The sequence below is a fragment of the Callospermophilus lateralis genome, chromosome 13 (genome assembly GCF_048772815.1).
Source record: "Callospermophilus lateralis isolate mCalLat2 chromosome 13, mCalLat2.hap1, whole genome shotgun sequence".
In the NCBI taxonomy this organism is placed as follows: domain Eukaryota; kingdom Metazoa; phylum Chordata; class Mammalia; order Rodentia; family Sciuridae; genus Callospermophilus; species Callospermophilus lateralis.
This window is the reverse complement of record NC_135317.1, coordinates 108436489-108506437: the sequence shown is the minus strand read 5'-3', so window position 1 is coordinate 108506437 and position 69949 is coordinate 108436489. Positions and strand designations below refer to the sequence as shown.

Below are 69949 nucleotides of genomic sequence, written 5' to 3'. Positions count from 1 at the left end.
TATTTTTTTTTTTAAAGGCAGAGAGATGAGAGAGAGAGAGAGAGAGAATTTTTTAATATTTATTTATTTTAGTTCTCGGCAGACACAACATCTTTGTTTGTATGTGGTGCTGAGGATCGAACCCGGGCCGCACGCATGCCAGGCAAGCGCGCTACTGCTTGAGCCACACCCCCAGCCCCATTATTTAATTATTTTTTAATTAGGGACAGGGCCTCACTAAGGTGCCCAGGCTGACCTGGACCTTGCTATGTTCCTCCCTCAGCCTCCCCGTCTCTGGGATTACAGTGTGTGCCATTGGCACAGCATGGTGGCCAACGCTTTGACTTGTTCAGACCTTCTCAGTCTGCACAGTCATCTAGGGTGCAAGTACCCCACCTGTTTTTCTCTGACCCTCCCTCAGGTCAGGCTTGTGCTGCAGTCTGCTGGCTTCCCTAGCTCCCTTACTGTTTCCTCTTGCAGATTTTTCCCCTAATAAAATCGTGTGTGTTTAAATCCATCTTGGCATCAGCTTCTTAGAGGACCCAGACTAATACAGGGCAGCAGGAATGTCCACCACAATAGTTGGCAAGGTGGAGCTGTGCTGCCTTGCCTCTTGCCTGGCAGATGAAGGGGATGCTGTCTCGGGTTGGAAGTGGGACATGGCACAGGATGGTAGGCTAATTGCTAAAGATTCCATTAATGCTGACCTGTGGAAAGGTCACCGCTGGAGGAGATGCTGAGGAAGAGGCAGGTGTGAAATTTCAAGCCTTTCAGGAATATGGAGGAGAAATGTTTATAGAGAGTGAAGTTGGCTGGTTGCAGCTGAGCTGTAGTGATACTTTACAGAAGGTTACTGCAAGACTGAGGGCTGTTAACAATTGATTAGTGAGTGGCCAAGTGTGAGATTTGGGGAATCTCAATGGGAGCTACAAAAAGTGTTTTTGAACAGTAGGCTGAAGACCTGGTTGCTGGTCTAGATCCACAGTCCACTTGTCCACAGTTGTCTGCATTGTCCAACCACAGGGACTTCGGTGAACAAGGGTGTGTTGGTGATGGAAACCTGGAGTCCTGAAATATGGTGGGGTGTCAGGATGGATGCCTTTGGCAACACTGTCCCTGGCTCTCCCTGGGGTTGCAGAGGTGGCCCATCTCTCCTAATAAGGGCTATAACTTCTGCTGTGCTGGCAGAGGTGCCCTTCTCCAAACTTGCCATCTGTCCCACCTCCTCTCCTGGCTACCAGCCTGATAAGACAGAAATAAATACTGAATACTTTGAGTTGCAAGATAGACTTAGCAAGAGTCAGAGAAGTGTGCTTGGGATTAGCATCTAAGGGTACTCAATAAAGTTGCCAGATTGGAAGACTGGCTAAGGAAGAAGTCACCAATCGAGAGCATCTTCTCAGGACAAAAGCTTTAATACCCTACCCAAAACTCCAGAGAATGGGGACAACTTGCTGCCAGGCTTTTGGAAGTCTGAAAAAAATAATGGCTAAGCAGGGCTTGGATACACATGCCAGCAATGCCCAGCCTGAGGCAGGAGGGTCCCAAGGTCAAGGCCAGCCTTGACATCTTAATGAGGCTGTCTCAAAATAAAAAGTAAAACAGACTGGGGATGTAGCTTAGTGGTCGAGCACCCCTGGGTTTTTGTCCCTGTACCAATAGAAGAAGGAGGACAAGGAGGAAAGAGTATGGCTAGCTCTTGGAGGGGGTAACACCAACTTGCCCCTGATAAATGTCCCAAGAAGATGTCTAATGTAAGGTCAGAAGGAGACACTCTGGAGAACCTTGTTCCTCCCAAAGCCTCCAGGAGGCAGCTTGCCAAGGCCACTGTGAATGAGTAGGTGACAGAGGTATCAGCAACCCTAAGAAATCTGGTGGGGATTCTGTTCCCCCAAAGCCAAGGGCAGGGAAGGAAGGGTGCGGGGTCGTTGAAGTCTCTGGGAAGGTGGGGCCCCCAATAGCAGAGCAAAAGATTGGAAGGATCAGGGTGTGGCTGCACACACCTTAATCCCAGCAATTTGGGAGGCTGAGGCAGAAGGATCCTAAATTCAAGGCCAGCCTCAGCAACTTAGTGAGGTCCTAAGCAACTTACTGAAATCTTGTGTTAAACTAAAAAATAAAAGCCAGGTGCAGTGGAGCATACCTGTAATCCCAGCGGCTCAGGAGGCTGAAGCAGGAGGATTGCAAGTTCAAAGCCAGCCTCAGCAGCTTAGCAAGGCCCTAAGGAACTTAATGAGACCTTGTCTTGAAATGAAAAAAAGGGCTGGGATGTGGCTCAATGGTTGAGTGACCCTGGGTTCAATCTCAGTACCAAAGGGAAAAAAAAGAAAGACAAAGATATAAATATTTCTCTAGACATGGATATATACACACACTTAATTTTTTCCTGGTATCTTCTCATTTCTCCAGCTCTGAAGACTTGACCAATTGAAGATCCTACAACCTGCCTAGGGCGAGGCCTCCAGAGGCCTTTTCCTCCTGCAAGGACAGCTGCTGCGCCAGCCCCCGTGCCTGCAGTCCTAGGTCTCCAGTCCCATCTGTTAGGTGTGCAGCTCACAAACTTTCCTGGAGGCCTGTTGCTCTTGCTAGTTTCTCAAAGTGTGTCCTACTGAAAATATTTCCAAAATGTGAATTTCTACACTAGAAAACCCAGCCCTCCTTGTCACAAGAACAGCTGAGATTTCATTACAGAGCAGAGCTAACTGGGGAGACCTGGCTGTTAAGGAGTGGTGGTGCTTCTCTGTGGTCCCAACTACTTGGAGGCTGAAGTGAGAAGACTGCTAGAGTCCAGGAGTTCAAGAGCAGCCTGGGCAACTAATAAGATGCCTGTCTCAAGAAAGGAAAGAGGCAAGCGAGGAAGGAGGGAACTGCAGCCTCCCAATGACTTCAGCAGAGCACCATAAATGTGAGCAAAAGCCAGTCTCCTGATTCTGCTAGCCTCATTTGGCCTCCAACACCTGCAGTCACCTCAACCCATCATCCCAGTCTAACCTGCCACGCTTGGCCACTGGTCTCTGGACAAACCATGGACTAAAGGTAAACACACCCTGAGGGGGCGGGGTAACTTCAGCTGTGCCATCTCGCTTTCCTGTGTTGGCAGCCACCAGGCCGGGTCCAGGGCAAGGTGGAGGTGCCCAGGGCAGGCATTGGAAGAGGCGCTCCTTTGCTAGGGTTGCTCTCACTCACACTCCTCCGTCTGAGAGCCGCCGCCCCGCTGCTCTTTGCATCTGAGGCATCTATCTCCCTTGTCTCATGCCAGTCCCAGGCTCGGGTCCCAGCTAGCATGCGTTCTTACGGTGTGATAGAAAGAACACCAGCCCCAGGGAGGGAGGAAGCAAAAGTAGATAATTTGTAGGGTGACCCCGGACTACTTGGGGAAGGGAAAGAAGTCATACAGAAAAGTGAGACAGCAGTGATTTGGTCTGTGGACAGGAGAAGAGCCAAGGCCTGCAGGGGTCTGGGATAGGACCCACTAACAGGATGATGCCAGGGTATGGTGAGCTGGCCAGGGCACTGGCAGCTGGCAAGGCAACTAACTCTTGACTTTATCTCAGCCTGTTTTCATAGAGTCACATTAGAAAGCGCATCCTGGTTTGAGAAGGAGAAAGAAAAATCAGAAAATCTTTAAATTAAACTACAAATTCTGGGATTGGGGATGTAGCTCAGTGGTAGGGCACTTGCCTAACATAAGCGAACAAACCAAACCCATCCTCCCACACCTGTACTCCCAGCAGGAGAATCATAAGGTCAAGGTGACCCTGTCTCAAAATAAAAAAGGACTGGGAGGCATAGCTCAGTGGTGGAACACCCCTAGGTTCATCTCCAGTACACATCTCCAAACCCAAAGTCACCTCTAAATCCTCTGTACTAAGTTTTGCTTGTTGCTTTTTTGTTTTTCAGTGCTGGGATCAAACCCAGGGCCTCACCCGTGCTGGGTGGGGTAGGTATCTCTACCTCTGAGCTATCTCCCAGCCCTTGTATGTTTATTTGGTACTGGGGATTGAACCCAGGGGCATTCTACCACTAAGCTGCAATTCTGTCCTTTGTTATTTTTTGAGACAGGATTTTGCTTAGTTGCTGAGGCTAGCTTCAAATTTGTGATCCTTCTGCCTCAATCTCTCAAGTCATTGGAATTATAGGTAACTTAGGGCTCTTGATGTCTACCATCTTTTTTGAGGGAGAATGTGTATTGAATTTAGTAACTTGACTTGCATAATGTTTTTTAGGTTACAAAGTTCTCTGATATTGCTTTTTCTTTTTATTTATTTACTTTATTTTTAAAAAATATTTTTTAATATTTATTTTTCAGTTTTCGGTGGATACAACATCTTTATTTTATTTTATGTGGTGCTGAGGATCAAACCCACTGCCTCACACATGCTAGGTGAGAGCGCTACCCCTGAGCTACAACCCAGCCCCATCTGATATTGCTTTTTTAAGGCTCAAAAATTTCTTTGTGCTTTTGCCCATTTCTCTTCCCAATTCATCTCTTTCCCTTCCTAGTCTGCTGGTTGACAACCATTTTAAAAGCAGTTTTATCAAGATATAAATGATAGGCCATACAATTCATGAATTTAAGTTGTGCAATTCAGTGGTTTTTACTATATTCAAAGTTGCATGACCTTCGCAATAATCACTTTTTGAATATTTCCTTCACCCCTAAAAGAAATTCTGAGCTGGTGTGGTGGCATATTCCTGTAATCCCAGTCACTTAGGAGGCTGAGGCAGGAGGATTGCAGGTTTGAAGCCAGCCTTAGCAATTTAGCAAGGCTGTAAGTGACCTAGTGAGACCCTTTCTCAAAATAAAAAATCAGAAAGGTCTTGGGATGTGACTCAGAGTGGTACTAAAAAATAAAATACAAAAATTCTGGATCCATTAATAGTCACTTCCTGTCTGCCCCTAGCCTCCACCCCTGACTGTGGGCAGCCACTGATGGCTTCTGATTCTGTAGATCTGCCTGTTCTGGGCTTTCTGGTTTTTTGTCCTGGCTGGAACCTGGTACATCCTAGCCAAAGGCTCCACAGCATAGCTATATCCCTAGCCTTTTTATTGACTTTTTGGTGGTGCTGAGGATTGAACCCAGGGCCTTGTGCATGAAAGGCAAGCGCTCTATCAATTGAGCTATATCCCCAGCCCCTTTATTAACGGTTTTGAGACAGATTCTTGCTAATAAGTTGAACTTGGATCCTCCTGCTGAGACGGACTGAATCTGCCCCTCCTCCCCACTTGGAACAGACTCCCGCGGCTGAGAAACACTGAAGGGCTAAGGCCCCATGGCCAGGTGCCCAGGAAGTGAGCAGAGATAGCCCCTGCCTTGTCCTAACAGGACAACTGAATCTACCTATGTGTGCCACTTGCTTCTCTGGGGCCAGTGGGGAGAAGCAAACTGAATTCTCCCAGTTTGGTCAAACTGCATAAAGTTCATTTTTCCTTTTTCCAACTTTTTCTTATTTCTGACACAGGCAAGCAATCCAGGATCCAGGCAGGACCCCTGGGCCAGACTGCAGGTGACACTGCCTCAGCCTCTTGGGTGGCTGGGATTACAGGCATGTACCATCATGCCCAGTTTCTGTTTTTTGTTTTTTTCAGCACTGGGGACTGAATCCAGGGGTGCTTCACCACTGAACTACATCCCCACCCCACCCCTTTGTAAAATTTTATTATTTTTTTAGTTGGAGTTGGACACAATACTTTCGTTTATTTATTTATTTATTTTTATGTGGTGCTGAGGATTGAACTCAGTCTTTCCCAGGTGCCAGGTAAGTGCTTCACCACTGCTTTTCATTAACAAGCACTTCATTTCCAAGAGCTTTTCGTTTTTTAATTTTGAGACACTGTCTAAATTGCCAGAGGCTGGCTCTGAATTTGCGATCCTTCCTCAGTCTCCCTAGTTGTTGGGATTATAGGTGAGTGCCACTGTGACCTGCTCTTTTTTTTTTTTTTTTTTTTTTTTTTTTTTGCTTTTTAAGCTGATACATCAAATCTTTGAAGTTGTATACTAGTGAGGTTTGTGTGATGTTCCATGCATGTATGTATTGCCTAATATTTAAATCAGGTGGGGCAGGGGCTGGGGCTAGCCTAGCATGTGCGAGGCCCTGGGTTCGATCCTCAACACCACATAAAAATAAACAAAATAAAGGTATTGTGTCCAACTACAACCAAAAAATAAATATTTAAAAAAATATTTAAGTCAGGTTAAACATTCTCTCAAACATTTATTGTGGTTGAGCATTATCTTTTTAAAAATATGCAGATGTGGGGTGTGTGTGTATGTGTGTGACAGGAGATGGGGCAGGGTCTCCCGGCTGGTCTTTACCTCATGGACTAAAGAAATCCTCATGTTAGTACCTGGGACTACAGCAAGCACTACCTTGCCCTACAGGACATTTCCTTTCAATTTTTATTAGAAAATGCCTTTTAGGTCGTCTTACTCTGATCCCTCAGTGGGACTTGTGTGATAATGGAGAGGCACCTGCTGCTGACAGGCTGCATGGAGGGACAGCCACATTTCCCCAAACTTCCTACTGGCCAGGTATCATTTAACAGTTGAAGAGAAGCTTTATGGAAATTAACTTATCAAGGGCTACAAAGTAGTAACAAAACAAGGATCTGAATCTTGGTATTGCGATTGCAGCTGTCCTTTTTTGCACCCCTTCAATGGTTCTCAAACTTCGATGGGCCGACTGGAACGCTCTGCCCCACCCACTGGTGTCCTGACTCACCACTTCCGGGGTGGAGCCCAAGCATGTGCGTTTCCAGCGCAGCCGCGGTTTCTGCCTTTCTGACCCTGCGCTACAATTGTGCTGCCTAACAGCATCTGAGAACCTGATTGATGTAGGTCGCAGAGCTGGGTGTTCAAGTAGCTCCGGTATCATATGGTCATCTTTTTAAGGAGAGTACTGATGGCCTGTCAAAGCAACTGCTGATTGATGGAAGGCAGAAAGAAGCTAGAGGGGCAGTACAGGGAAATGAGCGATGAAGTCTGGGAAGAGAAGCCAATAGAGAACTGGTCAGCTCGCTGGAGCCAGGGCTATGAGGGAGGAGGATGCACCGAGTCAGCCGCAGTGCCTGGCTTACTGTCCTTGGCTGCAGCTGAGTTGCACTCTCATGCCGACTCAGCTCCGGTGTTACTAGGCCTGACTGGATCAGGACAAAATCAGCATATAAAGAAAAGTCACAGGTACCAAAAGGATGTAGTTCTCTGAATGTGTTGCAGCTCTGGATTTTATTAAAACTATCCTTTTCTTGGTGGGAGGGGAAGGAGCATAGCATGAAGCCACTTCAGAACCTGCAGTGTGATTGCTACAGAAGGCTCCATGTGACTGGACCATCTCCAGCAATAGGGTTTGGTGACCAGGCTCCCGAGAGAAGATGACACAGCACGGGAATAGCGTGGGCAGCTTGCCTTGCTTTGTAGAGAGCAGAGATGCAGAAGTCCTTGTTGAGGTCACTGTGATGAGAGTGCTCTTAACAATTTAAACTGACAGTAAGTTCTCTATATGTGGGCAAACCACCCTAGGGATGGGGCAGAGAAGGGAAAGAAGGGAAAGGGAGCATACTGCACTGACTGTCCTCTGCTGAGTAGATCTTACCTTCATGTAGAAAGCTTCTGATTGTTTTTAGATCACTTTTGTAGTATTAACTCATGTTATCATAGGTTCGGAGAAGCACAGTGAGTTAGCTCAGTTACCAGTAAGCTCCACTAGGTAAGAGGCACACTAGAACTGGTTGTAGACAGTTACTGTGGAATGCCAAAGAAAGCACTGAAGTCAGAGCGACCCAGAGCATGCCCTTGCACCTGCTGGGCTTCTGGCAGGGCTTCACCCCAGGCTGCCACAGATGTGGTGGATGCATGGCACCACATGGTGGGAGTGTGCTGAGACTGAGAGCAGGTGTAGGTGGAAGAGCAACACCTGTGTGAGAGAGCATAGGAAGACTGAATCCTCTCCCCACAGCCCCATAACTGGCCCACCCTGTAGGAGCTGTGCCTATCCCTTTTGAAGGTAGAGCCCCATGACCTCAGCACTTCCCTCCTGAGATCCCAAGATCTTGGAACACTTACACTGGTAATTAAATTTCAAGATGAGCTTTGGTGGGGATGAACCACATCCAAACCTTAGCAGCAGAAAACCAAAATATTCAGAAATGAGAGTTTGTAACCACATGATTGCAGTCAAGGGACCGCCACCTTTGCTTTCAAAATGATGGGAGGATGTTTGCTTCTTGGTGCATTCTTCCCTCCTATGTATATGTTGATTCATTCATTCATTCACCAGTCTCACCCTGACTGCTTCTCACTTGCCTGTCCTTCTGCTCACCTGGCCCTAGCATGTGGAAATGAGATATGGTGTCTCTTCACTCATTCAGCAAATATTTACTGAGACCCTATTAGATGGCAGAAACTATTCTAGGTATTGGGGACATGATGGCAACAACAAAAGACAGGGAATGTTTAAGCCAGTTGGAGTAAGCCAAACGAAACAAAGAGAAGGAAATACTATAGTACCATCTCAATGCATGGAAGGTGGGCAGATCAGCAGTTACATGACACAGCAGGTCTAGTACCATGCTATTTAGATACTCCGTGGCAGGGAATTTCAGTGTTTATGACAAAATCTCTCAAGTATGTTTGAAATTTGTATGATGAAATATTATGGGAAAAAAGCTACAGAAATGACAGGGAAGGCAGTTCATGGAGGACATGGCACCCTCCTATCCTCTTCTTCCTCCACTCTGCATCCCAGTGTCCCCATGCTAACCTTTAGCCCTGAGTTCTAAAATTCAAAATTCTAATGGCCTCATGTTTGGTTATAAAGTGTTCTGCAAAAGTCCTTGAAGACTGTTAAGTCTCTTTTCTGCAGAAGACTTTTGGGAGAAGAGGCAGACTTCATGGCCAGTCAGATCTAATCCACTCCATAGCTATTTGGTAAGATGACCTCCAGTAAATCTCTCTCAAGTGTATGTCTCTGGGTACCCAGCAGCCGATCTCCCCATCCTGTCTGAACTGCTTCTGTGTTTGGTACTGATGGTTACATAAAGTATCTCAAAAGTGAAAAGAATTCCATGTTCTTGGCTACTATTAATCTTGTTTAATAATTATTTTTCAAAATAATTTTCAATTTAAGCCTATTTACTATATTTTGAAAAAGAACAAATTGCCAGGCATCAAGAACAAATTGCCAGGCATGGTGATGCACACCTGTAATCCCAAAGACTCTTAAGGCTGAGGTGGGAGGATTACAAGTTTGAGGCCAGCCTGAGCAATTTAGCAAGCGCTTGTCTCAAAATTAAAAATAAAAAGGACTGGGGAGGTAGCACAGTTGTAAAGCCCTGGGTTCAATATCCAGTACCAAAACAAAACAAAACACCCACTAGTGACTTAGTCCTACATTCAGAGAGGCAGAGACTGGAGGTTCCTCATGAAGCCCTATGATTCCCAGGTGTGCCCAGCAAAACTTCCCTCCCCAGACCCCCTCAGGAGCCTTTTTTCTTCAAGCATAGTATAGGGCCTGGACTGTGCCAGGCCCACTTTCTAAGAACTTCACATGTGATTATTCATTTAAAACCTCACAAACATCCCAGAATGGGATCCACATTATGTCCACTGAACGCATGAGAACGCTGAGGCACAGCAGGAGAATGACTGGCCCTGGACCTGGGTGTGAACCCGGAAAGCTGGTTCCTGAGGCTGGGTCTGCTCTTAGTCACTGGCTGGGACGGCCGTCATCTTCAAGTTCAGTGGGTTTAAGTACCCAAGGCGGCACTGCCCTTTTAGTGTCCTCACGAACCTAACTAAGGAACCTCAGTATTGGGGGCTGGGTACTCCCCAGACAAGCCTCTCAAATCAGGCCGCCCGGGAGTGCGGGATGACAGGCCTGCCCGCGAGAACGGCGCGCCGGGTCTCCAGGACAGGAGATGTCTAGAGCTGCGGCTGGCACACTATTTCGGGCAAATGGGAGAGGGGAATCCAGTTTTCTTTAAACAAAATATCTTAGCGGATGATGGGCAAATGGCATTAACTGTTTCCACGTCATCTTCCCGACTGGTTCTGATGTTGCTTCTCAGTCCCGGGCATTCCCTCCCTTACTTGATCTGCCTTTAGGTCCCTCCTCGCTTTTTATCCCTTTGAAAGAGGTGGCCGGCACCTTCACGGCACCGGGCACAGCCCTCCTTTCCCGCGGGTCCACGGGAGGGCGCCGGGGACCCGGCTCGGTGCCCCAGAGCGCCGGGCTCACACCTCGGCCTCGGGCGGCGGGCGGGGCGCGCGCTGGGCCTCCGCCTCGCAGCCTTGGCCCGGGCGAATCGCAGCGCGCCGCCCGCCCGATTGGAGCAGCGGCATCACGCTGACCCGGGCCCGGGATGTAGACGACGCCGCCGCCGCCGCTGCGGGCAGAGGGAGGCGCGCGGCAGCTCCAGGAAGCAGCCCACCGCGCTCCAGGCGAGTGGCGGCTCCTCGGCTCGAGCCATGGCCGGGGACAGTGAGCAGACCCTGCAGAGCCACCAGCAGCCCAGCGGCGGCGAGCCCTTCCTGATCGGAGTCAGCGGCGGCACGGCCAGCGGCAAGGTACCGCGCGCGCGCCGCACACACGTCCGCCTCCGTGGCCACCTCGTGGCCCGCCCTGCGCTCCCGGCCGCGCTCGGCTCCGCGGCCCCGCACAGGCTCGGCCCTCCGGGAGCAAGGGCACCCGGCCAGCACCGCGGGCTGGCGCCAGGAGCACGCCCTCCTCCCGCGGCAGTTCCTCGTGGCCGGGGTCTACCGGGGGAGGGGAAAGGGAACGGAGGCTTATTGTTTGGCTGGTCCGTGTGGCGGGCAGGGCTCCCAGAAGCGACCCCGCCAGCCCAACGCGTCCCGGCGGAGTGAGTGGGGCTCGGGCCCCAGGGCTGCGAGGCGGCGCGGACGCGCGCGGTGTCCGCGTAGGGCGCCCACCGGTACGGCAGGGCTCCCGGTGCAGCCGAATCCCGGAGGATGCGGGAGCGGCCCTGCAGCCGCGACTCGGGGCGAGAGAGGGCGGAAGCGGTCGGCTTCCGTGGGAAAGTTCTCCTGGCTCCCAGCTCGCGGCGGGCGTGCGCGTCCTGGAATCGGGGAAAGGGGTCACTGGTCTGCCTCCCTGGAGCCTGCTGTCTTTGTTTTGTAGCTAGGCGAGGAGAGGCGTCCCAGCCTTACTCCGGACGTTCCTGCCGGTGGAGAGGGTGGAGCTCTCCGGTGGGTCTTTCATTGCTCTCTTACTGTCTTTGCGGGGAGGCTTCTGACTTCCCGCCGGGCCAGCCTGCCACGTATCGAGCCCGGGCTGGGCGAGGGCAGCCTGCGCGGGCGAGGCGGGCAGCAGGAAGGCGGCTGGCGCCGTGAGCGCGCGCCACGAGGCCCGCTCCGGGCGGCCCCTCCTCCATTTTGGCTGGCGTTTGGCTCCGGGTCTGGACTGGCACGCAGGGGCAGCGGCACGGGCGCTGGGAACTTCTACCCCTACCCGGGGAGTTCGTCGCGTCCCTAGCGCCCAGGGCTAGGAATTGGCCGGCTGCGGGTCTCCGAAGTTTGTGCTGCCTGCCTTCTGCTCGAATGCTCCTTTGATTTGTAAGCGTTCACGTGTGTTTGTACTAGTACTTCTAGTAACTCAAAGCAAAGCCCGATGCCAGTCTCTACGGGAAGCTTTACCTGTTGTTCACCGGGGCGCCTGTTTCTTCCCTGCGCGGCCCTTTTTGTTTGTGACTGTTCCCAGTGCTTCTTGTGATGCCTGGGATATCTTTGGGGTCTTCATATTAACTGAAGTCCTGGGGAGAAGAGGTTGAACTTGTAGATGAATGGAGCCCTGACAGTGACCTTGGTGAACCTCTCGAAACGCAGTCACCATGGGTGAAACCTGAGGCCCTAAAAGGTGGAACAGCTCCAGCCTCACCCTTGAGTCACTGCCGCCTGCTCCAGTTGGCAGTCTGTGAGGAGTGGGAGCCTGCGAGCTATCACAGGAGTGGCTGACTGCCCCTGAGCGCACAGGAGGAGAGTGAAGGACTCCCCGCCAAGGACCCCATTTCCCTGCTGTTCTCGAAGCATCTGCTGTATTTGGGCCATGATAGTTGGTCATCTTTTAAGATTTTATGCTTTTCTTGTTATTAAAAGAAATCCAAGGGTGAATTGGATTTGTCCCATATTGTAGTTTGCTGTAATTGTATTTTGATTTTATTATTCCTTTTGGACGGACAGTGTTGGCAAGCTGCATCTCCTTTGGAAGTCTCAAAAGTGAGCCTGGTGGTGCAGTAGGAGTGGGAAACAGGCAGCTTATATACTCTGTGTACTGATTAAAGGAATTTGGAAGAAGAGCACATCATCAGAAAAGGACAATTTTAGAGCTAGAAAGAACAAGTCCAACAGTTGGTCTCATCACTTTTTTTTTTTTTTTTTTTTTTTTTTGTGGTGCCTGCGATCAGATCCAGGGCCTTGTGGGAGCACAATCATCACTGATAGGCGAGAAAAACCAGGCCTGAGTTAGTAACATTGAAATTAGGCAGTGACAGAGCTGGGACTAAACTTGTGTGCCCAGTCCCTGAAGTGCTGGGTTTAAGATTTGACTGATAGGAGGAGGCATCTGGATGTCAACTTGAAGAGTGGCTACTTAGAATTAGCTACTAATGAATGCTGGGTTTCACAGGTATTTAATTTGGGTTGGAGATGGAAATGCAGATTGCTTTGTACCCTGTAGCCTGCCATTGTAGATCTTGAGTGTTTCTTCCACTTCAACCCCTCCTTAATAAGAAAAAAATAGTTCTCTTGAGGGAGAGGAAGTGTTTTCCTGTGTGGCTCTCATTTGTCTCAATGTTGTGGCTGCCCAGAGTACAAGTATTTTATCTCAGTAAAATATTTTGGTCATAGAAGGCAAGAATGGTGGTTGTAGGTTCATGTATCGCATTTTTTCCCGTTTGTTTTGTAGATGAAGATGAATTAGAACTTCAGAGTAAACTTTGGTAGGCTGATATGGCCAGTCATTGTTTAAACAGTCATGTATAATTGTGGTGGGTTGAGAAAGTAATTGTGACCTTTGGTTAAAAACATGCCTGGCATGGTGGCGCATGCCTGTGATTCCAGCAACTTGAGGGGCTAAGGCAGAAGGATTTTCAAGTTCAAGGCTGACTTGCACAACTTAGTGAGACCTTCAGCAACTTAGTGAGACCCTGTCTCAAAATAATAAGATAAAAAAGGGCTGGGAATGGAGCTCAGTGGTAGAGCACCCCTAGATTCAATCCTTAGTACCTTAATAAATAAATTAATAAATAAATAAAAGGGGCTGGGATGTAGCTCAGTGGTGCTTGTCTAGTGTGTGCAGAGTGCTTGCCTAGTTGTGCAAGGCTGTGGGTATAGTCCCTAGTACTGTATTCTCTCTCCATCAAAAAAAAATTATTAATTTTTCCTCCTAAAGGATGACTCTGGAGGTGGCAAGAACACTGGAAGGGAAAAAGCAAACCATGTAAATGTCTGCCTGTTTGTCCAGCTGTGATCAGGTTGAATCCTCCTGGTCCTCTGTTACTCTCCCTTACCAGCTAATAGCAGCCTTCTGGTTGGCCTCCAGGTCTTCTTTGGCTGGTCTCCTTTCTGGAAACAGTGGGTACCTCCCTGCTACCAGAGTACTGGTCAGGGACTGCAGTGCCCTGCGGATTCCAGTGGCCCCCACGTGTGGCCCAGGCTGTTTCCCTGCAGCCAGATCTGTTGGACTGCCCTTGCTGACACTTGCTGGCTCCTCTCTGGAAGGGTGTTGGTGCTGCAGCGCCCCCCCCCCCCCAGCTTCCCCACCCCTTTCCTCCACTGCCATTCCCTTTCTCTCTCCTGCTGCCCTAGGGGCACACTTGGTCTTGCTCTGGCCTTATTTGTTGCTGCTGCCTTCACCAGAGTTTAGGAGATGTAAAAATTCTGGAATGCTGTTCAGGTGTTTGGGGACCATTGAGGGGAAATCATGAGTGAATGTGACTGGAGGAAGTGTCAGTCCCAAGAGTTTCCTGGTTGTGACCTGCTTAAACCGTTTGTCCTGTCAGGCCACTTTTTCCCTTAAGAACTTCTTTTTGCTGCACGCCTGTAACCCCAGCAACTCTGGAGGCTGAGGCAGGAGAATTGTAAGTTCAAAGCCAGCCTCAACAATTTAGTGAGGCCCTAAACAATTAAGCAAGACCATGTCTCAAAATAAAAAGGGCTGGGGATGTGGCTGAGTGGCTAAGCACCTCTGGGTTCAATCTCTCGTTCCTAAAACAAAACATAAATTTCTCTTTTCCTTTGCAGTGGCCAGGCAGTGTCTTCCTTGACGGTGATAGAGCTGCACTGCCATGAGGTTTTTCCTATGAGCCTGTTGTGAGCTCTTGCCTGAGCATGGCCACTCACCCCGCTTCAGGTGTCTGTAGGGAGGATAGTCTGTCATTCTGAGCTGGAGGGCATACAGGGAGTTGCAGTCCCTCTGAGCTGTCGACTCTGGCCAGCTTGCCAGTGAGTCAGCATCTGCTCTGAGTGCTTCAGAATGTGCCATGGGCCCTGTCACCTTGGCTCTGCACCTGCTGTGGAGCCTCAGCAGCCCCTAGCCAGGTGACTTATTCCAGGTCCTCCCTCTGCCAGGTGCTCCCAGAACCCTGCACTGGTGTGCTCCTTGCTCTGTTTTTCTGGGCAGGGATCCTGTATTTTCCAGCGCTCTGAATTGCATCGTGGGCCATGAAGGCCTGGTATGGCCTGGCCTTGCTGCTACCCGCTACTCCTCTATTCCAGCCACTCCAGGGCTTGGCATGCCACTCCTTCCCTGCCCAAGGATGTCCCTACATGCTGTTTGCTCTGTGACATTCTGTCTGGTGCAGTAGGCTGCACACCTAACAGAACCCTGGGAGCTCTTCCCCTGCTGCCCTGCCTCTGGCTGTGTCCCTTTTTGCCTTGTCTTTGAAGTCCTCCACCCCTAGCCCTGAGCTTGGGCCCAGGAGCTCTCCCACTGAGCTGAACCTTAGCCCAAGTGTGGTTTCTGGTGCTGACCCTGCCTGGCCACCTGACGCCAGCGCACTATATAGGATTTGTTTGGATCTTTTGCTTAATGCCATTTCTCTGTCAAATCATGTTTTTGGTTTTTTTTAGGTTCTGTGCAGACAGATTGCATTTGGGAATTCTATTGCTGAAGTCCTGACCTTTTTGCTAGTAGCTCATGGTGCTATTGAGACTGTTTAAGGTCTTGACATCTTTTCAACATGGCTCAAGTAAAAAAGGCTTGAGTCTACTTAGATTCGCATGTACATAAGGGGTCTTTTAAACTGACATCATTAAACATTTGATCTTTCATCATAAGTTTCATGCATATGTGAATTATATAAGCATAGCCCAAATATATTATGAAATGCAAAAATAGGAAATATAAAAGGGTTAACAATGAGACATCTGGAAACATTTCTTTTTAGAAAAATTTTGTTTATTTTTTATTCTGATTTGTTATATGTGACAGCAGAATGCATTACAATTCATATTACACATAGAGCACCATTTTTCATATCTCTGGTTGTATACAAAGTATAGTCACACCATTCATGTCTTCATACGTGTACTTAGGGTAATGATGTCCATCTCATTCCACAGTCTTTTCTACCCACCCCTGCTCCCTCCCTTTCCCTCCTTCCCCTTTGCTATATCTAGACTTCATCTAATCCTCCCAGGCTCCTCCTCCCAACCCCACTATAATCAGCCTTCTTATATCAGAAAACATTCAGCGTTTGGTTTTTTTGGAAGTGGCTAACTTCACTTAGCATTATATTCTCCAACTCCTTCCATTCACCTGCAAATCCATGATTTTATTCTCTTATAGCTGAGTAATATTTCGTTTGTATATATACCACATTTTTTTTATTCATTCATCTACTGAAGGGCATCTAGGTTGGCTCCACAGTTTAGCTATTGTGAATTGTGCTGCTATAAACATTGATGTGGCTGTGTCCCTGTAGTATGCTGTTTTTAAGTCCTTTGGGTATAGACCAAGGAGTGGGATAACTGGGTCAAATGGTGGTTCCATTCTCAGTTTTCCAAGGAATCTCTACTGCTTTCCATATTGGCTGTACCACCAGCAATGTATGAATGTGTAGAAACATCCCTTTAACGGCATAAAACTTTTGGGTTCTTATTAAAATATTTGTAATCAAAACGCGTTTTATTTTTGAAAATCTTGTTTAATACTTGATGAGTCCTGCATGATTTTTGGTGACACTAACTTTGGTGATAAAGTGAGGCTGGCTGTGGGTCTTCTTAGACTTGAATCTTTGAGACTGTCATATTTGAAAATGTTACTCCATAAAGAGAGACTATTAGAGAAAGTGGTCAGTAGCATGGCCACTAAGTCACCACGTTCCCATCTCCCAGTTATGCAGTGGCTTTGTTAACAGGCTAGAAATCTTTAATTTTCTTTTGTTCTCCATCAGTTATTTTTGTGAACTTAGTTAAAAATTTTAAACTGCAGTAGTAGATTCTAAAGAGTAAAAATCTTCACTTGGAATATTTTAAAATTGGTTAGAAATGTGTTTACAAGTTTGTGCAGTTTCTATTGGGTTAGAGGTAAGTATAAAGTTTTTGGCAACAAAGTTGCTTAACACTGGAAATATTTTCTAATACCTTTTTATCGGATGATTTGGTCGCTTTAATGTTTTAATTTTCTTTCAACTTTGTGTTAAACAGTAGCAAGTTATAACTTGTCATTAAGTGAAGTATCATGCTGGATGTGTTAGTGTAGGCCTGTGATCCAGGCTACATGGGAGGTAGCGAGGCTGGGTTCAATCCCCAGCAGCCCCTACCTCCCAAAGTAAAATACCATAAGAACAAGTAACTGTAAGATTTACATGAAAAGGAAAAGGAGAAGACAAGATTTTTTTTTTTCTTTTTTTTTTTTTTGTACCAGGGATTGAACCCAGGGTGCTTAACCACTGAGCCACATTCCTGGAGGAGTGGTGGGCTGCCTGTGTAGGGCAGAGAAGAAGCCTGGTCCCTTGAGGGACACGTGGTCTTGGGAAAGACTCCTTTCAGGAGGCTGCAGGTCTGGGGGGACTTGTTGATTCCTGTGCCACCTCACGTGCCACAGCTGCTTGGAATCTTCACATGCCTCAAGTGAAGGCATTTGGCTCAGGAACATGGGTTCAGCCTTCCTTTCCCACTTAACTGAGTGTCTGTACATTCTGCTAGAAGAGGGCTCTTTAGCCCTTAGGATGTCACAGCTCTGCACCCAGCCTTGAGGGCTCTGTGTGGGTCCCTCACCACTGCCCACCCATGCTGACTGCTTCTTTGGTCGGAAGCTGCAGAGATGCTGGGCACTTGGAAGCAACTTTGGCAGGTCCTGGAAGGTTGGCATCCCTGCCACTTGGCACACCCACCTAGCAGCCAGCTTCCTCTGGGCCCTAGGACCTGAGTGCTCCCTCTCAGGTTCAGGCCTTTACAGGCGCTGGTCTGTGCTGGAGTCCCAGCCTCACCGACCCTCTCCTGTCCAGCACTGCCTGGCCAGGCTTCCTGCTGTGTCCTGGTTTGGCTGCCTGGGAAGTCTTCCTGGCCTTGACAGGTGCCTCCTTTGGTCTGCTGGAGTCTCCCAAAGGGACCTAGCTGTAGGCACCCTCCCCACCCACACCTCCATGTTGGTCTTCTGCAGACTGTGCTCTCAGGACCAGCCACTGTGTTCCTCACTGTAGCCTGAGGCTAACACGTGGCCTAGAAGCAGGGCTGAATGTTCTCCAGTTTGTTCAGTAACCGGCTGGTAATGACCTTGTTCTCAAACCCACGCACAGTAGGAATCTCCCTGTGTCCAGTGTTGAACCCCTGGTCTCACCTCGGACATGGCGATCTGCAGCCTCCTCTGACGCAGTTGATGACAGTGCCTCCTGGTTGCTCAGGCCTCAAACCTTGGGGTGGCCCTTGACCACTCTCCGTTGAAGACTCTTGTCGGCCCTACTGTCAGCCTACCCATAGTCGCCCACTGCCTGCCTCTGTTGTCCTACCCTGATCGTGGCCTCCTCCGTCTCTCTATGGGCTCTTGCAGTTCCTCAGGCCATTCTCCTCTGCTGCCCTTGTCCCTGTACATTCTGTTCTCATAGCAGTCAGAGGGACCTGTTAAATTGGAAGTTGGTGAATCCCTGCTCTGTTTTATTTTTCTTTAGTTTTCTAGTTTGCTACTGGGGATTGAATCCAGGGGCACTACAACTGAGCCACATCCCCAGCCCTCTTTATTTTGAGATAGTGCCTTGCTAAGTTGCTGAGAGGCTGGCCACAAACTTGAGATCCTCCTGGCTCAGCCTCCCGAGTCCTTGGGATCACAGGCACCACCATGCCTGGCACCTGCCCTGTTTTAAAACCCTGCAGTGCTTTCCCATTTTACTCCCAGTGAAAGCCAAAGTCTTTATCAAAGTCCACAAAGCCCTATAAATAGGTCCTTCGTGCTGGCTGTTCATCTTGCCAGGGCATCCTTCCCTCGTGGGAGGAGATGCCTTTTGTCATCTATCTCGGTTGTAAGAGTCTCAACAGCTAACTCAGTATGCTTTCCTGTTGCCACCTCTGTTGGCGTAAGTCTGTTTCTCATGACCAGCAATTTCTGGTGCTCAGTGGATGCTGTGTGATGGCTGAAGAAGGCATTGCTTCTCTGCTCAGTCACAGCTTCTTTTTTTCTTATCTGGCGGTGGGTACTGGGGATTAAACTCAGGGGCACCTGATCCCTGAGCCCCATCTCCAGTCCTGTTTTGTATTTTATTTAGAGATAGGATCTCACTGAGTTGCTTAGAGCCTCAATGTTGCTTTGAACTTGCAATCCTCCTGTCTTAGCCTCCCCAGCTGCTGGGATTATAGGTGTGCGTCCCAACTCCCAGCTTAGCTACATCTTCTGATACTAGTTTTTTTTTTTTTTTAAGAGAGAAAGAAAGAGAGGGAAAAAAAAAAAAAAATATATATATATATATATATATATATATATATATATATATATATATATATGTATGTGTGTAGATGGACACAACACAATGCCTTTATGTGGTGCTGAGAATTGAACCCGGGTCCCGCCCGTGCTAGGTGAATGCTCTACCGCTGAGCCACAATCCCAGCCCCTGATACTAGTTTTTGATGCTTAAACCTGGTTGCTTCATCTGCCGGGGGCTGTGGATGGTTGTCCCTTTGCTTTTCATGGGAGTGCCTCCTCTCGGTCCTTTGACCTGGACGGGGTTGCTGGCGCATTGTTAACCACAGAGCCTGGTGTAAGGGTGCATGCTCTAAGGCTGACGGTCTGTTTTGAACATTATAGAATCTGCTGAAAGGTGCTTCAGCAGCTCTTGTCAAGTTCTTACCTGGTTGTCATCTGTTCCATTCTGTTAAGTGCTGTTGATATGAACTGGATCTTTAACTCAAATACAGGAGTAGATCTTTCAAATGGAAACCATTACCTTCACTACCTTGGGGAAAGATCGACCCCTGATGTTTGGGAGGAAACCCCCTCTGCTCTGGGCAGGTTGCCGTGGCCCCAGCCTGGGCCTGGACTGGAACTGGGAGGGTGCCAAGCAGCGTCACAAGGGTGGGAAGATCTGGTAGTTGAGTGCTCCTGGGAACAGGGCATAACCTTGTTGAGTGAAGGAGACCTTGAGAAGAAGCGCCAGAGCCGATGTGTGGTTTGTGTTGTGCCGTCTGGGTGAGCATGATTTTCCCTTCATCAACAAGATCATACGTGATCACGTGTTTTCCAGGCTTTGGTGAAGATCTGAGATGCTGTTTAAAACATTCTTCTTTTGTTTTTTGATGAAAGCACAGACCCTCCAATTTAAGAAGCAGTTCTGGCCTTTATTTCTCCACTCTGATACATCTGTGCTAGGGTCGATAGAAAGTAGTTCTCAACAGAACTTGGCGGACCTGGGGTGCAGCTAGCCCACCATCTGCTTGGTTGCCGGGTTAGCATCTCTGCCAGCAGGTGCATTGGGGTCTGTGGTATGCTTATCAAAGCCTTGGGGGGCGATTGCACTGTCTGAGGAGACATGTTGTGTGGCATGTCTGTTGGCCGAGGGGTCTTCGGAATATCTTCACAAGTTGGAGTTTGAGGTTGGGTGAGAGCCTTGCAGTTTCTGGTGAAGCAGATCTGGTGACCTGTTCAGTGCCCCCTCCCCCCCATGCTTATGTGCTGTTTTGCCCCAGTCTGGCTGGGCACAAAATAACCGAGTGGCCACACAGCCTTGTAGGTTCAAACAGCAACCTTTATTCCCGAACTCTTACCGGCACTCTATACACACTTCCCGGGAACACACACCTCCTCTCAGAACCTCCATGAGAACTCCCCTGGAACTCCAAAGTAGCCTAGGGCGTAGCGGGCGCCCAAGGCAGCAAGATCCGCCCTAATCCCAGCAGGATCCGCCCTAATCCCAGCAGGATCCGCCCTAATCCCAGCAGGATCTGCCCTAATCCCAGCAGGATCCGCCCTAATCCCAGAGCCACCCTATCCCCCCCCAGGATCCGCCCTAATCCCAGAGCTGCCCTAATCCCAGAGCAGGTTCACCTTTTAACCATTCCCTCTAGCAAAATGCCAGGCGTCATTCTGACTAAACTATGGCTCTCAACATCTCCCCCCTTTCTGTTTAATTAAACACCAAGCATGTGGCTTAGGGACTGTGCCTGTCTTAGGTTGTCCAACACTACATATGGTCCTTACCCGTCATCAGATGAGCTGACCTCAAGGTGTTAGCCTCCTGTCTTAGGTTGGTACCATTGTAATTGGATCTTACCCATTATTGGCTACTGGTCCAGCCTACAGCCATACTTGTGGATAGGCCTTTGCACCAGTGTGTGTGGGGGGTGAGGTTCTTTGCCTCACCTCTGTTGGCCCCCAAATTTGGCCTTGGTGCCAGTGGGGGGGTGAGATTCTTTGACTCACCTCTGTTGGCCCCCAAATTTTAGACCATCACAAGCAGAAGGGAGGAGGATGCAAAATGCCACGGCACCAAGCCAAATGACGGCTTTTTTTGGAAAAATTGTACCACCGTTGACACCATCAGCAAAGATACCCCAGCACTACCACAATTCACTGCATCAACAGATAGTTCACAATGCATACAAGTGATACGTAGTCCAGGCAAGTTCTGCAAGCAGTTCAAAGTAGAGGAATCCATTAATACGTCCATTTCCTTCCAAAGTAAATCGAGTTCTTGATTGAGAATCACTTGTTGAGTTATTATTCATTGATGCATCAGTTTATACAGTTTACTTAGTTTTTCTCTTTTTAAACTTAGTTTTATCTTTGTCTTCACCAGCACTGGAATGAAGATAGGAATTCTGGCAATGATGGCTAAAAAAAAATTATGTAACATTTCAGTGGGCACTAAAAAAAAGCAATTTTCTGAACAATTTACATTATCCTGAACAGAATTATTAAATATAATGAAAAGGAAAGGTGAAAGTAAACAAACAGATCTGTTAACCTCCTTTTTGTTCACATATTAAAACAATCCTCAACAGCTGTTTACCCAATTTAAACTAAACCATTTAAATCACGTGAATAAAAAAAAATATTCGGATCCATTTTTTCATGAGCACTCCATATATATGGACATACGCACATACAGACATACAACACAAAACAGAAGTGTGCACACATAACACAATACATACAACACATAATAGTAAAGGCCTTGTAGCTTTTCACAGGTGAAATCTTCATTGCAATGTTTAAAACTCCACAGTCAAAAAATAGAACTGATCAGCAAAACATTAACCTGGGTCTGTATGAGTTAAAGAAATAAAATAGAACTTCATGATGTGGGGAAAAGGCAATAATAAATTAGATATTGAAAAAAAGCATCCTGGTTACCACCTAGGTTTGACTCTTCTATTGATATTCCAGCCTTCTTCCTGTAACTTGCATAATGTGTCTGAAGGTATTCCCACAAGCAAGTCCCAAGGTTTCTTACATTTGAAATAGGCCTTAATGGTGTTCATTATTCATTAGCCTCCAGGTGTGGGAGAATCACTGTCGCAGATGTAAGAATAGCCAAATTGGAGTTCTGAATATCAGCTGTTATGGATTTGAGCCAAATCATCTTCTTTTTGGTCTGTAGAAATCGTTTTAGTTAATCTCTCTGGAATCCAAATCGCCTGCCATTCTCCCTGTGGAAACACACAAACAGACCCCCGACTCCAGACAGTCACTGGGTCAGGACCTTTCTTTGTCCTGTTAGAATATCCTTCCAAAGTACCTTGGGCTTATGTACATTTTTTGGACACATAGGCCTTTCTGCAGCACTAAGCCCTGATGAATCCAAATTTAAAAAGTTTAGAGTAAAAAGGGTTATTTTAAGTTTATCTTTGGGGGATATATTTCCAATTGCCTCCTTTTGCTTTAATAAGTACATTTTAATAGTTTGATGAGCTCTTTCAACTATGCCTTGTCCCTGTGGATTGTATGGGATTCCTGTTATATGAGTAATGCCAAATGATGAGCAAAATTGTTTAAAAGAGGTAAAGTATAGCCAGGGGCATTATCTGTTTTTAACTGTTTTGGAACGCCCACAGTGGCAAAATTTTGTAAGCAATGAGCTATAATATCTTTAGTTTTTTCTCCAGCATGAAGGGAGCCCTACAAAAATTCGGAAGAAGTATCAACTGTAACATACTAATATTTTAATTTTCCAAATTCTGGCAAGTGTGTGACGTCCATCTGCCAAATATGGTTAGGTATCAGTCCTCTAGGATTGACTCCAAGATTAACTTGTGGTAAAAAGGTGACACAATTTTGACATTGTTTTATTATTTGTGTAGCTTGTTCCTTAGTTATTTTAAAACGCTTTTGTAAAGTATCAGCATTGACATGGAACCTTTTATGAAAATCTGTTGCTTTTTCTAGTGTACAGAAAATATGTATGTCATATTTTCAATGCTAAATCATTGCCCAAACTAAGAGCTTCAGGCAATCCTGTATGTACCCTGATATGTCCTTTAGAGAATGGCTCTTTTCTGTCCCAGATTAGACTTTGTATATTGGAAAACAAAGAGAAAACAGTAGAGGAAGGGGAAATCCTACCAGCATCTTCAAGGGATGCTATAGCATTAACTATATACTATCAGAAAATAAATTAAATATAGAATCTTTAAACATCACAAAAGCTTGTAATACTGCAATAAGCTCTACCTTTTTAGCTGATGGTTTGGGTGCTAAAAATGTAAAAGTTTGATCAGGGGTAACTACTGCTCCTGTACCATTATTTGACCCATCAGTGAATACATTTGGAGCATTCATGATACATGTTTTTCTTGTCATTTTTGGAAAAACTACAGGATGTGAAGACCAAAAAGACAATAAAGGATTAGATGGTAAGTGATTATCAAATGAAACATTAGATTTACACATGATTATTGCCCAAGTATTTAACTCATTAGCTAACTCATCAATTTGATCCATAGTATATGGAGTAATAACTTTATTGGGAGAAATTCCAAACACTCCCTTTGCTGCTTTTATTCCTTTGAGTATTAATTGTCGTACAGCTTCAGGATACCTAGTAAGAATAGTTTTAGGAGAATAAGATAAATGTATCCACAATAATGGACCTTCTTGCCAAAATACTCCTGTAGGAATATTTTTTATTGGTAGTACAATAAATAATAAAGGTAAACTTATATCAATTCTATCCAAATGCATATTTTCCATATGTGTTTCAATGATTTTTAATGCCTTTCTTGCTTTAGGAGTTAACTTGCGAGGTGAGTTTGGATCTGATGGACCTTTTAGAATATCAAATAAAGGTCCCAACTCTCCTGTTGGTATACCTAGATAAGGCCTTATCCAATTTATGTCTCCTGATAACTTTTGAAAGTCATTAAGTGATTTGAGTTGATCTACTCGTATTTGAATTTTTGGTGGACGGACCATGGTTGAGGATAATAGAACTCCTAAATAATTAATTGGAAAATTTAATTGTACTTTATCTATTGCTATCTCTAGATTATAATTTTTAAACAAGTTTGTAAGTGTGGCATAACATTCTAGCAATGTGTTTTTATCTTTGTGTGCTAATCATACATCATCCATATAGTGAAATATTTGTAGTTCAGGATTTTGATTTCTAAGTGGCTGGATTGCTTTGTTAACATAAATTTGACACATAGTTGGGCTGTTAGCCATCCCTTGAGGGAGTACTTTCCATTCATATCTCTGATCAGGACCTTCATGATTCAGTGCAGGGATAGTAAATGCAAAACGTGGACTATCCTCAGGATGAATTGGAATTGAGAAAAAACAATCTTTAATATCTATAACTAAAACATACCAAGTTTTTGGCAAAGCAGACAATTGGGGAATCCTGATTGAGCAGGTCCCATAATAACCATCTCATTATTAATGGCTCTTAAATCTTGCAATAATCTCCATTTACCAGATTTCTTTTTGATGACAAAAATGGGAGTATTATGGGGAGATATGGAAGGTTGTATATGTCCTTCCACTAATTGTTGTTTGACCAGATCATGGGCTGCTTGTATCTTTTCTTTAGTCAGGGGCCACTGAGGAACCCATACTGGTCTTTCTGATTTCCAAGTAATTTTTATTGTCTCAGTGACCCCTTCTGAAAACCCAATCCATGTCTATTTATTCCTTGATCTATTTGAATTGGTGCTGCTATACCTTGTTCTTGTTCTCCTAATCTTTTTTCTTTCCTAAAACCTTGTCTAACCCTAGTAGTGGGCGCATTTGGATTGATGTTATTTGTTAATGTCAAACCTAATTGATCTAGGACATCTCGTCCCCATAAATTTATAGGAAGACGATCCAATCCATATGGCTGTATAGTTCCTTCACATCCTTCAGGATCCTTCCAATCTAATATCATTGCACTTCTTTGGGATTAGTTGCCACTCCTAGGCCTCGAAGCGTTTGAGTGGCTTGTTGTATCAGCCAATGTTTTGGCCATTCTTGATGAGTGATGATGCTAAGGTCTGCATCTGTATCCAGTAGCCCATTAAATTCATGTCCTTGAATTTTTAGTTTTAGCATTGGGCGAGAATCTAAATTTAAAGAAATCATCTCCCAATCTACACCTGTGGAGCCTAATCCCCTGGAACCTCTACGTACGGCTGGAAAATTTATCATGCAGGCTGGGTATTATTAATAACTGTGCTATTCTATCTCCTGGTTAAATTATTGATATACCCCTTGGAGAACTGGCTATAATTTTTCTTTCACCTTCATAATCGGGATCAATTACCCCAGGACTTATCATAAGTCCTTTTAGTGTAGAAGAACTGCGTCCCAATAATAAGCCTACTGTTCCTTGGGGAAGAGGTCCTTTTACTCCTGTGGGAATGATTTGAACTCCCATCTCTGGAGTTAGTAGCGCTCTGGCAGAGGTGCAGATGTCCAATCCTGCACTTCCTCTGGTTTGTCTGATGAGAGATCTAATGGACAATGTGTCCTGGGCACTACCCTGATGGTGTTTCTGGGTTCCTCCATTGCCCCGTATATTTGTGGTCGTGGGCCCCAGAGATTGGGTCCCCCTGTCCGCTTTTTGGCAATGGAGCCCGATGCTTTTCTCCACGATATTGTGGGTAAACACTTGGTCCTTGTCCGTTTTTTTGATAATGGAGTACCCTCTATGGTGGTTTGTGAACGGCATTCATTAACCCAGTGTCTCCCTCTACGGCATCGTGGGCAAATACTCAGTATTCTACTCCTTTGATACCTAGCTTTGTTAAACCCTCCTTCTATGGGGCAATTCTTTTTCAAATGTCCTGTTTGTTCACAATTGTCTCTACATAATTTGATAATTTAAGTCTTCATGTTTCCATGGTCTAATGGTTTCCTTGCACCAACGATTTGCTTGCTCAAAGGCTAGTTGTTTAATTAATGGCATTGCTTGTTTTGTATCCCCCAAAACTCTGGTAACTGTTTGAATGAGCCTATCTACAAATTCAGCGTAAGGTTCATTAGCTCCTTGTATTACCTTAGATAATTGACCTTGTAAATCTCCATGTCCTTGTAAAGTCTTCCATGCCCTAACCGCATCTACAGCAATTTGTGCATATATAGCAGAATCATATTCAATTTGTTGCCACTGACCCTCATAAGGTCCCTGTCCTAACAACATATCTAGATTTCTCTGAGGATATCCAGCTGCAGCATTTCGCCGTCTACGTGTAACAAGTCCTCATTGGCAACCTTCAATAACAGGTATTGTCCTCCATTCAGCACAGCTTTACACATACTAGCCCAATCTCCTGGCGTCATGTCCAAGTTGGTAATGGATTCGACCATGCTTACCGTGAAGGGCGTTGTGGACCATAGGTTGTTACAGCCTCTTTTAGCTGCTTCACTGTTTTGAAATCTAAAGCACGGTGAATTCGCTGCCCTTCTGCCTGCTCAAGTACAGGGCATGCTAATCTTTGAGGTCCTGTCTCAGGATCCCATCTATCAACTTCGGGGGTTGGGGGCCCCACAGCATATGTTGGCTCTATAGGTGGAGCTGTTGGTTGGACACTTACGCCCTCTGGCGATAGAAAGGTGTTAGTAGCAGCCTCCTGTTGTAACTTTTTTTCTGATAGCCCCTTTTTCTTTAAATTTTCTTCTTCTGTCTGACTAACTCAAGAGACTTTTACTTGATCTACCTAGTTTGAACCTCTAACAATTTACTTAACATTCTTTCGGTTTGTTTTTTACTAATTTCTGATCTACTATAAAGATAATGCAACCCAACAAACTAACAGAAAACAAAACTGAAACAGAATGAAACAAAAATGGAACAAAAAATTGTTGTATCAGTTTTTCTATTTTTTTGACATGTGCATTTGTGGTCTATCTCTATCTGTTCCTCAGGGTTGAACAACTTCAAACCTTGAGCCAACCATTTTCCCCAGTTTGCCTGAGAAAGTTCTAGGGACAGGCAGCTTGAAATAAAAACAAAATAAATGAAAACAAGAACACATTGTTTTTTGAAATGGTCACCCATTCTCTCGCTCTTCCTCAGGGGCGAGCAATTTCACTTACCTCCAAGCTTCAGGTGTTCCCCGCATGGGCCACCAAATGCCGCAGTCTTGCTGGGCACAAAATAACGGAGCCGCCACACAGCCTTGTAGGTTCAAACAGCAATCTTTATTCCCGACCTCTCACCGGCACTCTACACACACTTCCCGTGAACACACTGTCTCCATTGAGCTCCGCCAGTTCTCTCAGAACCCCACGAGAACTCCCCGGGAACTCCAAAGTAGCGGGTGTAGCGGCCTCTGAGGACCTGAACCACACAGTTCTGCTGTGCTGGTCTCATGGGGCTTCCACCCCGGCAGCCCAGGTCTCTTGACTGCCTCCTGGAGGGAGGGCAGGCAGTGTGGCCAGCTGTGTTCCCAGGAGGTAGTCTTGAACGGAGGGAGGTGAGCGATGGGGACATGCTGTGGCTGGTCAAGTCTGCCGTCCTCTATCCCAGTTGCACTCTCACTCTGTCCTGCTTCCTTCACTCAGGGGCGGGCTGGGGGACGTGTGACGGGCTCAGCAGTGGGCTGGGCTCTCTGGGGGGCTGGGGTGCCACAGGCAACAGCAAAGCCTCTGCCTCGGGAGCTCCACGTCCAGCATGTCCCCGCCCAGGTTCGTGTGGGTGGCCTCTGAGGACCTGATCCACACAGTTCTGCCTGTGCTGGTCTCATAGGGCTTTCACTCTTCGGGCCATGGCAACTTCTAGACTGCAGGTGCCGGGATGCAGCCTGTCGGTCCTGTGTCCCCAGCCTCTCGGTCTGTCTCAGGCTCTCAGAGGTGAGACAGGTGCCCAGCAGGCAGTGCAGTCTGCATGCTGTGTGGTGGGAGGGCCAGGGGCTGGCACTGCCCTGAAGCTTCTCCTGTGGAGTTGGGGTCCCCGCTCTCCTGCCGCAGGCCTCCCTGTTCTGGCCACGGCGTCTGCCCCTTGCGTTCCTTCCCACTGCCTAGGTGTGCCATGCTTTAGCACCAACCAGCCGTTCTGGTTTCTCTCCTGTGCTTTCCATTTCTCAGGGGTTCTCTGGTTGGCTATTTCCTGCCCCAGGGCCTTCTTCGTCCACCCAGGTGCCACCAAGCATTTCCACTTGGTGGACTGTGTTTGTCCTGATAACCCCCAAGCCCTGCTGCTCCCAGCATGGCTCCGGCGTGCCCATGACTCCTGTCCACACACGGCCAGGCCAGGCAGAACCTCCGTTACCGCTGCCCTCCTGGGCTCCACATTCTCACGTCCACCTGGGCGGCCGATGCTGTCCATCCTTTGTCAGTTTCTCTCCAATTACTTCCCTTCCCAGCCCACAGCCATCTTTTCTTACCTGGATAGCTCTCCAGTGGCAGAACCCCATCTTGATCTGGACTCCTCCAGAGCATTTCCCACCTCGCTGCTGGAGGGATCTTTGGCATCAAAGGTCACTGATCACATGATCACCACTGATCACGGTGGGCTCCTGTGGGCTCCTTCAGCTGCTCTCTTTTCCCTTGAGTACTGTGGTCAGCATTTCCTCCCAAGGCCAAGTGAGGCTCATCTCCCGGCCTGCCTTTGTCACTCACCTGACCTGCTGTGGCTTCTGCGCCCCAACCTCACGGCCCTCCCCCAGGCCCTTTGCACTGTGGCTGCACCTGCCCAGCGCACCCCTTCCCTGCTGCCTGCCACTTCTGTTCCTCTTCCAAGCCCTCCAGCTGTGCCCTAGCCTTGCCGATGTTCTGCTGGCCACTGCAGTCCCCGAGGAGGCTCCACCAAGCGTCCTCTCCTGCTCCCTGTGCTGCTTGCTGCATCCCCCTCCCGCAGGCCGAGTTCTGCCTCAGGTCTGATCATGGTGCTCAGAATGCAGCACCTGCTCAAAGGGACCAGAGCAAATGTGTCGAGGGTTTTTTGACATGAATGTGGGGTTGTAATAGTGGGGCTCAACAAAGCCTTTTTCTTTTTTGGCACCATGAATTGAACTCAGGGGCACTTGACGACTGAGCCATACCCCCAGCCCTATTTTGTATTTTTTTAGAGACAGGGTCTCACTGAGTTGCTTAGTGCCTTGCTGTTGCTGAGGCTGGCTTTGAACTCGCAGTCTCCTGCCTCAGCCTCCAGAGCTGCCAGGATTACAGGTGTGTGCCACTGTGCTGGGGCCAAAGTCTTTTTTTCCTTCTCATTCTTACATTCAAGGTCTGAGAAGTTGATCTTATGTGTGGGCCTTGGAAGAGGCAGCTGTAAACAAACCTTGTGTCTATAGCAGAAGCTGTTTCTTTTCTGTTGTGTTCTTGGGCAGATGTTCGAGTTTCAAGAAGTTGGTGGCCCACAGAGTTTTTGAGGGCTTTTAATTTATCAGAAGGAACAACTTTTATCACATTTTGCCACATTTTTTCCTAATCAAAAGTGACCTGCTCTTGTAAAGTGTTTGCAGACTGTCGAGTGCCCAAGGCCACTCTGCTTTATCTGATTTTCCTCCATCCCTCGGAACCTGGGATCACTGGTGTTGGCTAGCAGCCTCCTCAGTGTGCTTCTGTGATGGCGAGTGTGCCCAGCACTGGCCACGAGCCAGGTGCTGTTCTAGGTGTGGCACAGGGCCTCTCTCCAAGCTCCCATGGTCCCGTTTTCCGTTGACAGCGCAGACCCGTTGGAGCAGCATCCTGGGTGCTGGACCCGGCGAGTGGGGCCTGAATTCAGACCCTAGCAGCCAGGCTGCTCCTGGCCGCCCTGGATGTGGACCCAGCACTGGGTGCTCCAGGTGAAGCGAGTCCCCCAGCCCCTGCAGCACTGCCGTGCGAGAGATGTGGCCTGGCCTGACCTTGGTGCTGGCCCAGCTCCTGGAGCTCGAATGCAGGGCTGGTGGGAGGGTCTCTGGTTCTAACGTATTCCTCTGAAACCTCTTCCCTAGTTCCTGCCACGGAGCTCGTAAGACATCGTGACTCTTAGTGAGGGACAGCTCCTGAATCCCGGGGAGTTTCCTGAGGGACAGAGCAACTTCCATTCCCACAAGGCCATTCTGGTGGGCTCCTGGTGCCCTCAGGTTGAGGGTCGATTTGCAGGGTGAGAGGGGGAGCTTACAGCCTCCTCTCCTCAGCTCCAGGCGTGGCAGAGAGGCTGATGTTTGATTGGTCACTGTGACCCATGATGTGATTGCTGTGCCCGTGTCATTAAACCTCCTACCAACCCTAGAGCAGGCCTCAGGAGCCTGGGGGATGGTGCCACCAGAGGGCACTGGGTCTCCTGCTCCTCCCAGGGGCCTTGAGCCCTGCCCTTCCAGCAGGCCATCACTGGTGCCCTTTGTGATAAGTAGAGGGGGCTAAGGACATCGTTGCTCTGGGCTTTGAGAGCTATACTAAGGGATTAAGCTTGCCCCTAGTTTATGGCCCCTGGTCAGAAGCACAGCCCAGCCTGCTTGCACTGACCTCTGAAGAGGGGCATCCCTGTGGACTGTGCCCTCTTCCTGGGTCTGTCTGTCTCCAGGAGATGCTGTCAGACTGCTCTCATGGGCCCCGTGGAATGCTGGTGGGAGAGGCTGCTGCTTGTGGCCCAGAGGGCAAGACCCCAGGGCTTGGGAGGAGGAAGGCCGGCTGCAGAGGCCAGCCCAGGAGCTTGCCTGTCTTCAATTAGAGTATTCCTTTAGGCACAGTTGTGGGCTCTGTTCATGAACTTTCCCTCTAGGAGGATTTTTCTCTGCAGACCCCCTGGGGGATTGTGTCCCTTGAGGTGGGATGTTATCTATACCAGGGGACAATGAACTGGAGCTGAGCTTCTTTTGCATTAGTGATGGTCTCCAGACTGGGAAAACGTCCCAGCCCCATCAGCAGTGTCTTGGGGACCTAGTGTCCCTACTGATTGTTGCTGCCATCCCTTTTCTGTTGATTCTTGTTAGAAAATGGTATCTATCAGAAAGGAAGTTAATATCTCTTGGTAACCAAGGACATGGCTTTTTTGGAATTTAGGTTGCTGACTGAATCGGTCTATTTTTTGTTGTTATAACAAGATACCTGAAGCTGGATAATATATAGAGAAAAAGGTTTTATTTAGCTCACAGTTTTGTATCCTGAAAATCCAAGATCTAGTGGCCTCATCGCTGTGGCCTCTGGAGAGGGCCTCAACCATTGGCAATATGGTGGGAACGTGTGTGAGAGGGAGAGGTCATCTGGAAAGACCGGAAGCATGAGGGGAGGGGTCAGGCTTGCTCCTGTGAAACCATCACGCTCAGGAGACCAACCTGGTCCCATGAGAACACCTTCATCTCTTCTGAGGGCAGTGCCCCAAATCCTTACTGCTGCTCATGGGGCCCCACCTCTTCCAGGTTTTCCCAACGAGGCTTCCCGGAGGACCCAGCCTCAACATGGAGACCTGTGGGCACAGCGCGTCAAGCCATGTCATCAGCTGTCCTAGTTCCCACAGCTGCTGATGAGGATGGGGGCTGTTGCTTTTTCATCATCTTGGAGGTGGCTGCGTCCTGTGTGTCCTCCCTGCAGAGCAGGAGTTCTATGGTTCGTCTGGGGCTGTGGATGGACTGCAGAGCTTCACAGGGGTGGGCACTGCACCCCAGGTCCCCGGACGAGGACAGCGGGCCCTCTTCTGATATGCGTGTCAGAATACTCCCGTCGTCTTGGCTCAGGTCCTGGAAGCTGACTGGACACAGGAGAAACCCGTGTCTCTGTGTGCCCGCACTCGTGCATGCGCTCCTGATCTAGAAAGCAACGTGGGTGGGAAAACCGGAGAAGGAGATTGGACTGCTGCTCCTGAAAGCGCAGGGCCCTCCGTCGGGGCTTGTCTCCTGAGCCTGAATCATGCTGTGGAAATGGCTCACACCCTCTGTTGGTTTATTTTTGGCACCAGGGATTGAACCTAGGGGTGCTCAACCACTGAGCCCCAGCCCTTTTTATTTTGAGGCAGGGTGTCAGTGAGTTTTTTAGGGCCTCAGCCTCCTGAGCTGTTGGGGTTACAGGAGGTACCACTGCGCTTGTTGGGACATCCTCTTGAGTGGCTGTTGCTGTTTCCAGATGGGGTGTGCGGGCACATCATCAGAATCTAGCTGCGAAGGAACGCTCTGGAAAAAGTCTGAAAAGGCCTGAAAGACGCGCTGCCCCGCTCGGCCAGCTCCCGTCAGTCTTCCTCACTGGGAAATGGGTCCCCGTCCACGCCTGCTCTGCGGACTGGGAAGACCTGGCAGGGGGTCAAGAGAAGGTGGCAGAGGGCTGCCTGTGCACAGCACCCGGGAAGTGTCTGGCTGGGGAGGGGAACCGCCCGCTCGGGCTGCTAGTCAGGATGGACGCAGCCTCCCTCCACCCTGGAGGCGGCCACTGGGCTCTTCTTGTTTTTCTCCTTTCACGTTTCCTCCTGTTAGACACACTCTGTGCGACCATCTCCTCCCCAGCACTGGGCTGGCTGCTGCCCGCCTGTGGAGGGCGAGGCTCTACCAAAGCCTCTGCAGCAGGGTGCCAGGCTTCGGCTCAGTCATGTTGCCCGCACATGCTCTCGGATCACAGGAGGACTCAGGTGGACAGGTCCTGGTGGACCGGCCTGTGATCCTGAGAGACACCAGGAGGAATGACGCCGTCTGTTGGCGCACCTGTTTTCTCCTTGGTACTCTTTCTACCCATTAAGCAATCTGGAGTCTCAGGAAGACGTGCTAGAGATTAAACAACTTCTTAGTACATTATTATTATTATTAGTAGTAGTAGGAGTAGCAGTAGTAGTAGTATTTTTGTGGTACTGGGGGGTTGAACCCCAGGTGCTCTGCCACTGAGCTCATCCCCAGCCCTTTTAATTTTGTTGAGGCTAGCCTTTGAATTTGAATCCTCTTGCCTCAGCCTCCTGAGTTGCTGGGATTACAGGTTATGTGCCACCCCTCCACCCCCAACTCTCTGTCATTTCTGGATACTAGCCACTCTTCCTGTTTTGGGCTCAGTTTTTATTGCTACTGTGTCACCCATGAATAGGAGGTGTCAAAGACTCCCAGCAGCTGTGGTGGGTTGGGAGGGAGGCTGGAGGACCTCAGCAGACCAGTGGGTCACAGGGAAGCGCACAGTGGGACTGCCTTGCTGGCTGTGGTACACAGCGAGCCCACCTGAGGAAGTGGGATGGTCTGAAGGGTAAACAGCGTAGGAGGGAGGGCATCGCTTCCTTCCAGGTGCCCCAAGGGTAAGACGAGCCCTGTGTGCATGGTGGGAACGACTGCCTTGATTTCCTTAGTACCCTGACCAGAGTGGGGAGTGCTGGGGGAGAAGGGCGAGTTGTGGTTTTGTGGGTCTCCAGTGTTTGCAGTGAACCAGGCAGAGGAGGTCAGGTGGTGAGAGCGTTGGGCTGGGAACCCACACAGAGGGCAAACGTCTTTGTGTCGCACCTGGCCGAGTGGTGGGTGCCGACCTGCAGAGGGGTGGGAACCCAGAACCCACGCAGAGTTTCTCTGGGTCTGCAGTTAATGATGTAGCCCCGAAGGCCCTGGCTGGGGCTTTGAGGCCTTTAGGATCAAGTGGCTCTGGGGTCTGGCAGTCAGTGGGCTGTGGCACTCAGTGAGAGGAGAAGGGCCCGGCCCTTTCCTCCTGAGAAGGCTACTGTGTGGGCCGAGTTACAGGTGGAGCACGGTGGCAAGGCCTGCAGGGACAGAGACCCGCGAAGTTGTGCTTAACAGCTTGCTTTTCTTTGCATTGGCCCTAAGCTTCTTGGGAGTTGGTGACCAGTGTTGGAGAAGGTCATGGTGAGGGGTGTGGGAGTCTGCTGGTGGATGGTGGGAGACCTGGCAGTCAGGGCAGGTGGAGTGCCCTCTTGTCCCCATCCTCTGTTCTGGTGCACAGCCTTGCTCCACTGCTTTTTATTGCTACTGGGGATTGAACCCTGGGCACTTTGCCACTGTGCTACATCCCAGCTCTTTTTATTTTCTTATTTTGGGACAGAGTCTTGCTAAATTGCCCAGGCTGGCTTTGAACTTGCAGCTCTCCTGCCTCAGCCTTCCGAGTGGCTGGGATCACAGGTGTGGCCACAGTGCCAGCTCCGCAGTTTTAACCCAGCCCTGACCAGACCTTGCTGAGCAGCTGCTGGCCAGTCATGGGCCTTCAGGTGGTCATCACCATGTGAGTGGGCCTGGCTGCCGATGCCTCTTACTCAGGTCGGCCAGATCAACAGGTGAGACGTTTGGCAGGAAACACGTGGAACAGCAAGGAGACCCTGAGGCCACCGTGCGGCCCAGAGCAGGCACCTACCTTGGTCTTGAGGTGCTTCTGGTCACCAAGCCAGGTCGTTGAGAAGGAAGCACAAGACCTTGTCGCTGTGATCTGTCTCTGGATCTGGCCTGGTGTGCCTGGTGACAGGGATGGTGCCCCAGGCACGGGGGCAGTGAGACGCAGGTGTGGGCAAGGACCCCCGGTCCGGGCGGCTTTCTCCCCGTGACTTGTCTAGTCTCCTCACCTGGCCCCAAGCACAGATCTTGCGTCTCTTTGCCTCAGCTTCTTTTCCAACATTTGGAATCTGATTTTGCATCCCTAGTTTTTTTTTTTTTTTTTTTTTTTTTTTTTTATGAATCTGGGTGTGGTTCTTAGGGTGACCCCAGCCCAACCCAGACACCTGGTCGGTCTGACTTAGTTCCCCTAGAAGAATCGAAGCCAAGCTGGTAAGGTTGCTGCTGCTGTTACTCTGCTATTGAGCTCAGTCCCCAGCCCTGTGCTAAGTCTTCCAGTGTTGATATTTGGTTTGTTCATCCCTCTGTTCTGAAACTGCTTTTTTTCCACATCAGATCTTTTCTGGTCTATAAATACTGCCTTTCATTCTTCATTCCGGCCCTCAGACTCTTTCCTTTCTACTTGTGTTTTTCCCGCAAATGTGTCAAGCGTTCTGAATTAATTCTATAAACACCTATTCCTCCTTCCTGTCTGAATCTTCTCCCTTTATGTTGCTGCAGAGATGTCCCAAAATAAGGTGTTTGTAGCGCTGGGTCCTCCTCCGTCTTGCTGCAGAACAGCTGCGCGCTGAATACACTTCGCAGACTCAGGACCCACAAGGCGGGAGGCGGAGTGGCCTTCCTGCACGTCCAGTTGCTTCCCAGTACCCTGCCTAAACCATACACCCTCTGAGCTGCGTGCTCTCTGGTTCCCACGGGCATCTAAACACCATGGGCAGCAGAGCGTGTGCCCTGGGAGCCTTGTTCTGGGGCATCTGCTGGAAGTTGCTGGCTGGGGCCACCTGGGGTAGGAAGGCAGGGTTCCAGAGGGCTTGGTGGGGGTGGGCCAGGCTGGGTGGAGACTTGGGGGCTGCCTCCTTATCCTGATGAGTGTGGGGCACAGAGTAGAGAAAGAAAATGTTACGCGTTGATTCTCCTTTCTACACCATGCACTCTGATGAAGTTGACTGACCTTCATAGTTTTTTATCATCTCTATCAAGTGCAAGGGTCTGGCCTTGTCTATGGCACCCAGGTGTTCTGAGGATAAATTATGAAAACAGATGTGAAATGTTTTTAAACCATAAAGAACGCTTCAGGATAAGGTGAAATGTCTTGTAGTGTAGAGGGTATCAAGTATTGCATTTTAGGATCTTTACGTATGGTGAGACGTGGTAATGCACGAATGTCTTCCACGGATGCTGAAGTCCTTGAATGGCGCAGTCTGTGCATGTACTGCGTGCACAGGTTGCTGCACACTGAGTCGTGCCCAGGCAGCACGCAGTACCTCATACAGCGTGAGTGTCGTGCCTGGGCAGCACGCAGTACCTCGTACGGTGTGAGCGCTGAGTGGCTCTTACAGTGTGTCTAGGGAACAAGGAAGGGCTGGGTTGAACTGGAAGATGGGCGACTAGTGGGTGGTATGGACCCTGCTGATAACCTCACTGGATTCGATTTTGGTGCCTGGGATGGAACTAGGGCCATGCACACACTAGCATGTGTTGCACCCGCGGCCTTTGCAGATGATAGCCTGGATTTGCAGTTGGTAGAATTAGCAGATGTGGAGCACTAATGGGTTATATGTTATTCAAGATATATGTCCACAGCTGTCACAGGTGATGAAACTGGCTCAGAGATTGACGTCTCGCCCAGGTCACAGAACTGGGCAGTGGAGTAGCCAGTACTTGAGTCTTCTCTTTAAATCCTGGTTTCTGTGAAACTGATGGGGTCCATCAAAAGTAGTTGGTACCTTTTGGTACTGTTTCCATCTGCTGCATTGATTTGTTCAGCAAACATTAAGTGCCTGCTGTGTTCCTGGTGCCTGGTATTTGGCGTGCTAGGTGAGTTTTGTTTGTTGTGTGTTTTCCTACAATGGCATTATTTTCAGGGTGCTGGAGAGTGAACATGGGGCCTCTCACATGCCAGGCGAGTGCTCTCCCGCTGAGCTGCACCCCAGTCTTTCTCTAAGTAACTTGTGATGAGCTTCAAAGGCATTGAGCTTTAAAAAAAAGTCTTTTGATTTCGACCTCTAAGTCCTTGGTTTTCAGTCTTAATTCTTGTTTGACAGTCCTGTGTATGTATGTCCTGCAGTTGGCCAGAGGAGTGACCAGTGGGACAAGAGACTTACGATGATTTCAACCAGTGGGCCAAAGGTGGTGACCCTAGTGGCATCAGGTTGCTGGTGTGGTTTGCCAGGCGCAACTGGACTGACTCTCCTAGCCCATGAGCTCTGGGCTTACCTGGTGGGAGTGGAAAGCTTCAGTAGATAATTAATTGGAACACACTTCCAAAGCCGAACAGGCAGCACGCAGTACCTCATACAGCGTGAGTGTCGTGCCCAGGTGGCACTCCTTTGGCAGCTGCAGGTGACAAGTGGAACATGTTTTCAGAGCCTGAGAATGCGCGCGCGTGTGTGTGTATGTGTATATGTGTGTGTGGGGTGTGCTTGGGATGGAACCCAGGGCCTTGCTCACACATGCTAGGCAGGTGCTCTAGCCCTGAGCTGCACTCCCAGTCCTTTTTAAAATTTATTTTAAGACAGGGTCTCACTAAGTTGCTGAGACGGCCTTGAAGTTGGGATCCTCCTGCCTCAACATCTGGCGGCGCTGGGATCACAAGTGTGTGCCACCAGAGTCTGAGAATTAGGCGTGGGGCCTCAAGGGCCCCTGTGGGTCTCTCTCACTCCTGGCCAGTGTTGACACAGATGAGAAGCAGAGTTCCAGGAAGCACCTATGGGTCTGCCCACCTCACTCCTGCCCTGAGTTTCCTGGGTGAGGGGGTTCTGTTGACGCCTCTGCTCAGGTCTCTGCAGAGGTTTGAGGGGCCAGAAGAGCAGGTGTGGCTACTCCTCCCGCCTGCTTTCCCAGCTGATCCTGAGTCAGTCTTGTGAGGGGTGGTGTGTTTGAGCCTGTCGTCTTCTGAATGCTGCCTCTGCCAGCCACTTGGAGCCCAGGAGGCCCTGGCAGCCTGCAGCAAGTGTCACCTGAGTCATGCATGCACTTGCCAGCACCGAGTGCCTGCCGCCTCCTGGTTCCTGGCTGCAGCCGAGTCTGGCAGCGGACAGAGGAGAGAGCTGCTGACGATGCGGTGGGGAGTGCCTGGTGGGGAGAGCTGAGCAGGGGTGCCTAGGGGGAGAGGCCTGAGCCGCAGTGGAAGGGGCAGCAGAAGTGGTGCAGGGTGGAGAGGGCTTGAGCCGTAGTGGTGCCCACGCCCAGCATGCAGCCCAAGCGAGGCCGGTGCAGCCGTGGGGCCACTCGACAGCTTCCAACATAGCTTTGACTGTGCCCTTACTGCTGGACTCCATGTGTCCTTCCTGGGGCCCAAACTGGTGCCTGCTGTTGGTGTGCCCCATCCCGTGGCCTGCACCTCCTCCCCAACTCTCTGAGCTTTCTCCTTAGGCTGCCAGTGTTGTCCCCGCTCTGGAAAGGTTGAGTGCTCCCAGAGGGGAGAGGGCCAGGTCCGCACCGCTGTTGGAGGGACTCAGGGAGTCCAGGGTCAGCGCTGTGAGACTGCAGGGGATGGGTGTAGTAGCAGGATTGGAGTTGGTCCTTCCAGACCACCATAAACCATGAGTTCAGGGCATGCCAGGTGTGCACGGGGTGGGCCTGTAGGACTAGTAGCAGTTATGGAGCATTCTAGCCACTGATCAGGGTGCACAGAGATTGAAATTTCTGTGTCCTCCATCCTGAGACGGGAGGTGTGCTGGTCCCCTATCATGGGGGAGAAGGTGGAGGCTCAGAGGTAAGCAGCCACTGGAGGCTGCTCAGCCGGTCAGGGGTTCCAGGAAGCACCTGTGGATCTGCCCACTTCGATCCTGCCCTGAGCTTCCTGTGTGTGTGGGGGGTCTGTTGATGCCCCTCCCTTTCCTGGGGGTCAAGCAGAGTGGCTATGGTGCCGGGTCTGCCCCCTTGCAGCTTTGCCTTAATTCACTGTCTGCTGCTGGGTGAGCAGGTAAGCAGCCAGCTGCTCTGCTTCTCTGGGAACTTGTCCCTAGAGAGTGGCCGCGTCCAGGAAGGCTTGTGGCCGTGCCAGGCGTTGCCATAGAAGTGTCTGGACTTGTCACAGGCTGTGCTGAGTGAGCAGTGCTGCTTCCTGCCCCTCCTTAGGTCCCTGAGTAGACTCCCCGCCTGGTGCTCGGCCATGCCTTAGCCTAAGGGCTGCCGCCTAGAGGAACAGGCTCTGGGCCACAGGGGCTCTCCCTTCCCTGCCAGAAGCTGCTCCCTGTAGAGTGGGCTGGTAGGACCCTTCTTGTAGGGACAGATGAGTTGCTGTGAGGTGGGTGACCCCGAGGCCAGGCACTCCAGCTGTGTGCACCGTGTGACAGTGCAGGGGGAGCTGGCCCCGTTGATGTGTTTGTCACTCCAGGCTGTGGGTGCTGCCTGGTTAGCAGCAGAGTCGGGCTGGGTGAATCATGAATCAGATTCTCCAGGTCGGCGCCGGCCGCGTGAATCCTCTGCTGGGACTGCTTTTATTGCTGCAACATGTTTCATAAACTGTATTTTGAAGAATAAAAAAGGTCAAGTTCAGAGTTGCACATTAGGCACAGGGATGGAGGGCTGTGAAAAGCCACATTCCACCTGTACTTTGAACTTCCTGGGACAAGTGTCCCTAGTGCATGCTGTCCTCTGTCCTCCCCTGCAGAGGAGGCTGCTGGAAGCCTGCGAGTGGAGGTTGATGCTTTTTTTGCGGCCCCTGACTTTTCTGGATGTCTAGAGGAGCAACTGTAGTGTGGAGCCATCGCCTCCCTCCTGTTGGAGTCCGCTGCTGCCCTTGGCCGCTGTCTGATTTGGCTCACCTGGACTGCACCTCTCCAGTCTCTTAGTAACCTCTTTATCCTGAGCATTCCTGCTCAGTGAAGTGACATCCTGCCCTTAGGGCCCAGGTCCCAGAACTTTCTCCTGCTTTAGAGACCTAAGTAATACCCTGTCACAAGAGCAACGAGAGTGAAAGTCCCTCCTGAGCTCAGATCTGGGGAGGAAACGCCTGCCTTCTCCTTTAGACACTTGGGTGACCAGCTGTCACTCCTTGGGGTTGCTGCTGTGCAGAGGCAGCTCAGTTTGCAGCAGGCTCGGTGCTCATTGTAGTTCACTGCAGCCCAGGCCCCTGGTCTGACAAGCACCCACCCTGCTGTGCTATGGGGCAGCCTCCCATGTCAGTCCAGGCCCACTGCCTGCGGGAGGCTGTTGGCCACCTGCCTCCACCTTCATGGTTGTGCTCACCCCTCTCCCCGTCCTCTCTCTATTTTGGGACCACACACCACTGTTTCTGAGCTGCCTTTGCCACTGTCGGTAGAAGGGGAGAGGACTGTGGCTGTGGGCCTTGAGGTCCCTTCCCCCCTGTGGATTCTTAATCTCAGGCCATATCTGTTCACTGTGTTTCACTCACTTGTTTTCCATTAGCATCTTTGGAACCGCGTGGCAGTGGGCCCAAGTCTGTGTGATTAACCTAAAATGCTTGACCCTTTACCAGAAGTATGTCCGTGCTTCAAACTGCTCTTTGTTGAAAAAAGAAAATAAAGCAACCCTCCGTCTCTCTGGGCTGCTGTAACAAAACACCTTAGAGTGGGTAGTTAACAAACAGTGGGAACTTACTTCTCCGAGTTCTGGAGGCTAGAGGTCCTCGACAGAGCCGCAGCAGCCTTGGTGTCAGGCAAAGCCAGTTCTCTGCGTCACAAGGGCTTGTCGTGCGTCTGCACGTGCCTCCAGCACCCTGTACAAGGGCACCAATCCCATTTGTGAGGGATCACTGCACCCCAGCCCTGTATCCATACCATGGCCTTGTGGGTCTGATTTCCACACGGGAATTCCAGGAAGCACAAACTGCAGACACAGCAGCAACTTGTCAGTTCTCAACTGTCACCTGTCAGCTGTGTAGGCCTCGGGCCTACCCAGTGTTTATTATGTGCCTGTGTCAGATGGGGGACTCCTGGCTGTCTGTCTCACAGATAAAGAGGCTGAGGCTCGAGATGGGGAGCCACCTCATCTGAGCCCAGAAACCACATCTGGATTCAGACAGGCTGTGAGTCTTCCTAACCATTCTGCTTCCAGAAAAGTAACACCAACTTCATGGCCCCAAGCAAAACTTAAATCAGGGACTCTAGGTGTTCCACTGTGTCTCTGCCACTTCTCCTACTGCGCTTCTTTCATGTTTTTTTTTTTTTTCCTTTGACCAGTGATGTTAATAAATGTACATAAACTAGGGATGTGGTTCCAGAGCGTGTGGGGAGGCCGACCAGGTGGGGACACACGGGCTGCAGTTAAATAGAAAACCGCTGAACCTTACTGAAGTCTCTCTTGAGGGGTCTGCAGAGTCACCGGCCTTCCTTGGAGAAAGCCCTCAGTTGTGGCCAGTTTCCTGCCAGGTCCTGCGTGGTTGAGCTGTAGGAGCTCCTCGGGTCCCCATCCCTGGATTCCCTTCCTCCTCTGTCATAACGCCCATTTTCACAGGAGTGCTGATTCTCACTGGCCGGAAGTGCTCTAGGTGCCAGCAAGTCACCGATGCTCTGCCACGTTGGTGCTCGTCACTGCAGGCCTTTGACTGTGTTGAGGTGACCTCCACGTGTGCATGAAGAAAGGGGGCAGCACGAACGTGTGGTCACTGTCCACTGTTGAAAGGCAGCTTTGTTGTGTGAAGGCCACGCTCAGCCCTCAGAGGCTCAGAGAGTTGGACCTGCATGGGGCTCTGCTCCTGGGGATGACAGACAGCGGCAGAGGGGCTTCTGGGGGGTTTCTGCGGGGTTTCTGCAGGGTGGGCGCAGGCGGGACAAGGAGCCCGGAGGCGGAGCTGCTCATGTCCGCCTCCAGCTCGGGGGCTGTTTCTCGGGTCAGTGCGGGTTTCCTGGGGGTGCATGTCTGCAGAGCAGGCCATTTAGCTGTTCCTCTGGCAGTGACAGCCGGACCACCCCCACCTTCAGAAAATTCCTGCCTCGGGTGGGAAATGCCCCCTGCTTCACAGGGGAGCCTGGCTGCTGTGTGCCAGGCCTTGTGACTACAGGAGTGCCTCCACCCCCCTCCCCTCCAGCCCTCACTTCCAGCACGTGATCAGGACTCTGGGGGCCGCTTGGTTGGTGCCCTCTTGTAGCTTCTGTGATCTGTGTGAGGACTCAGGGGTGAGAGCCCCTGGAGAGGAAGAGAGAAGGCATGGAGTGGGCAAGCCAGGGGCGTTAGGAGAGAGATCTCAGGAGGAGGATGTTTCCCTAAGTACAACATGATTTTAAAAAACCAGAAAAACTAAGATCAATCAGCCATTAATTAGCAGATTTCAGTACAAAATATTTCTTTAAAGTAAAAAGATAGTTGACTGAAAAAGAATTTATGACCCGTGAAAGTTCTAGGTCAGCCTCAGCAGCTTAGTGCAACCCTGTCTCAAACAAAATGGGCTTGCAGTGTAGCTCAGTGGTAGATCACTGTGTACCCCACCCCCAGGAATGTGTGATCCACACGAGAAATAGCCAGTTTTCTTCTTGGTACATGAGGAACTGTTATAAATCAGGAATAAAAGACATCTAATAACAGAAGGGAAGACAGGACATCGGCAGACTAGTTTCAGAAAAACAGAAACCCGCTAGGTCCATCAACTGTGTTTAATCTCATTTAAAACAGGAAGGCAAATGGAGACAATCAAGAAGTTAGATTCTTTTTTATTTTTTGGTTGCAGGGATTGAAGCCAAGGGCACTTAACAACTGAGCCACATCCCCGACCCCTAAATTTTTTAGAGACAGGGTCTTTCCAAGTTGCTTAGGGCCTCGCTAAGTTGCCGAAGCTGGCTTTGAACTTGTGATCCTCCTGCCTCAGCCTCCTGAGTTGCTGAGATTACAGGTGTGCACCACCACATCTAGGTAAGAAGTAGATTCTAGGTGTATGGTGAAATGGTATATGTAAAGTGTTGAAGGAGGCTAACTGGACTAAAAAATGCTGATTTTTTTTTCCCTCTCTAACAAAACAGGAAATTTATTTTACATAAAATAAATTATGTGGGTTATATGTAAAGTTATATGTGGGTTCATATGTAAAGCTTATTATAGTTTAGACATGATTCAGTTGTCCGCTGACAGAGGACCAGACATGGTTCTTTCAAACAGTGTGAGCCCTTAGGCAGTCTGAGAAGTACTGATGGCATGATTTTTGAGGTATCTGAGCAAATGAAGGTATAGACTGTCGTGTTTGAAAGGTTTCCATACAGTTGTGATTTTATATATATGGGCTCCCCCTAAAACACGTGTGTGTGGGACTGAAAATGGTGGCAGCCAGAGAAGGGGTCACAGGTGCTGGGGGTGGGCTGGGAAGGAGACAGTCTCTGTACCTTACAATGTCGTGCCGTGTGAATTCTGTATCATGGAGACATTTTGGGAAAAAATAATTACCTTGAAAAGTAATGGAAGTATAATGAAAGACCAGGTTAAAGTAAGTAGATCAGGGTAACCAACTAGGAATAAACTCAGTTTCACGTCTGGTTTTCAGTTACAACATTTAGTAATGAATGAAGCAAGGACAGTACAGAATTCTAGAAAAGTAAACTTAAGTGGTCTTCAGTCAGCACCTACCCAGGCGACAGACTCCGCCCTCATGGAGGAGAGGGTGGTGGCCTCCATATTGGAGGAAGCTACCACCTGGGCATGGAAGGAGTCTGGGAAGAGCTTGACCTAGACTTGTGGCACATACGTTTGTGTCTGGTGAAGGGAAGAAGCCAACACTTTCTTTTCTTTTTTAAAATAAAATATAATAAATGACACTATAAATTGGATATTTGAAGATACAGAAGTTACCTGGGGATGGAACCCAGCAGTGCTCTTCCACTGAGCTATATCTTCTGCCTTTATTTATTCTTTTTTAAAATTTTTGATTTGTTATATATGACAGCAGAATGCATTACAATTAGATATAGAGCACAATTTTTCATATCTCTAGTTGTATACATAGTATATCCACACCATTTGTGTCTTCGTACATGCACTTTGGATAATGATGTCCATCACATTCCACCATCATTCCTAACCCCATGCCCCCTTCCTCCCCCTCCCTACCCTCTGCCCTATCTAGAGTTCATCTGTTCCTCCCATGCTCCCTGTCTCTACCCCACTATGAAACAGCTTGATGCTGGTTGTTTTAATGAATTATAATAATACCATTATTTATCAGGTGGTCAGTATGTGCTCAATACTGTTAAAACACTTCATGAACTATTTCTTTTTAAAGTCATGTTTGTTGAGATATAATTTATATGGTATAATTTGCCCCATTTTGTTTTATAGTTATATGAATTTTGATAACATATAAAAATGACAATATAAATATGGATATATAGTACTGTAGATATAGAATTTTACCTTGTTCTCCTTTACTTTTTTAAAAAATAGAGAAATTAATTTTGATGTATTTTCACTTAACTCAATGGATTACCAACATAATTTGCAAAGAAAATAACTGTTCGTAAGATATTTCATATTCATTTTCTTTGTCCTAGTAATTCTTTGGAATCTAAAGTCTATTTAACACATAGCACACCTCAATTCAGACTGGACACACTTTGAATACTCAGTGGCCTCATGTAACCAGTGGCTGCCATATTGGCCCCTTTCTCCATCTTTCACCTTTTGGTGAAAAGGTAAAAGATGTTGTAGGCTGCATGATGAGTCCCTTGTTATGTGGTTCCTTGTTGAGTTCCATCAGAAAAGGACTCCAAGGAGATGAACTTAGAACATACAAGAGTAGAGCGAGGTGTTTCATTCCTTCCCATAAGACTCCATTAGGCTGTGAGTTGGTTTCTACAGACTTTTGGTGGGAATAACTTCAGTTAGGCCACCTTCTAATGGCTCTCTCTTCTTTCACCTCCTGCCTCTCCAAGTTTACGGAAGGAACTTTATTTATTCTTATTTATTCATTTGTTAATTATTTTTGAGAAGGGTCTTGCTAAGTGGCTAAGTCTGGCTTTGAACCTGTGATCCTCCTGCCTTAGCCTCCAGAGTTGCTGGAATTACAGGCGTGGGCCACCACACCGACTTGTTTGTTTTACTTATTTGTCTCTGTCTCTTTCCCCCTCTCTCTTTCTCTCTGTCTCCCTCTCTCTCTCCCTCTTCTCCTTCTCCCGCCCTCCCCCTCTTCTTCTCCCTCTCCCCCCCCTGTCTCTCTGTCCCCCCCCCCCCCCCCAGCTATTACACAGCAGCTTTTATAATGAGAGGAAGCAGAGCTACCTCTTCCTGTGTCGTTCTTTGTGATCCCTGTTTGCTCAGCCACCTTGGTGTGGAAATCCCTCCGGTTGGGTGTTGGGTTCTTGTGGAAGATGGCCGTCTCTCCAGCCCCTTCTTTTCAATGCCCTTCATCTTTTTACTGTAAGACCTGCTCTTCCAAATTGCTGGCCTCCCCTACAGCCCTCCAGCGGGGCCTCAGGAGAAACCTCCCCTGCCTTTCTTCCTGGAGGCCTGTGCCTCTGGCGGGTGGCGCTCCCTCCCCTCACTCCAAGCCTTCACCCTGCCTGCTGCCCAGAGCCCCAGCTGTGGCCCCCCACGACTTCAGACTCTTTCTGAAGGGCCCACTCATTGCATGATCTCGGTGTAGATTGAACTGCTCTTTTTCAGCCATTAACTCTACCCTACCAAAACCACAGTGCTCTGACTTTAATTTTATGCATGGACCATTTTCTGGGTCCACCACCTGCTCTTATTTTTTTGGTACTGGATTGAACCCAGCATTGCCTAACCACGGGGCCATATCCCCATCCTCGACCCTTTTTATTTTTTATTTTTGTTTAAAGAAAGGGTCTCACCAAGCTGCCGAGTCTGGCTTTGAACTTCCTGCCTTCGCGGGGATGACGGCTGTGCTTCCTGCACTTGGCTCCACCTGCCTATTAAGGGACCACCTTGTGATTTGAATGTGTTCAGAAGCTTGTTTTGCTAGACTTCCTTTCTTCCCACTGTAGGTTGGGCTGTGCCCTGAGGTTTTGCAGCTGTTTGGTGAAGGGCAGTGTAGGGTGGGGAGCTGGCTCTGGTCCCTGCTTTTTCAGGAGAGAACTGAGCAGAAGGACGGGTGCTGTTCTTCCCTGGGGCTCGAGTTGTAACGGTGGTGCAGTTTTAGCAGAGTCTGTGGTTCAGTTCCGTGAGGATGTCTTGTGCAGTCTCATAGATGTGAAGGAAATAAGTGGGTGCCTCATGAAGGTTCCAGCAGAGTTCCAGAAATGACGTTCTCGGTGGACTGTGAGAGTGGTTGTAGAGGGAACTGGACGCGCCCTGGAGACGAGGTCCTCGGAGCCTTTGTTCCATGCAGACAGCTTTGTGCAAAGGATGCCAGCACTCTGGGAGGGCGAGCTGCATGAGTGTCACCGGTGTGGTGCAGTCGGTCCCGTCCTGTCCTGAGCACCCAGACTGATTCTAGAGCCACCTGCATTTTCCTTGGATGCCATGTGGTGGGTGGGTGGTTCTCCTTGTCTTGCTTCTTAAAAACTCATTCTGCCCAGAAGCGCCCTGGGCATTTCTGAGGCAGAAGCTCTGAAATGCTGCTGCTCACACATCTGCCCAGAGTGATTGCTGCTGGTTTTGAAGACCCTGAAGCTCACTGCTGGATCTGCGCAACTCCTGTCTCCAAGGGGACAGCACACCGTCTGCTCAGTGGGTCTGTAAGAGGACAGCACGCCATCTGCTCAGCGGGTCTGTTTCGTGTGGGTGATAATGATTAACTGGGGTGCTTGGTGAGGCAGGCACAGGAGTTCCAGAGAAGCGTTTACTATCAGAGTAAACAGTTATGCAAGAAAAGATCATAAACTGTAACGACATGCACAGTTTTTATGGGCATGTGTCTTCTGGGAGGGGAGAAAAACCGTGCTGGGGTACTTAGTAGAAGGACGCCCTCACATCTGTTGTGACTTGAAAAAAACCCAGACCTCCTTTCGTGGCCCAGTGACTGAGGAGGCCGAGACAGGAGGATTGCAAGTTTTGCCTTGGCAATTTGGTGAGGCTTCAAGCAACTTACCAAGAACCTCTCAAAATAAAAGTTAAAAAGATCTAGGGGATGTGGCTCAGTGATTCGGCACCCTGGATTCAATCCTTGGTACCAAAAAATGAAAGGAAATTTTTAAACAAATTGAATTTGGCAGGTGTATCAGTTTCCACGGGTTGCTGGAACAAATCCCTCCAGACTTGAAACAGCAGAGATTTGTGACCTTAGTTGAGTCCAGAGGAGCCAAATCTGGAGGGTCGGCAGGAGAGTGGCCACGCGTCCCTCTGACCTGGGGCTGTCTCTGGCACAGACCCCAGTTCCAGACTTGTCTTGGTGCGACTCTACCCGTCTCTCTGCACCTTCACCTGTCCTGATTCCTAGTGCAGGATCATCTTGGCTCAGATTGGTATCTTTATCACACCTGCGAGGACCTTTCCCAAGCCAGGTCACATGCTGAGGTTCTGGGAGGGTAGAGGTTCAGCCCACCGCCTGTCCCGGGCTCCCGCTTCCAATTCAGTCTGCCCCAAGGGAAAGAGACGTTCACACCAACCAATTATTAATTAGCAGTACTTTGAGGAAGAAGGAATTTTGAAAGGTGAGGGCTGAGTTTTGGGGATTATAAATGACAAAAAAGCAGAAGAGGTTCGTTCATTTTATGTTCACTGTGCTTTTTATTTTGAGGTGATTGTAGATTCACACACAGCCTCTCTGAGCCTCCCCACTTCACTGCATGGGCTTTAAGACAGGTCCTCTTGTCCCTCACCCCACCAGCCACCAGGTCCTTTCTGTTCCTGCAGCTCTGTCACATGTAGGGTAGTAGGGGTGGCGCGGTATTCTTTTCTTCCTTCTTTCTGTCTCTGCCTGACTGGAGATTTCAGGTGGTCGAGACCACCGGCAGCCTTCCTGCTATGGTGCAGTGGGAGGGCCTCTGGGCAGCCCTTGCTCACGGAGCTCCCCGGGTGCTCCTGCACACATCCGAGTGCTCCTGCACACCCCGGTGGCCTGGTGCTCCTTCACTGGACAAGGCCCAGGAGTAGGGTGCTGGCTCATGTGGCAGGTGCGTGTTTGTGCACCACTGCGTGAGGTGTGCAGAGGGCCCTGCTGCTGTATGAGGCCAGTCAGGCCAGGAGCGAGGCCCACAGTGCTCTGGTGCTCATGAGCTGCTCCTGGACCCGCCATGCCAGTTGGAACACTTGTGGGTCTAAACAAGAGTCAGCCAGCAGCACTTCAGTTTCACAGGTTAGTCAAAGACGGTCATGACGTTCAAAGCCTGACTGCCTTCTCTCTCTCTCTCTCTCTCTCTCTCATGGTGGAGGAGCCCTGATGATTTGGATAGCTCCCAAAGTGACTGATTCTCTGTCCTTCATACAGTAACACGGTCTTCGTAGCTTTGGGGGTGGTTTTCTGTGGTCCCCTGTGGTTCAGACCCCCTTCCCCCAGTACTGGGGATGGAAGGCAGATGTGTTTGACCACTGAGCTACATCCCCCAGCTCTGGACTCACCTTGAACTCATGATCCTCCTGCCTCAGAGTCGCAAGCACCTGGGATTACAGAGTGTGCGACTGTGCTCGGCTTTTTCTTAACGTTTTGGGGTTTGGTGCCCTGGATGTGATGGTGAATGATAGGTATGGCGGAATCTAGCGGGAAACACGGGAGGAGTTGGGGCTGCTATGGAGGACTTGAGCCCTTCTCTTCAAAAGTTGTGAGGAGTAAGTAGTACATTGAGTTTTCCTTTTATGGTACTGGGGATTGAACCCAGGGGTGCTCTGCCACAGGGCTGCACCCTGGCCCTTTTTATTTGAGAAAGGTGTTGTTAAGTTGCTAAGGCTGGCCTTGAACTTGTGATCCTCCTGCCTCAGCCTCCCGAGTATTGGAATTATAGGCATGTGCCACTGTGCCCAGCTATAAATTGAGTTTTCAAAGATAGTGAAGGAAACCATCTCTCCAGGACACACAGTGGCTTTTGGGTACCTGCTCTTGTCCCTTGTACCTGCTGGAGGAGAACTAAAGAGGAAGTGAGAACTTGCGGCGACTCGGGAGTCTGACCTCGGATTCCAGTTGGAGAGGGACTGTGGAATGGCAGAGTCAACCCAGATGTGCCTTGTCCAGCACAGTGCTCTGGTGCTGCACTTCCAAGTGCACATGGTGCCTGCCCTTGAGTGGCCTTCAGCCCAGGATGCACTGCAGGGGCCCCCACAGGGCACGCTGTGCTCTCCTTCTCCTTGCACTGGGCCACTGGGTTCCAGTCTCCTGCCTTCTGAAAGGTGCACCCGGTGACTGCACCGTGGGCTGAGGTTTTCAGCACCTCCTCTTATTTCTCTCCCAGACGTGCACAGGCACCATAGATAGCATTTCCTACCGAGGAAGGGTCAACTCTGAAGGGCCCAGCCAGTGGGGGCTTTGCAGAGCTCACAGGAAGCAGGAATGAGCTTTGCTGGGGCTGAATGCTGTGGTCTTGCGCCCTAGTCACAGGGCCACTGTGGCCCTAGGAAGGGAGGGAAGAGGTTCCCTCGGCTCCTGAGGTGGCGAAGGGCGCTTGTCCCACAGTTGGCCTGCCAGGGCGAAGGCTGTGTCTGCCAGCCGCTCTCCAAACGTGTGCTCCTGGGCCAGGTCTGCCTCCCTGGCTCCATTTCCTGATGCCCAGGACGGGGGTGAGAAGACCCATGTCAGGGTTGCTTTGCGGGTCCAGCTGGCCCTCGTCTCCCTCTGTCCCTGTGTGACCAGGCTCAGGCTGCAGCTGTACCAGGCACCTTTTACGTAGCACTTGTGTTGCCTTAGGGTGGAGTCCTCTGAAGGGAGCTGTGAGGGAGAGAGGAGCGTGTGCACGGGCCGCGGGCAGACTCAAGGACGTGAGCATCCTCAGGTTCTGGGCCTGGGGGGTTCCTGGAAGCTCCTTCAGATCCTAAGGGGCAGCTGACATCGTAGAGAGGTCCCTGGTGTGCAGTGTATCCTGAGGGGCCCACTGGTGCTCGCCAGTCCAAGCTGGTTCTGATCCAGTTTGATGTCTCAGCACTGGTGCCTGTGAAGAGTGCCTAGCCAAACTTGAGTTTTATGAACCCAGGAGTGTTTAAGGCCCCTTTTCAGCCATAGAGCTCAGTGAGTTGGTCAGTACACCAAAAAGCCCGGGGACTTAGGTTGGTGCCTGTTGATGGTCAGGATCTTTCTCAGATGTGTTCTCAGCTCTGGCCTTCTCCAGAGGGACTCCTCTGTAGGACCCGCCTGGAGGTCAGGAATTGGAGCCGGAGCTTCTGGGGGGCTTCTCATCCAGTGCTGGCCCAGTCCTCTGGGCCTCCTGTGGTGCTGCCAAGAGGGGGGGGGTTGCTCAACTCTGATCTGACACCTGGGGAAACACTTGAGGCTGACAGGTGACTGGGAGGGTCCTGCCGGCCCCCTGGGGAGGGCTGGGCTGGTGAGTTCCTTGTGGCTCCTGTGGACTAGGAGGAAGCCCCCAGCTTTTCAGAAGCAAGTCCACATGGCCTCACTCCTCCCTTACAGCCACAGACCCTCTGTCAACAGGGTCTGGACAAGTGGCTTGTTACCTCACTGTGTTAGGCTCTGCCCCTGTGACAGGGTCCTTGCTGTGGGGCCTTTTTCTGGGGAGCAGACTTCATTGCTCATAGTTCCCAAGGTTGGCAGCCCTGGGCCAAGGTTCTGGCTCAGCTTCCAAGGAGCATCTGTCACAGTGTCCTCTGGAGGGACGGCTGTGTACTCACTTGGCGGGAGGAGCAGAGGGTGAAAGGGAGGACTGCTGTGTCCACATCCTCTGGAAAGCGAGACCTGCTGCCCGCTGGTCCCACCAGTGAGGCCTCGTCCCCAAGGCTCCTCGCCTCTGAAAAGCCCCTGCTACTTGTCATTGTTTAGATTCAGTTTGAAGTCTGCCGACACTGTGAGACCTTAGCACTAACTTGGTCAGTTCCCTCATTTGGGGATGGGATGGACTAAGTCTTCCGCCACGTGAAGGTGTCCTGAGTCGCTCTCCTGATCTTCATGGGTTCCACTTCTCCTTCCCGAGATCCTGCGTTAACGTCATCTCGACTTTGTGTTCAGAACCAGCCCACAGCCCTGCAGACCTGTCCTCCTCTCAGTGCCGCACTGGCAAGCGACAGGATTATTCCAGATACACTGCAAGGCGAGGCAGAGTCCAGGTCCCCAGCACTGCATCCGCATGCCTGGGAGGGGTCCTGGCCCACTGGGCTGGCAACCTGGTCCCTACCTGTGCCTGAGTCACCCAGCCTTTCTGGGCCCTGGTGTTCTGTCCACAGAATTAACAACTAATAACTAAATGATGTCACCGAGCCCAGGGTTTAGCACATGGCAAGAGACACCTTTGGCTGTAATAATTATTTTTAGTTGTGGGCAAATACACAAAGGGTTAAATTTTCCATACCTTTTTTTTTTTTTTTTTTTGGTGGTACTGGGGATTGAACCTGGGATTACCACTGAGCACCTTACCCCAGCACCCTTTTAGTTTTTATTTTAACACAGGGTCTCCCTAAGTTACTGAGGCTGGCCTTGTACTTGTAATCCCCCTGCCTCAGCCTCCTGAGTTGCTGGGATTACAGGTGTGCACCAAAGCCCCATCCCCCCCAACCCCCAGTTAGTTACACATGATAGCAGAATGCGTTTCATTTCATGTACACAAATGGAGCACAACTTTTCATTTCTCTGGTTGGACATGATGCAGAGCTGCACCATTTGTGCAGTCACACACGTACCTAGGGCAGTGATGATCGTCTCATGCCACCATCTCACCTACCCTGTGCCCCTCTCCACTCAGGATTAGGGCAAAGGGGACCTGGAGTGAAGGAGACACCCAGATAAGCAGTGGGTAAAGACAGAGTTGCTGTTATGTCTGCGTATTAGCCCAGTCTTAGAGCGCACGCCCAGGCCATGCCTGGCTCGGGACACTGAGCTGCAACATCAGGGGGACAGCCTTTCTGCCAGCAACATTTCGTGGGTCTAACTGAGTAATAAAAACGCCCTGACCTGAATGGCCATTCAGGAATCGCTGGCACCACGAATGCCTTCTTCATTTTTGCTCTCCGGCTTCTCAGTGGGAGCCTCCCCCATTTTCTAATTGGCGATTTGTAGTCACACGTTATGGTAGGATTTGTTGTTACATATTTGTTCATGAGCACAGTAACAGTATCATCTGGCCGATACCGTTCCTCAGCACTTCCCTTTCTCTCCCTGCCTCCCTCCCCTGGCCCCTTCATCTGCTCCAGGGTCTCCCTTTAGTTCTACGAGGGGCACCCCCACCCTGCTCACTTTCTTTTGGATTCTCTGCTAGTAGAGGCTACAGGTGCACACCATTCTCCGACCACCTGAGAACGTAGGACACAGTTGCCAGTTAGGAAAAGGAAATTATTGGCAGACAGATGTTTAAAAAACTTGGTTTGTAATTGTTTTTGGATGAAAGTCACCTTCGAGTTTTACCTTCTGAGATTTGGTGTGGGGAGGGCAGGTATGCAGTCCCAAAGTCGTAAGTGATTTAAAATGCTCATCTGTATTAATATGAAGAAGAGTCATGCAAGCTAAGGAAATCACCCACAAATAATTAACAAGTGCCACCACATATTACTGTTCCTCCAACATTCTTCCAAGGTCTGTGTCACTGCTTGTACAACAGGGTACATTGTGTAAGACAGTTTTATTTTCATAGACTGCCGCAACAGAAGTGGCCCATTTCCTTATGCTCAAATGCTTTTGTAAGAATTGTAACTTTAAAAAACCCTTCTAAGGTTGAACCTCAAATACCTCTAAATATGCTGATTTTGCATCTGTTGTAATTAGGTCATCCAGTTCCACAAGGAGCCTTGAGTTATGGCTTCCAGAATTTTTGTAATATAGACATTTTAAAGTTAAACTTTGTATCAAATGAAAAAAAGAAACGAGTTAATTGAATGAGCCCTTCAGTACCTCCTTGCTTTGAATTCACTTTTTATGGCCCTCTCTGCACACTGCCTGCAGTATTGGGAGGGACAGGCAGATGTGTGCATCCCCAAGCGCAGCTCAGAGCCCACAGGCTGCTCACTGGGAGCTGGTGTCCAGGTGGTTGAGACGCTCTGGGCTCCTTGGGCATGGGAGATGCTTGTGGCACACGTCTGTGGAAAGGCCCTGGCTTGCCACTGGGTGGCATCTGTGGCTAGAGATAGAGCAAAAGTGGCCTGCAGAAGAAGAGCGAGGGCACCATCTTAGCCCTCCACTGGCTGGCTTTGAGGCTGGCTAGGCTTGCGAGTGCAGGGACAGAGGATGTCCACAGGTGCCCAGGCCCCTCATCCTGTCAGCACACCAGGGCCCACTTTCTGCTGCCTTGTTTGAGTATTTATGGGAGAGGAGGCAGAACCTGTCTGCTCCACCTTGCACCATGGTACCCAAGTGCAGGGACTGTAGCGAGGGGAGGAAGGGAGGAGAGGGCTGGCCTCTGGACAGCCACAGCCTGGGCCTTTCTGCCTTCTGTGGAGATGCAGCCCTCCTGGGCCTCGTGGCAGCCCAGCAACTGCTCTTCCTGCCTGCAGGCTGCCCCTTACCCCCACGTGCTCTCTCTCCTGCAGTCTTCCGTTTGTGCCAAGATCGTGCAGCTCCTGGGGCAGAACGAGGTGGACTACCGCCAGAAGCAGGTGGTCATCCTGAGCCAGGACAGCTTCTACCGTGTCCTTACGTCAGACCAGAAGGCCAAAGCCCTGAAGGGACAGTTCAATTTTGATCACCCAGGTGAGTCAGGAGGGCGGGGAGATGGCTCAGTACTGCCCGGGGAAGGTGCCGCCCTCTGGGCTTCCCCTGGTTGAACGGGGCTCAAGAGCTGCCTTGCAGGGCTGTTGTGGGCTTCTGGGGAAGAAGCACCAAGGTGACAGTTGGGAAGCATTTGGAAGACACTGATGTTGTGCCTGGCTCGTGACACACTGTCACTCTGACGGTTGTCTGGGGACCTGTGAGAGCCTGGGCCTCAGGTGGGCCAGCCCCCCTCATACCACTGCCAAGCTGCAGCAGCCTGCACTGCACCTGTCACCCGTCACCATGGGCACCGCAGGTGTCCAGCTCCTTGGCTGGCACACAGGCTCAGGGTGGCTGTCTGGGTGTGTCTTGCACTCAGTTGCTGGAGTCAGGCCTAGCTAGGCACAGGGCTCCTGGTGTCCGTAGTCATTGGCATCCTGGCAAGACTGTGCCAGTCCCTGGCCAGGGCTGGACTCAGGGTGGGGAGGACGGTGCAGGCCTGGGATGCATATCAGGGGCAGAGACCTGTGGTCAGCTCACTTGGCTGGCCTGAGGCCAGGCAGCTTTCATATCCACCTGGGGCCTGGAGTGCATGGTCATGGAGGAATTAACTTGGAATCAAGATGTTCTGACGGTTTGACTTCCTTCAGATGCCTTTGACAATGAACTCATCTTGAAGACTCTCAAAGAAATCTCTGAAGGGAAAACAGTCCAGATTCCCGTGTATGACTTCGTCTCCCATTCTCGGTAAGTGGGTACCTGCCACCCAGAGCAGCCTGAGACTGCACTCCCACCCCGTCCTCCACCCTGCCACTGCCAGTGGAGGGATGGCATGGCCCTGTGCCCTGGCTGCCTGTGGGGGGCCATTCCTGGATGGTCAGGCGGGCGTGCTCCATGGTGCTTGGGTAGGGCTGCACATGTGTTCTGGCTCCACACCCTGAGCTGTTCCTGAAACAGGATGCAAGGAGGACAGTGGAGGAAGGGCAGGAGGAACAAAGAGCCCTTCTTCCTGCTCTCCTGCTGACTTGGGATTGGACCGGGTGGAGGGGTGTGGGGGTTGGAGGTTGCCAGGTGCAGGTCTTAGGATCAATCAGACACTCGAGGAGGCCTGTTAGCCCAGGCCAAACAGTTCCTCATACAGCTTTACTCTTGGTGGCCCTGACTAGAACAGATGCTGGCTGGGAAGTGTGACCTCCTCCCTCTGAGTGTCGGGAACGGGCTCCTGGGGAGTTCCTCCTGCTACCTGATGCCGGGCACCTTGGACTTGTAGGACTCTTACTCACTCTGACCCAGCTTTCACATGGCCGCCCTGGGGACGTCCCAGCTGATGCTGACCTGGAGAGCACACTGCACCTGCATGGCTCCTCTGTGCTCTGGGCTCCTTGCGGCCTTCTGGAGTTCAGCCTGGTGCTGCGTGCCCTCCTGTCTGTCTACTTTTCATTCTTCCCTCCTGGCTCTTTTCTCCCACTCACTCTTGAGTCGAAGTGCTGAGGTAGGAAATTAGAACTCATCTATTACCAGATGTCTCTGTGATCATGGACCAGCCGTCTCTGCGAGCTCTGTGCCTGCGCATCTCAGCCTTAACGCAGTGTGTACCCAGCCTGCACCTCTCTCAGGTGCCTTAGGCATGGCAAGGAACTGGTCCGAGGAGGAAGCCAAGAGGGAGGGCATGGGACTCGAGATGCAGGCAGCCAGGAGTCGCCATGAGGGAGATGCCCAGCCCCGGACACCAGGCATCATGCCCCCGTGTCAGCCGGCGACCCTCCCAGATGATACAGGAATAAAGGGGTTCAGTGTAGGAGTTGCAGCTGATCTGAATGTTGGGGCTGGTAAGTGCAGCCAGAGAGTGAGGGCAAACATCAGTGTCCAGCCTGACCCCTGCACCAGCACACCTTGTCCAGCTCCCAGCCCCTGGTGACGCTGAGAGGTGTTCTCAGTGATCTGGCCCCAGCACCATGCTCTCCTGAGCACTGTGGATTCTGCTTCACGGTCGCCTTCCAAGTGTTCATGGCAGAGTAGCCTGGAACCGCAGCAGGAGGGCATCCTGGGAGTTAGTGTGGTAAGCTGGTGACCGAGTTCGCCCTGCCCAAGCTCAGGAGGAGGCATTGCAGTGTGGTCCCTGAGAGGAGGCTGGGCACCTCCAGCAGTTGCATAGAGCAGCGTATGTTGGGGAGAGGTTGTTGGCGAGAGATTTCCAAGGTGACAGCTGGGAAGCATCCAGGGATCGTGTGGACAGCTCTGTGCACACAGACAGCTGGGGAGCAGGAGGGATGGGTAGGTGTGAGTGAGCGGCTGGACGAGGAGGCAGGGGCCAGGTAAGCCTCAGGTTCTAGTCCTGCAGGGCATGGATGTCAGGCCAAGGAGCACAGACGAGCTAGCAGCGGGGGCCCCAGGAGCTCCACTGCGCAGGAAGGCCATTCTGGAGCAGGTGCTGCCCAGGAAGAGGCCTGTGCCGCACCTACCAAGGCAGTGGATGGAGGGTCTTTTTTTTTTTTTCTTCCCTTGGTACCAGGTATTGAACCCAGGGAAGCTAACCACTGAGCCAAATCCCCACCCGCTTGTTAGTGTTTTATTTAGAGACAGGATCTCACTGACTCTTTCTAAATCACCGAGGCTGGCTTTGAACCCGTGATCCTCCTGCCTCACCCTCCTGAGCTGCTGGGATTATAGGTGTGCGTCTTTGCACCTGGTGGAGTGAGGGTCTTGATGGAGAGAGGCTCCGATCACTGCAGATCTTTGGCGGTGGAAGAAGCGGAGTACTTCCGCAGGAGAGCTCTGTCAAGTTCATGTGTGGACAGTGGCCGCCCTGGTAGAACTCCCAGGACAGATGCCTTTTATTTTAAACCTCTTCTAGTGACGCAACACTAGTTTTGCGCCTGAGTCTGTGGAGGGCAGGAACTTGCCCAGGGCAGGGGCTGCGACTTCGATCCCCCTGCTGACCTGTCTCCTCTGCTTTGCAGGAAAGAGGAGACGGTCACTGTTTATCCTGCAGATGTGGTGCTCTTCGAAGGGATCCTGGCCTTCTATTCCCAGGAGGTTCGAGACCTGTTCCAGATGAAACTTTTTGTGGATACAGATGCAGACACCCGGCTCTCCCGAAGAGGTGTGTTCCAAAAGCCCTGTTGGTGGCCACCTTGTGGACAGGGAACCTGAGAGTCCATGAGTGGCCCTCTCTACCCCCCTGCCTGAGTCAGAAGTCTGGGCCTTCCCAGGGTAGACGTGTGTCCACATGGCCGAGCCTAGCTACGTCAGTCCAACCCCAGGATGTCTTGCCGCCCAAACACTTGGTGACATTTGAGAAGGGGTTAGTCACTGACTGTTTTGGATGAGACAGGCTGTGAGGTCACTGAGTTGAAACCAAAAAGTCCGCCTGCTTCTCACACCAGGGAAAGGTGACTAAACACTAGTTCCTTATGGTCCCTAAAGGCCCCTAATGGATGTCTCGACCTTGGCTCAGCCACAGGCCATGGAGATGGGAGAACCTGTCCCCACTGCTCCGTGTGACCCTCCCACTGCTGCCGCTCCAGCTTTGCCAGTCTTTCCAGATGGCACTGAGCAGGCTCTGCTGAGCCTGTGCCCACAGCCAGAGGTGCAGAGGTCTCTGGTGGGGCCGAGCTCTGGAGGGTGTGGTCCACTAGGGGCCTGGGACCTAGATGGGGTTGTTGATGGCATAGGTAACCCAGGAAAGTGCAGGGCAGGTGAATGGGGACCACTGCAGGCCCAGGACTTGGTTTGGCTGCTGGCGGGCGGGGACAGCAGGGGAGTGGAACACTGCTGCTCTCTGTTGGACGGTCATTCTGCAGGCGGTTGGGAGGTCTTGGGAGGCCATCTGTGGATCTGGACTGAGGCAGGCTGTCACGTAGGTGGTGGGAGAGGGGACAAGAGAAGGTACTAGCAGAGCAGGAATTGGGATGGTGATGGACAGGTGGCGGAGAGGGGAATGAAAGGTGACCAAGTCTGCATCCCTGTTGTGTGCAAGAGGAGAGGGGCAGCGAGGGCGGCTGCTCGGCCAGGGCAGTCTAGCCATGGATCCCAGGTCTGTGTCCATCGGAAGGAGTGGTCTCATTGTCAGAGCTGTTGGTGGAACCGCTGGGCCTTGGGGAAAGATGGAGAAACCACCAGGTGGGCCCTTCTGAGGGGCAATACCACCACATAGTTGGAGCCCCACTTCTGTCCCTGGCCGGGAGGGACGCAGAACACCATGTGACAAGAGAAGAGCAGGATGGGAGCCTGTGCTTGGTCCCAGCAGGTTCTGGTCTGTTTTGTGACTTGGGCAGCTCTTGGGACACCCCAGGCATTGGTGTCCTTGTGGGAACTGCTGTTAGCAGTGCGGTTCTGTCTGGGTAGGGTCGTGTGGCTCTGTAGGTAGGTAACGGGAGCCCTAGCCCAACCTCCACCCCTCGATTCTGCTTCACCAGCCTGGGCCCCCCTTGCCTGCTGTGGGTACTCTTGCCGGGACCATTGAGCAGCTTGGGGTTCAGAGCGGACACTTTGGAGTCAGGAGTGAGTGGTCCTGGGCTCTTCTTCCTATTAGAGGTTCATCTTGGATGAGCACCTCAAGTGTCGTGAGGATCAGTGGCTCTGTGGGGTGGCCCATGGTTTGTTAGTTGAGGCCTTGTGGCAGATAGAAGCCCCTGTGTTCGGGTGGCTGGGGTGCTTTCTCTGGGCTCTCTGTAGGACTGCAGGAGCCATAACCTGGGAGCTGGTACCACTGGACTGATGTGGTCACTGCTGCTGGGCCTCACTCAGCCTGGGGCGCAGGGTGTTGGGGAAGGAAGCAGGGGAGGGGGTCGGGAGGGACCCAGCAGGTCCTCGCTGTGCGGGCTACGCTCCCGTGTCCTCTTCTGGCAGGAGATCCCCATGAGGAATGGAGAACCCCCTCGCTAGAGGCCTCAGGCCCAGCTCTGGTGACCCGTGCACCCTGACGCTGCAGTTGCTCACTGTCGAGGCTGTTTCCTTCTTACCTGGTGGGCCTTCTCCACGTTCCACCCTGAGCCTCCATTCTCTCCACATGGGACACACAGGGCCTGGCATGGGTGGGGGGCACCAGGTACTGGGGGAGGGGGCGATGAGCAGGAGCAGCTGTGGGGCTCGAGCACTCTAGCCCCCTCCTCGCCACGCCCTGCCGCGCACATGATCCCACGCTGAGTCAGCCCTGGTGGGGGTTCTGCCTTGGAGAGGTGCTCCTGTACTCGGGAGGTGGCTTCCAGGTACTCCCTATTGCACAAGCTCCTCACCCTGCTCACCCGGAGTACCGGGCAGGGGGCATGTGGGCAGGGCGAGCAGGGCTGCTGATGCCCCTCCTGCCACCTCACTCAGGTAGGGAGTCAGGGTCTGTGGGATGTGCAGTCTGTTCTTTCACTCTGGGTGACACAGCTCCTCAGCCACTTGCTGAGGGATTGTCCTTGTCGTGGCTCCTCCTGAATTCCTCTTGGCTTTATCAGGCCAGGAATAGCAGCGCTGGGTTGGAAGGGCTGAAGTGAGGAGGCCAGGCACGGATCGGATCGTGGGCAGACTTGTCACTTCCTGAGCTTGACCCTCTCAAAGGGCCTGTCCTGGCCCAGCAAATGGGTGGGCTTCAGACTGTGGACAGCCGCCAGTTATGAGTCCCAGGAGTTCTGGTTTGTGCCAAGACCTTGCTCTGACTCAGCCCATGGCGTGTCCTGTTTCTGGGTGTGTCACAGGGCAGGCTTCTCATTTCTGTGGGCGGTGCCTGCGGGGTCTCTGGCTGCAGAGTTGGGCCGGGCCTTCTGGTCTGCAGGGTTCCCGTGCCAGGATCCTGAGGCAAGGTCCCTCTCTTCCTCTCCATTTCCCCCTCCCTCCCTGTCCCTCCCTCTTCATGTGACTCTAATGCACATCTGCTTTCTGCATGACCAGGCACTTCTCCAGCCCAGTGGATGAGCCTCCGGGTCTGTAGGACACAGGGAGCCAGGACCTAGTGGGGCAAAGGAGGCTATGTGTGGGGTGTCCTGGGCCATGCAGGAGCTCAGGCCTCCCACAGTGCAGAAGCCATGCGCATCCTGTGTTGCAAAACAAAGCCCACACCAGGGCTGTGGGGAGCCCCGGTCTCCTGGGTGCCAGGGTACTTGCTGTCCTCCGGCTCTGACGCCCCTTTCATCGGGCTTCCTTTACTGTGGGCTTTACCTGGGGACGTGTGAAGGGCTAGAGGCCACCCTGGCTGCATGTTTTGGCCCTGTTGAAGTCATCACTACGAGTGCCAGAAGCTAGGGTTCATGGGCGGGAGCTATGTGGCTGTTCCTCAGGTTTCCTCCTGGCCACATCTGCCCAGCAGACCCAAAGGGGCAGCGGGAGCAGAGGCCGTGCAGCAAGGCTGGAGAAAGCTGCTTCCTGGCAGGAGGCGGTGGGCTCTGTGGACAGGCGGTGGGCTCTGTGGACAGGCGGAGTGGGTGTGAGGCAAGTCCTGGCTCACTGGGGACCACAGACTTTGCATAACCAAAGCTGGTATGAAAGCCAGCTGCCCCCTGTGGGGTGGCTCTGGGAGGCAGGCTTCTTGTCCTGGGGGGCGGGGTCAGAGCCACTCCATTCCTTCCACCTGCGAGTGTAAGCAGAGTGATTGTTCCCACACTTCTGGCTTTCCAGAAGTCTACCCTCAGATCCTGTCTGTATGCGTTTGGTGCGTCTTACCCACACTCGAGCCGTTACTTGAGAAATGTGGGAGAAGGAGCTGAGGGCCCCTTGCAGTTGATGGTGGGTGGGGTGACAACCTTGGGCTTGGCTGGAACACACAGCAGCTGGGCAGCAGGATCCCAAGCCACGGAGGGCCGTATTGGTGAGGGAACCTTCTGGGCTCACTGCCTAAGGGGCCGAGGCTGAAGGAGGTCCGGGTGCAGTGGCAGAGCCAGGACTACTGGCCCCCTTTCTGTTTTTTGACAAAGGAATCAACAAAGTGGCGAAAGTCCCTGAATGAAATGGACTAGGCGAGGATAGTGGTGGCCGAATCTTGTGCCACCTGGGTTGCTTCTCTGCCCCGGGCCGCTGTGTCCTTTCAATAAAGATAGTCCTTCAGTTTGCAAACCTCTATGCCTGAAGTGGGCAAGGCCTCCGTGCCTAGGTGGCTGTGGGGAGCCAAAAGAACTCACCTGTCCTGCTGTAGGGGGTTGCTGGACTTCCAGACAAGATGAGTGGGAAGGGTGTGTGGAGCCATCACCTGCCTGGGCCCAGGTTGCGGCCTGTGACCCTGAGCCCTCAGGGCTGTGCTGGGTGTGCAGTTCACATTGGAGTCTGGTTTGGGCCCGCTGTGGGCTGACTCAGGAACGCTGCGGGCTCTGGCCCAGGCAGTCTTCTGTTTCCCACGATATTTCTGGTGAAATCCGGGGAAGTAAGACTTAGACACATAACTTGTTTCTTAGAGCTGCTGCTGCCCTGTTGTCACAGGTGAGGAACCAGCTTGTGGCCTGTGGGAGGGAAGGGAGCCCAGGGCCTGTTCTCCCGTGGGCAGGTGCATGGTGGCCCCCACACTGTTTATTGATTCTTGTTTTTCTTCTCTTATAGTACTGAGGGACATCAGCGAAAGAGGGAGGGACCTTGAACAGATTTTGTCTCAGTATATCACGTTCGTCAAGCCTGCCTTTGAGGAATTCTGCTTGCCAGTGAGTTGCATTTTGGCTTGTTTTGTTGGATGTACACTTAATTTTGTGGTTCACATAAAGATATGCAAGTCGCAGCAGTCCCCAGCTCGAATCTCCTTCCTGTCTCCAAGCATCTCCACCCTGAAGTCCCAAGAGAGGGCAGCCTTAGGTGCTTGGTGTCCTGTGTGTTCTGGGAGCTCCGTCCTTCTGTTCTTCCTCTGAGAGCCCGTGAGGCCCATGCCAGGCCTTCTGCTAACTCTGTAGGCTCAGCAAGTGCTGCACTCGTGCGAGGTGGTGTGGCTCTCAGGTCCAAGGGTGGCCTCAGCATGCCGCGGCGTGGCCCTCTCAGCCTCCTCTTGTGCCTCCAGTCCTGCCAGGCAGCTGGGAATGCTGAGGTGAGACAGTGTGGAGACAAGGAAGGGGGTCGAGGGCCTTGGAAGCCAGCCCTCAGCCTGGGGCACACTGTGCTTCCTTGGGGACCCAGAGAGGCCTGCTGGGAGCCTGCTGGAGACCGCGGCATGACCAGGGTGGCTGAACCATGGTGGAGCCCCTGGTGATTCATGGCTGAGCCCCAGCGGGAGGAGGGGGAGGCTGGTAAGGGAGTTAGGGAGGTCTTTTGGGGACTGCAGTCTGGAGAGGCCTTGAGCAGGGTGGGAGTAAGACTGGGCCTGGGCATTCCTCGGCCTGTCCTGGTGATCAGCTTCTCTCTCCTCTCCTGGGAAGCTCTGTTCCCAGCCTGTCTCTCGAAGTCTGTTGGTAGATCTTACATCAGGTTGGACAGGACTTATTTCCAGCCAGCACAGGTGGGCTTTCTAAGCTGGCCTGAGCAGCCTTGACACCTGTCCATCAGCCGAGGGGACGCAGGAGCTGTGGAAAGCTTGTGTCCATTCAGCTGTCCAAGGCCCTTCTTGCTCTAAACTCAATAATAAAAACCCAGAGTGACCTCATTGTCAGACACCACTTTGCCATTAACCTAGTTGGAATGGAGTGCAAGATTCTGGACAAATGCCTTTTGGGTTGTTGCTGCTCATTCCCACTGTCAGCCCCTCTTTGCTCAGGAAAGACCAACTTGTTCCTCCGCAAGCGGGGGACTGAGAGCTGTCTGGATGGGCCTTGGGCCTGGCAGGACTGTGTGCCAGCGCCTGGTGTGGAAGTTCACCGTGAGGCTGCTCACATGGCAGGCGCGGAGTGTGCCTACAGAGCCAGGGAAGCTGGTCGGGGGCCACGGGCCTTTTCTGGCCTTTCCTGGGCTGGGATAAGTCCCGTCACCTTCAGACTGTGTCAGAGCCCAGATGGCCTGGCCCCCTTGAGCCTGGTGGTTCTTGTTCCTCTCTTTCCTAGTGTTAGGGCCCTTGTGTGCCTGGCCCACGTTCTTTGCAGGTCCGGGTGCAGACTGTTGGGCTAACCCAGGAACTAAGAGGCCCCTGGTTTGCTGGAACGTGGATGGAGTGCATCCAGGTCAGGCGCCTGATGAGCAGTCGGATCGTGGGTTGCTATGAGGTGCTGCCCAGTCGGGACCAGTGCCCTCATGACACGGAACACCTTCGCCCTGTTCCTCTTGCCCTTGCCTGCTCCCTTCCTCCCTGGCTCTGAGGAAGGCTGGCCCTTGTTCCTGGGGAGGGGCTGGTCCCTGCACTCTGAGCCCCTCTGTTAACACACTCTGCATATCTTTCTCCACAGACCAAGAAGTATGCCGATGTGATAATTCCTAGAGGTGCAGACAACCTCGGTGAGTCCCTGTGGGCGCCTCAGCCCTGCGGCTGCCAGCCACAGGCTGGGGCAGGATGTGGTGGCATGGGCTCTGTGCTCTATGATGGGACCAGAGGCATTCCCTCTGCAGCCCTGTCTTGGGATCATGCCCTGAGTGGTGTGCAGTGTGTGAGGGCAGGCAAGGGCTGTGCCCCTGGAGGAGCCGTGGCCTTATGCTGGTGCCCAGGGTGACCCCTGGGAGCCTCGCCTCCTGCCTCACCTCCTGGCTGCACAGCAGGCCGCCTCCTCAGTGTGACGCAGAGGATCTGCTCTCGTGGGTGCCCTCAGAACACAGCCGGCTAGGCCCCTGGGTGCTGTGTGCGGGTGCTGGCTTGCCTGGAAGCCCACCCATCTCCTGACTTGGCGTCTGCGGCAGAGTTGGTCTGTCAGATAGGACCCTGTCTTCTCTTTTTTTCATTTGTCCTCCGTTTAAAACGTTGATTGCCAGGTGCAGTGGTGTACGTCTGTGATCCCAGTGACTTGGGAGACCAAGGCAGAAGGTCTGCAAGTTCCTGGCCAGTCCAGGTAGCTCAGCAAGACCTTGCCTTACAATTAAAAACAAGACAACAACAACAACAACAAAATGGTGGTGCTGCTCAGTGGTAAGAGTGCCTGCTTCACGTGTGGGCGGCCCTGGTTCCGTCCCGAGCAGCGCTCTCACACAGTGGGCTGAGTCGTTTGGGAATTTGTCATGGTGATCTTTTTTTTTTTTTAAAAGCAGTACTGAGGACTGTGCCCCAGGTCCCCTGCATGCTAGGCAAGTGCTCTACACTGAGGTGTACCCCCAGGCACCACCCTTCCCTGTGAATTCTGAGCCAGGGTCTCACTGAGTTGCCCAGGATGGCCTCGATTTTATGACCTTCCTGTCTCAATGTCTCAGTAGCTGGGTGTTTTATCAGCATTTTCATTGCTGTGACCAAAAGACCTACAAGAACAACACAAGGAGGGAGGTTTATTTGGTGCTCACAGTTTCAGAGGTTCATTCCATGGTCAGCTGAACCCATTGCTCTGGCCCAAGGTGGGCAGAACATGATGGCGGAAGGGCATGGCAGAGGAAAGCAGCTAGGACATGCCAACAGGGAGTAGAGAGAGCTCTGCTCACCAGGAACAAAGTACAGACCCCAAAGGATGGACCCATGGATTCGGCCCAGGCTCTCGAGACCCACTCATTTCATTCCAGGCTCCCTTGCTTTGTCTCACACAGCTTCTGAGGGAGACCTTGTATCCAAATCACAGCCCTGGAATTAGAGGCGTGGGCCACCATGCCTGGCATCACCACGTGGTGAAGAATGAGGACATTCTGACCCACAGGCACAGTGTGGTCACCGTGTTCAGGAGAAGCAACATTGACGTGATCTCTAGCCAGCAGAGGCTCCTCAGCTTGTCTCTGGTCTTCATGACAGTGACAGTGGCATACAGGATTGCTGGTGGGCAGATGGCCCTCAGCTGGGGCCATCCTTTATGTCTCGTGACCAGATGAGTGTGGATTGCAGCAGGAGCACCCCATGTCTGTCCCGTGCTTGGTGACATTTGCATCAGTTGGTTGAGGGGTGTATTTTGTTTCTGGTGGCTATACGTGTGGCTCTGCCCTATGCTTTTGAGGGAGGAGAAGCCCTTTCCTGGGGTTGCCCTCTGTAGGTGGCAGGCTCCTTAGTCAAGGGCCTCATGGCCAACTGGTGGTGTCAGAAGTAGGGCCAGCTGCCCACTCTGGAGAGTTGTGCTGGTTACTTTGCCGCGGGGCACTCTGGTCCTCGCTGGTGAGAAGCCCTTTCTTTGGCATTGTCTGCCTTCCTCCTCATGTGCTCCTGTAGGGGACATCATGGTAGCCTGTCGAGGCTGGAGGTTGTGACTTGGCTGCAAATGCCACTTCCCAGGGTGCCTTACCTGTGCTTCCTGTGTGCCTGTCCACACATCACACCTGTGTCCCCTGCCACCCCAGCCCTCTAGCCTGTCCCACTGTGTCCACCAGTGCTCCCAGCCCTGCGCATGTGGCCTCCCTCCCTCCCAACCCTGCTGCTCTCTGTCCTGCAGTGGCCATCAACCTCATCGTGCAGCACATCCAGGACATCCTCAACGGAGGGCCTTCCAAGCGGCAGACCAACGGCTGCCTCAACGGCTACACCCCTTCACGCAAGAGGCAGCCATCGGAGTCCAGCAGCCGGCCGCATTGACCCTGGTTCTGCAGACCCGCCCGCCTCCGAGACACTGCTCACCTATACACACCGTCTCCTCTGACATCACTGTATTTAGGAAAACACCTTGGGGATGAAATGCCTTTGATCATTTTCTTTTTCCTGTTTATACTTCGGAACTGCGAAATCCAAAGGAACTTGACCTGAGCTTAAGCAACAAACCGTGCCAACGTCTCCTGGTGATGCCTGATTATGAATCCAACGTGTAACCAATTATAAATACATACATATAGAGAGATATATATAAAAGGATCTATTTTTGTGTAAATGTACAAATACTGTACAGCTCTTTGCCGTAAGTATTTTGCAGGGGCCTGGCTTGTGTATGTGGGGCCTGGAGCTGGAGCTGTGTTGTGGGGAGTGGGCCGGCCGATGCCCCTTGGCTTGGCATCCAGGATGCCTCCTGGGAGATGCCCTTAGGAGCTGAAGCTTGGGTGCTTGACAGGAGGGACTTGTGTCCTCCTTTGTGTTGAATCAGTGAGCTCTCAACTTAGAATCCATCCCAGGGGAGAGGGCAGGTCTGCAGAGGCTGCTGGCCCTGCCCCACCTCTGGTTGCTGGCCAGTTCTTTCTGGCCTCTCCAGGAAGCCAGAGCCACGGGGCTTGGGGGTCCCTTCCAAGTGATAAGTCGGGAGGGAGGGAGTGCAGTTGAGTCTCCGGCCTGTCTTTGAGGACCTGCTGGTTCTCGGGTGTGGCATTCCTTGGCATTTCTGTCTCTGCAATGTCGTGCCGCCGAGCTCCCGGGCCCTGGGGATGAGCTGCCCACACGAGGGACTTTTGTTGGCCGTGATGGGGGATATGCAGTGAGGGGGTAGTGTGCCCAGGTCGGGATCTGGCCAGCCGTGGCAGGACAGGAGGGGGCTTCCTAGGCGGACTACAGAGGAGGTGTTTAAAGGACGTATTTAAATCATGGCACGAGGCTGGAGTCCCAGGGGAAAGCCCTGGTGGTGATCCCTTTCCCACGCGGCCTCTTGGTGGAGCCCTTGTGGGGAGGAAGTGTGCATTCTAACGCACTGGCAGGGGCGGAGGAGCTGGGGCCCTACGGGGTGAGGCGGGTGTGAGTGAGGAGGCTGGTGCCCCAGTTTCCACCTGCAGAAGAGCCAAGGCTCGCCACACGGGGGCCACCCTCCTGGTGCTTGGCAGGCCATGCCCTCGGTCACCCCGCTGTGGCTGCCGGTCAACATTGCAGAGCCTTCTCCCTCTGCGGCTCTCGGCCTCTGGAGCCTTCAGGGCAGTCTGCCTCCTTACTCTAGCCACCCGCTTCCCTCTGGCTCCGCTTGCACTCCATCGGCCCTCCAGTCTGGTTGCCATCTGCTGCCCCCGAGGTCCCCAAGAGGCCATGCAGGCTGGGAGGGAGGCTTGAGGGCTCAGGGTGGCTCTGAGGCGGGTCCTCAGCGAGTGGCTGCACTGGAGAGTGCTTCAGGGCCAGATTCGCCTCTCCACAGTCATGGCTGGTGCAGGGTGGGTGGCAGGCTGGGATAGCATCCCGAGGATGTGGCTCCCAGCCTTGCTGGGCCCGCCAGGGCTCAGTCGGAGCCGGTCCTGCAGGGAGCCTCAGCCTTCAGAGGCCAGCGCCCAGCATGCTGACGTTACTTGAAGCTCCCAGGTGCCAAACCATTTAGTGCCTTGGCCATGTATCCCACTGCCCGAGGGCCGGTCCTCCTCCTCAGAGCCCTCACTTACTGAGCCGCTTCCTCATCTACCTGTGGTGTTGGGACCAACCTCCAGGGTCTCTGAGCCACCCACTCCCAGCCTGGACACAGTCAAGGGCTGTCCTGTTCCCTCATGAAATGGTCACAAGTCCTCACAGCTCGGCCAGAGGCCCTGGGCAGTGCTTGCTTGGGGCTGGACACACTGCCTGGGACAGGAGGGGGATGGCAGGGGGAGGGTCCACCCTCTGTGGCAACCCAGCTTCCAGCCTCCCGTGTGTCGGACTTGAGCTTCCTGTGAGACAAACCAGGTCTGGATTTTTAAGTCTCTGGATGTCCCATACAACTGGAGAGTCATTAGACCGCAGGCCTCGGGGTCTGTCCCCTGGCACTCTGAGCTGTGGTGGAGGAGGCATGGGTGAGCAGAGCAGGCAGTGTCACAGGTGTGCCTGGGACCCTCTGGGCTCCCGAGGGATCGGCTCACGTCCCGCTCTCTGCACAGGTGCTGTCTGTGGATCGAGTGAGTGTTCAGGGGAGAATTACCTGCGCCTGGGCCAGGAGGCCGGGCCTCTTCCACACCAGTGCAGCTCCTGCTGGGCACGTTCCTTCCTGGGCATCTGAGACTGGTGTAGGGAAGACGGGCATCTGAGGAGGGCACGTGTTGTGGCTTCAGGTGTCCTTTGATTTGGAGCGGGAAGGGAAGGCCCCAAGAGCAGCCATAGGTCCCACAGAGGACCTGCACAGACAGGCCAGGGAGGGGTAGGGAGTCCCTGGTTTGCCTGTCCCCAGGACTACAGACGTTCAGCGTTGGCCCCACTTAGCCGTCGTGGGCAGCCTGACTCCTGCCGCTCCTGGGCTCGGTTGCCACGGGGTCAGACTGGAGGTGTGCCCCTCAGGGCAGCGGGGCAGGCACGTCTCTGCTGCCTCGTGCAGGCCTTGGATGCGCAGCCTTGGCCTCAGCCTGTGCGGAGAGCCGCTTCCCAGGTGCCTGTCCCAGGTCCTGTCCCTGGGAGGGGCTGGCTGGCAAGGACAGGCTGGTCTGGATGCAGGATACCCTTTTCTCAGGGGGAGCGGGCAAACATACTTGGTGTCACAATGAGAGAGTGCACAGGCCGGGAAAGGCACGTTTGAGAGCCCTGGAGCTCAGAGCCCCTTCAGGCTTCTGTCCTGGGCGTCCCTCCTGTACTGGGCATGGTGCCTGGGTTATGGTCAGGGTCTGCAGCTCTGGGGCAGCGAGTGGCTCAGAGACTTCAGCTTTCCTTCCCTCGGAGATGCTTGCTTCCCTGTATTGTTGGTGGCCACAGAAAATATGTACTTTGCTGTAAATAAAGACTGAATGAAAAGACCCAACTCTGGCCTTGTTCATGGTGTCTGGTCAGGAGAGCCTGTGGGTGCCGGCTGGGACGGCCGGGCCCTGCCGTCGCAGAGGAGCCGTGTTCTGGGGTGCAGGAACCCTGGCTGAGCATGTGCTCCTGTAGAACGGCAGGCTTGCCCCACTCGTCAGGCAGAAAGCCCAGGCCCAGGCTTCTGGGCCCTGGTGTCTCCCGTTAGGCAGACTCACTGCTGAGGGGCGCGCCGTGGGTGAGGAGAGGCACCTTGACTGTGCAGAGGGCTCACATGGGCCACAGGAGCTCACTGCACTATGGAGTGAGCATGAGCCTGTCCTTTGCAGCAGACCCAGGTCATCTGCCACTCTAGCCCCCGTCTCCTGGTCTCCCAATGACACCTTACCTAGCTCCCGTCTCCTGGTCTCCCAGTGACACCCTACCTCACACCTGTATCCTGGCTCCCAGTGACACCTGACCTAGCCCCCCGCTCCTGGTCTCCCAGTGACACCCTACCTAGTCACTGGGACACATCTCCTGGTCTCCCAGTGACACCCTACCTCACCCCCGTATCCTGGCTCCCAGTGACACCCGGCCTAGGCCCCCTGTTCTGGTCTCCCAGTGACACCCTACGTAGTCACTGGGACCCATCTCCTGGTCTCCCAGTGACACCCGACTTAGCCCCCGTCTCCTGGTCTCCCAGTGACACCCTACCTCATGCCGAAGTCTGTCTGGGCACAAAATAACCGAGCCACCACAAAAGCCTCGTAGATTCAAACAGCAACTCTTTATTCTTGAACTCTCACCTGCACCTCTACACACACGTTCTGGGAAAATACACCCTCCACTGGGCTCTGCGTACCAAATACCCTCTGAATCCCACGGGAACTCAATGGGAACTCAAGGAGCGGGTGCCTGAGGCAGCAGGATACGCCCTATTCCCAGCAGGCTCCACCCTAAACCCGGATCCACCCTAATCCCTGAGCAGGGTCACCTTTCAACCAAAACTCTCAAACATTCATGCAATGTCACTGCAAATGACCTGGGTCCAAGGCAAGCCCACTTCCACAATGGAGAGTCCTCCCTCTAAGCAACAGTGGGTAGGATGACAAGGAAATTGCCATGCGTCATTCCTACTTGGCTATGGCTCTCAGCATCTCCCCCCTTCTGATTAATTAAACAACAAACAATGTGGCTTAAGGACCGTGCCTGTTAGGCAGTCCAATTCAACATATGGTTCTTACCCGTCATCGGATGATCTGACCTCTAGGCGTCAGCCTCCTGTCTTAGGTTGGTACCACTGCAATTGGATCATACCCATCACTGATTACCGGTCCAGCATACAGCCATACTTGTGGATAGGCCTATGCACCAGTGTGGGGGGGGTGAGGTTCTTTGCCTCACCTCTGTTGGCCCCCAAATTTTAGACCATCACTATCAGAAGGGAGGAGGATACAGAAATGCCACGACACCAAGCCAATTGACGACTCTTTTGGAAAAATTTATCACCGGTGACACCATCAGCAAAGATATGCCAGCACTACCACAATTCACTGCACCAACAGATAGTTCACAATGCATACAAGTGATACATAGTCCAGGCAAGTTCTGCAAGCAGTTCAAAGTGGAGGAATCTATCAATATGTCCATTTGCTCCCAAAGTAAATCGACTCCTTGATTGAGCATTACTTGTTATTATTCATTGATGCATCAGTTTATACAGTTTACTGTGATAGCTATCAAAGAAGCTGTAGTTTGGTTTTATCTTTGTCTTCACCAGCACTGGGATGAAGATAGGAATTCTGGCATGATGCTAAAAAGAAATTATCCTGAACAGAATTATTAAATATAATGAAAAGGAAAGGTGAAAGTAAACAAACAGATCTGTTAATCACCTTTAAAAACAGTCCTTAACAGCTGTTTACCTAATTTAAATTAAACCATTTAAATCATGTGAATAAAAAAAAAAATTCGGATCATATTTTTTCATGAGCGCTCCTCATATATGATCTATGGATGTACGCACACACAGACATACAACACAAAACACAAGAGTGCACACAAACGTACAACACATAAGACAATAGTAAAGGCCTTGTAGCTTTACACAGGTGAAATCTCCATTGCAATGTTTAAAAACTCCATAGTCAAAAAATAAAACTGATTAGAAAAACATTAACCTAGGTCTGTATGAGCTCAAAAAATAAAATAGAACTTTATGATGTGGGAAAAGGCAATATTAAAATAGATATTGAAAAAAGCATCCTGGTTAATCACTGTCGCAAATGTAAGAATAGCCAAGCTGGAGCTCTAGATATCAGCTGTTATGGATTTGAGTCAAATCATCTTCTTTTTGGTCTGTAGAAATTGCTTTGGTTAGTCTCTCTGAAATCCAAATCGGCTGCTGTTCTCCCTGTGGAAACACACAAACAGAGCCCCGACTCCAGACAATCACTGGGTCAGGACCTTTCCATTGTCCTGTTAGAATATCCTTCCAAAGTACCTTAGGCTTATGTATATTTTTTGGACACATATGCCTTTCCG

At 51.4% G+C, this 69949-nt stretch overlaps 1 protein-coding gene and 1 pseudogene across 2 annotated transcripts; one reads left to right on the top strand and one right to left on the bottom strand.

The window, feature by feature from the left end:
- The window catches only part of LOC143412162 (dnaJ homolog subfamily C member 12 pseudogene), a 7917-nt pseudogene extending 828 nt beyond the window's left edge, over positions 1-7089 (bottom strand).
- A 3254-nt stretch (positions 7090-10343) lies between these two features.
- On the top strand, positions 10344-67430 carry Uck2 (uridine-cytidine kinase 2). 2 transcript variants are annotated; one of them, XM_076872877.2, is made up of 8 exons: positions 10344-10544; positions 52743-52902; positions 53553-53649; positions 55863-56005; positions 60415-60512; positions 61872-61949; positions 62172-62220; positions 64272-67430. In XM_076872877.2, the coding sequence occupies exons 1-8, from the start codon at positions 10446-10448 to the stop codon at positions 64409-64411; spliced, it is 864 nt and encodes a 287-aa protein (XP_076728992.2). In that variant the 5' UTR covers positions 10344-10445; the 3' UTR covers positions 64412-67430. The 2 variants fall into 2 exon arrangements, with proteins under 2 accessions (XP_076728992.2, XP_076728993.2); XM_076872878.2 differs by lacking the exon at positions 61872-61949 and having other exon boundaries at positions 10346-10544.
- Positions 67431-69949: the final 2519 nt, after the last annotated feature.

Bases quoted from the DNA above. Each gene is read 5' to 3' on its own strand.
- Uck2 (XM_076872877.2), top strand. From the start codon at position 10,446: ATGGCCGGGGACAGTGAGCAGACCCTGCAGAGCCACCAGCAGCCCAGC. The intron at 52,903-53,552 runs GTGAGTCAGGAG...GACTTCCTTCAG, and splicing joins GTTCAATTTTGATCACCCAG to ATGCCTTTGACAATGAACTC. The intron at 61,950-62,171 runs GTCAGGCGCCTG...CTTTCTCCACAG, and splicing joins CGTGGATGGAGTGCATCCAG to ACCAAGAAGTATGCCGATGT.